This window comes from Tenrec ecaudatus, chromosome 1, assembly GCF_050624435.1.
Source record: "Tenrec ecaudatus isolate mTenEca1 chromosome 1, mTenEca1.hap1, whole genome shotgun sequence".
In the NCBI taxonomy this organism is placed as follows: Eukaryota; Metazoa; Chordata; class Mammalia; order Afrosoricida; family Tenrecidae; genus Tenrec; species Tenrec ecaudatus.
The window spans coordinates 39212861-39278691 of record NC_134530.1 but is presented as its reverse complement, the minus strand read 5'-3'; the positions used below and the strand labels follow the sequence as shown (position 1 = coordinate 39278691).

The 65831-nt window shown below is 44.9% G+C and overlaps 3 protein-coding genes across 3 annotated transcripts; all 3 read right to left on the bottom strand.

The window, feature by feature from the left end:
- Positions 1-5260: 5260 nt before the first annotated feature.
- On the bottom strand, positions 5261-5730 carry LOC142433263 (small ribosomal subunit protein uS8-like). The gene has a single exon (XM_075538342.1). The coding sequence runs from the start codon at positions 5704-5706 to the stop codon at positions 5314-5316; it is 393 nt and encodes a 130-aa protein (XP_075394457.1). The 5' UTR covers positions 5707-5730; the 3' UTR covers positions 5261-5313.
- A 19353-nt stretch (positions 5731-25083) lies between these two features.
- Positions 25084-29300, bottom strand: RSC1A1 (regulator of solute carriers 1). Its single transcript, XM_075550941.1, has one exon. The coding sequence runs from the start codon at positions 29202-29204 to the stop codon at positions 27423-27425; it is 1782 nt and encodes a 593-aa protein (XP_075407056.1). The 5' UTR covers positions 29205-29300; the 3' UTR covers positions 25084-27422.
- Positions 29301-31812: 2512 nt separating this feature from the next.
- Positions 31813-61914, bottom strand: DDI2 (DDI proteasomal shuttling factor 2). The gene is made up of 9 exons (XM_075550942.1): positions 61533-61914; positions 53087-53216; positions 47481-47717; positions 45794-45920; positions 42523-42650; positions 40587-40715; positions 36545-36648; positions 34534-34723; positions 31813-31875 (listed from the first exon to the last, which is right to left on the bottom strand). Exons 1-9 carry the CDS (start codon positions 61668-61670, stop codon positions 31859-31861), a joined length of 1200 nt encoding a protein of 399 aa, XP_075407057.1. The 5' UTR covers positions 61671-61914; the 3' UTR covers positions 31813-31858.
- Between the last annotated feature and the right edge of the window lie 3917 nt (positions 61915-65831).

The window sequence follows — 65831 nt, the reverse complement described above, 5'->3', positions numbered from 1 at the left end:
GCATGGGGCCCAGTGTGTGTGTTCAATGCAGATAATTACACCATGTCCCATGCTCAACATGGAATCCCTCCGCCTGTCCACAGCACAGTCACCCTGGAAAACACAGGATGCCGATCAATCCTGTCGCTGGGAGTCACTTGAACTCAAAATTGAAGCTCATTTATGTATTGCATAAGACTGCTGATCACATGGAAAGCGCACGGGACGCTGAGTCAAAAGGCATCTGTGGTGCAGAGCCTCCGCTGACTCATATGAGGGCCTCAGGCAAGCCCCTCCTCGGCCTTCTTTTCCAAATTAGCAACACAGGAAGAACAGTTTTGTTCCCGGTTTTCCCCCAGTCATGTCTTTACCCACATCTCATACTGCTCAGCTCTGTCTAAAGAGTGGAGACCTGGAAAGGCAGGCAGGAACACAGCCAGGGGCTCCAACTCTTCTTACTCTTCTTTCTAAACATTGCTTCTGCCTCAGGAAGGAAAACAGAGGGGAAGTCTGGGGCATCACCCTGCTATGCCCCTAAAAAATGACCAGAGGGTATTGTAAAGGGGGGGGAGGGAAAGAGTGGGTCGTGGCTTAGGGTTTAATAGTCTACTTCCCTCACCCTGAACTCCTCAACTCAAGGAAAATATATTTCTGCTGCCAACGGTGGTAGATGCTGCTGACTTGATTCTAGCTCACAGGGACCCTCTGTACAATAGGCCCAAACCCTGCCTTGTGTGCGCATCACCGTCATCTCTGGGTCCTTGGATGCAGCCCCTACGTCCATCCCTCTCGGAGGGCCTTCCTGTTTCCCTGGGATCCTGTAGAGGAGGGAGTAACTAGTTCCTCAGCCATCATGCTTATGAGACTGCTTTATGTCCAACTGAAGAGGGGACGATAGAAGGACTAATTATAAATCGGAGCTATATTTTATTTAACAAATCATCAGCAACTTAAAAAAATTACGTGTTGCACAATTCAAGCAGGATCTGAATGGCTTGGTTTTTAAAGGTTTGAAAACAAATCTACCTAAGTATCTCTTTGGACTTGTGCTGTTCTGAAAGACATTGCTTTCATATGTTTTAAACCTTTTTTTTCATGTTTACAACGATGTTTTGGCTTTCAATCTCATTTTGAGTTAATTTTATAGTTCATGCTTTCCTATATATTACTTGTTCATCTGTATTTTGAAATATACTCAAATAAAGTTGAACAAACCATAAAGAAAGGATTATAGAGAAAGACAACAGCCCAGCCTCCTCACATTCAGTAAGCAAGGTTGTGTCATCTGCATATCGCAGGTGGTTCATAAGCCTTCCTCCAATCCTGATGCCACTTTCTTCTCCATGTAGTCCAGCTTCTCTGATGATTTGCTCAGCGTGTATGCTGAATGAGTACGATGAGAGGACACAACCCTGACGCACACCTTTCCTGATTTTAAACCGTGCCGTGTGCCCTTGTTCTGTTCGCACAACTGCCTCTTCATCCACATACAGGTTCCAGATGAGCACGCGGCAGTGCTCTGGGATTCCCATTCTCCCCGAGGCTAGCCATAGTTTGTTTTGGTCCACACTGAATACCGTCACATGACTGAGTTCACTCCATGAAACTCAAGTGAACGAATTCATTGCCAGGTTGAACTTCTTAGTAGGTGGACATTCCTTCTCAATATTTCTTCCTCCACCAACTGACGAGGAACAAAGAGGATGGCAGGATTACAAGGTCTAAAGAGCCTGGTTCCCTGATTCATTGTATAAAGTGATGCCTGCCAAGTAGGTCACCTGGTTTGGACTATATGCCAGGTGTGATAACATTGACATTTGGGGTGCTCTTTGTTCCCTTGACCTCGCCTAACTTAATCAGCCTAAATTCTTATCTGTAAGGAGTTTTGTTTTGTTTTAATCGCTCAGGTCCAATTTAATGTTACCTCCTCCGAGAAAACTTTCTCCATGAATACTCAACATTAATCAGTCTCTAGCCCCTTCCAGCATGCTAGTCTTCTAAATTTTCACCCTAGAACTTACCACTAACTGGAATTTCCTTAATTTGTTGTCACTTCCAAAAAGACCTCTGTCATGTCAGCTCCATGGAAGAGACACCTGTGTTGAGCTCCGTCAGTGTGTTCACAGCACTAACAGTGTCTGGTACACAGCTGACAGTGTTTATTGGACAAATATCTTCAGAGCAACTCTAACTCAGTAGGGATCCAGAGAATCTTTAGCAGCCTCTCTAAGTAAAGGGACAAAAGGAAACCGGAGGACAAATGTACGGCTACTTCTCTTTATGTCTCATTTGGGTTTTTTCATTCTAAGGAGACACAGTCTCTACAACAAATAGTTCTTCCCACACTAGACAGAAAAATGAAGCGAAACTCATTCCTCATATCATGTGTTAATCCAGGTAGACGAGAGAAACAAATTCATGGACACTCATGTGTATAAGCAAGAGCTTTACATACAAGAGCAGTTGTATATTGAGAAACACCCAGCCCAGTGCAGATCAAGTCCATAAGTCCAATATTAGCCCATATGCCCAATATTAGTCCATAAATTCCTCTTTAGACTCATTCAACCATGCAATAATGCCAAAATGCAAGAAGATCAAAGGCCAGTGGGTGAAAAGTCTTGTGGATCCAGTGGCAGAAGGATCGCAGCGTTGGCGTGGGTCTCCAAATGGCTCCTCCAGCTCCAGGGCTCCAGGTCCATCAGCATGGCTCCATGTGGCTTGTCAACAGGAATGTCTTCCAGGGAGTGAGTGTGTGTCCTTCCTCCAGCAAGCTATTTATCTCCTTGGTGCCTCTAAATGAGGTAATCAAACTGCAACCTGATTGACGGACTAAACTCACCCCTTCACTCTTAATAGTCTCAAGTTGACACCAGATTGTATAACTACCACACACTGTATCCAAGTACTATTGCAAAATGGATTGAGGACTGAATGGTAAAGCTGAAACCATAAAGTTCCTCTTTTGTTTTTCTTTTTCATGTTCTTGAGCTTCCCCCACCAATTTTTAGTCACAATGTTACAGAGCACTTGGGTATCAGAGAAAGTAAACAACAACAACAAAAAAAACACATCTATCGCCCCTTCCCTTGAGCATGAGGTCATTTGCTTTTTTTTCAGATATATATCTTTTACATAGCTGTAATTACATACAATTGGCCATCATCATTTTTCATTAGGCATTTTATCACAATTGTAATGACTTTATAGCACCATGTAATACAGCTTATCTTTTTTTTTTTTTGGCGGCGGCGGTGGGGGGTAAGAAAACATAGGGATACAATTATGGGACCTAGTTTTTTAATTGATTTCTTTTTTAAAAATTTCTCTTGTGAACTGTTTTGTTCTGTTCTTTTTCAGTGGTTTGTTTTGGTTGTTTTGTTGTCTGGTTGTATACTGTTGCTTTGTGTTCCTCTGTCTAGTTTTCGTGCATGTTAGTGACTCCACAGGTCTGTCTGAATAGGACAGGCTGGATGAACTATCTGGATGAAAAACAACGGGACCGACAGTTCCGGGGGGACTTGGGGTGGGGGGGTCGGGGGGGGTAAGGAAGTGGTGTTAACAAACCCAGGGACAATGGAAAAACATGGGACCCCAAATGGTAGAGAAGGGGGAGTGGCAGGCCTGGTGGGAAATGATCAAGGGTAAGGTTGCTTAGAGAAGAGGTATACTCTAGCCCAGGTGGCGATGAAGCATGGTAGTAGGGCAGGAGGAAGGTCAAGGGAGATGGAGGAAAGAGCTAGGAGTCAAAGGGCATTCATGGAGGTCTAGACAAAGACATGTACATGCAAATATATATAGGAGGATGGGGAAATAGATCTATGTGTCTATATTTATAGGTCAAGTATTAAGGTGGCGGAAGGACCTTGGGCCTCTACTCAAACACTCCCTCAATGCATGAATACCTTCTTTTATTAAATTGGAACTCTATGATGCTCACTCTCCCGACACAACGGCTGGAGCCAAAGTGTGTGAACAAGTAAATGTGGTGAAGAAAGCTGATGGTACCCGGCTATCAAAAGAGATAGTGACTGGGGTCTTAAAGGCTTGAAGATAAACAAGCGGCCATCTAGCTCAGAAGCAACAAAGTCCACATGGAAGAACACACCAGCCTGTGTGATCGAGTGGTCCCAAAGGGATCAGTTACCAGGCATCAAAGAACAAAAAATCATATCATTGACTGCACACCTCCATGATAGGATCGCTGAAGACAAATGGGTGCACAAGCAAATGTGGTGAAGAAAGCTGATGGTGCCCAGCTATCAAAAGAGATAGTGTCTGGGGTCTTAAAGGCTTGAAGGTGAACAAGCGGCCATCTCGCTCAGAAACAAATAAGCCCACATGGAAGAAGCACACCGGCCAGTGCGATCACGAGGTGCCCAAGGGACCAGATATAAGGCATCATGCAAAAAAAAAAAAAAAAGATATGTGTGTGTATGTATGTGTATATATGTGTATATGTATATATGTATGTGTATATATATATTATATTAAATGAAGGGGGAAGTGCAGAGTGGAGACCCAAGGCCCAAGTGTCGGCCAATGGAGATCCCCTCATAGAGGGGCTTAAGAGAGGAGATGGGTTAACTAGGGTGTGAGGTAGTATTGATGAAGAACACAGCTTTCCCCCAGATCCTGGATGCTTCCTCCCCCCAACTACCATGATCCGAATTCTACCTTGCAGGGCTGGATAGGACAGAGGCTGTACACTGGTACATATGAGGGTTGGAGGTACAGGGAATCCAGGGTGGATGATACCTTCAGGACCAAGGGTGTGAGGGACGATGCTGGGAGAGTGGAGGGTGAGTGGGTTGGAAAGGGGGAACTGATTACAAGGATCCACATGTGACCTCTTCCCTGGGAGAGGGACAGCAGAGAAGGGGGGAAGGGAGACCCCGAATAGGGCAATATATGACAAAATAACGAGGTATGAATTACCAAGGGCATATGAGGGAGGGGGGAAAGGGGAGGGAGGGTCGGGGGGGAAAAGAGGACCTGATGCAAGGGGCTTAAGTGGAGAGCAAATGCCTTGAGAATGATTGGGGCAGGGAATGTATGGATGTGCTTTATACAATTGATGTACGTATATGTAAGGATTGTGGTAAGAGTTGTTGGAGTCCCTAATAAAATGTAAAAGAAGAAAAAAAAATTTTTTTTATTTTAACAATTTATTGGGGCTGATACAATTCTTTTCACAGTTCATACATATACATACATCAATTGTATAAAGCACATCTGTACAGTCTTTGCCCTAATCATTTTTTTCTTTTTTTTTTTTAGATGGGGAAGACAGAAGTCCATTTGGCGTTTTATTTGTTTCGATGCATTACATCCCTAGAAAAAGAAGCCCAGGATTTTCCCTCCTGTGTGTTTCCGCCTGGCTTCCTCGTGGTCCATGATGCCGGCGGAGGTCGTCAGCACGATGAAACCAAACTGCCGGGAAGGGAGCAGGTTGTTCTGCCACTTTTCTAGATCTTTGAGCTGCACATCAAATCTAGGGCTGATCACTCCGCACTTGTTTAATCTGCCCGTGAGGTTCACTACAATTTTCCCAGCTCTGTGGTCATCAATGATTTCAAATTCACCAATGTAGCCGTGCTTCATCATCACAGTAAGAAACCGGATAATGACCTTGGAGCATGGCCTAATGAGAACCTGGCGCTTGCCTCTCTTCTCGGCATTATTGATGCTCTTGAGAGCGTCGGCCAGGACGTTCATGCACACCATGATGGCGGCACGGAAAGATGGCGGAAAGAGCCCTAATCATTTTTTTCTCTTTTCTTCTTTTACATTTTATTAGGGACTCATACAACTCTTACCACAATCCATACATATACATACATCAATTGTATAAAGCACATCCATACATTCCCTGCCCCAATCATTCTCAAGGCATTTGCTCTCCACTTAAGCCCCTTGCATCAGGTCCTCTTTCCCCCCCCCCTCCCTCCCCTTTCCGCCCTCCCTCATATGCCCTTGGTAATTTATACCTCCCTGAACTAACTACAAGCTTTTCTCTTGTGAACTGTTTTGTTCTGTTCTTTTTCAGTGGTTTGTTTTGGTTGTTTTGTTGTCTGGTTGTATACTGTTGCTTTGTGTTCCTCTGTCTAGTTTTCGTGCATGTTAGTGACTCCACAGGTCTGTCTGAATAGGACAGGCTGGATGAACTATCTGGATGAAAAACAACGGGACCGACAGTTCCGGGGGGACTTGGGGTGGGGGGGTCGGGGGGGGGTAAGGAAGTGGTGTTAACAAACCCAGGGACAATGGAAAAACATGGGACCCCAAATGGTAGAGAAGGGGGAGTGGCAGGCCTGGTGGGAAATGATCAAGGGTAAGGTTGCTTAGAGAAGAGGTATACTCTAGCCCAGGTGGCGATGAAGCATGGTAGTAGGGCAGGAGGAAGGTCAAGGGAGATGGAGGAAAGAGCTAGGAGTCAAAGGGCATTCATGGAGGTCTAGACAAAGACATGTACATGCAAATATATATAGGAGGATGGGGAAATAGATCTATGTGTCTATATTTATAGGTCAAGTATTAAGGTGGCGGAAGGACCTTGGGCCTCTACTCAAACACTCCCTCAATGCATGAATACCTTCTTTTATTAAATTGGAACTCTATGATGCTCACTCTCCCGACACAACGGCTGGAGCCAAAGTGTGTGAACAAGTAAATGTGGTGAAGAAAGCTGATGGTACCCGGCTATCAAAAGAGATAGTGACTGGGGTCTTAAAGGCTTGAAGATAAACAAGCGGCCATCTAGCTCAGAAGCAACAAAGTCCACATGGAAGAACACACCAGCCTGTGTGATCGAGTGGTCCCAAAGGGATCAGTTACCAGGCATCAAAGAACAAAAAATCATATCATTGACTGCACACCTCCATGATAGGATCGCTGAAGACAAATGGGTGCACAAGCAAATGTGGTGAAGAAAGCTGATGGTGCCCGGCTATCAAAAGAGATAGTGTCTGGGGTCTTAAAGGCTTGAAGGTGAACAAGCGGCCATCTCGCTCAGAAGCAAATAAGCCCACATGGAAGAAGCACACCGGCCAGTGCGATCACGAGGTGCCCAAGGGACCAGATATAAGGCATCATGCAAAAAAAAAAAAAGATATAAGTGTGTGTATGTATGTGTATATATGTGTATATGTATATATGTATGTGTATATATGTATATATATATTATATTAAATGAAGGGGGAAGTGCAGAGTGGAGACCCAAGGCCCAAGTGTCGGCCAATGGAGATCCCCTCATAGAGGGGTTTAGGAGAGGAGATGGGTTAATTAGGGTGTGAGGTAGTATCGATGAAGAACACAGCTTTCCCCCAGATCCTGGATGCTTCCTCCCCGCAACTACCATGATCCGAATTCTAGCTTGCAGGGCTGGATAGGACAGAGGCTGTACACTGGTACATATGAGGGTTGGAGGTACAGGGAATCCAGGGTGGATGATACCTTCAGGACCAAGGGTGTGAGGGACGATGCTGGGAGAGTGGAGGGTGAGTGGGTTGGAAAGGGGGAACTGATTACAAGGATCCACATGTGACCTCTTCCCTGGGAGAGGGACAGCAGAGAAGGGGGGAAGGGAGACTCCGGATAGGGCAAGATATGACAAAATAATTGATTTCTTAAAACGTTTACCATTTGCCAACATAAAGACAAATAAGACCATTTAAAAATGGGAAAAGGACATGTATAGACACTTCATCCAAAAAAGATACTCAAACGACTAACAAATATGTGAAAGGGGGGCTCACCATCATTAGCCATTAAAGAGATGCAAATTAAAATGCCAGTGAAAATCCACCTCCTTTCTACTAGCCTGGCAAGGATGAAAACAATAGAAAACAATACATGTTGACAAGGTTGTGGGGGGATTGGAATCCTTACCTGCCGCTGGTGGGAATGCTCAATGGTACAATCGTTCTGGAAAAGATTACAATGGTTTCTCCAAAATTTAGAACGAGAGCTACCATCTTTTCACTCACAGCCACCCTGCTTACCACCGCTGGACCCGACCATCCCCACGACCCTTCCTGGGTTTGAGCCCACTGTTGCAGCCACTGTAGCGACCTGTCTTCTTAAGGTTCTTCTGTTCCTCGGACCCGCTCTACTTTACCAAGCATAGTGTCCTGCTCCAGGGACTTGTCCCTCCTGATGACATGGCCGATGTAAGTGAGACAACCCCTCATTCGTGCCATCCTCCCTTCTGAGGCGCACTCTGGCTATACTTGGTCCAAGACAGCTTTGTTCTTCTGAAACATCGATGACCCAGCAATTCCACCCCTAGGTATATCTCCAAGGGACCCCAAAACAGACATGTACCCTGATGTTCATTGCAGCGCTATTCACAGCAGCAAGAAGGTGGGAACAACCGAGGCGCCATCAGTAGATGAATGGATAAGCAAATAGGGTCCCTACATACAATGGGATACTATTCAGCCTAAGAAAACCAAGTTCAGATATATGCATTCTAAGATCTGGATGACCTTGAAGACCTCAAGCTTAGTGTACTACCAAAGGACAAACATATTGTATGACCCCACTTTCGTAACACGACAAGGACAAATATGTATAAGCCTGTGATCACTGCTTGCTACCAAGGAGGAGGGAAGGAGAGGGGAAATCATTCTTTGGAAAGCAATGACTTTTTGTCAACGGTGATAGAAAAATTGGCATCTATTAAGGACAGGGGTTATACAACTTGGTTAATGTAACTAATATCACTAAGATGCTCACCAGAAAAAAAAAAGTGGAATGGAAAATACATACAATTTTTCAACAACAACGGAACAAATGTATCAACTGCTGCAGTTGAAACTACTTGTTGTTGTTGTTAGATGCCAATGAGTCAATTCCGACTCAGGGACCCTCTGTCAACTACCTGGTTCTGTGCCATCTTCACAATTGCTCTTATGTCTGAGCCCACTGTTACAGCCACTGTGTCAGTACATCTTGTCCAGGGTTGTGTTAGTCTGGGTGGACTAGAGAAACAAATCCATGGACATACATATGTGTATAAGAAAGAGATTTATATACAAGAGCAATTGACCAGATCAGGTCCATAAGTCTGATATTAGCCCATATGTCCCATACCAATCTATAAAGTCCTCTTCAGACTCAAGAAACACATGCAATGAAGCTAAATGCAGGACCATCACAAGCCAGTGGGTAGAAAGTCTTTGGGTCCAGTGGCACTGGAAACATTTCAGCGCTGGCAGGGGTCTCTCTGTGGCTTCTCTGGCTTCAGAGCTCTGGTTGCATCCATGTGGCTTGTCTTCTGCAATGTCTCCCAGGGAGTGGCCGAGAGAGAGAAGTGTCTTCCACCTCCAAGGAGGAAGTACCAGATTTCCCAGAATTCTCCGGAGAAGGCCATGCCCACAGAAGTCTCATTGGCTATCTCCAGATTGACAGCCTAGACTCCACCCCTACACTCTGAATCCTTAAATTGACACCAGATTAGGGGACCACCATACGTGTCTTCCTCTTTTTCACTGCCTCTCTACTTTACTAAGCCTGATGTCCTTCTCCAGGGACTGGTCTCTCCTGACAACATGTCCCAAGTAAATGAGACCAACTCTTGCCATCCTTGACTCTAAAGAGCATTCTGGCTATACCTTTTCCAAGACAGATTTATTTGTTCTTTTAACATTACACACTGCTTAGGTACTATTTTAAAACCTCAAACGATTAGTTTTTAAGGTTCAAAGGCCATGGACTCTTGGGTCTATCTAGTCGATTGGCCTAATGCTGTTACCTTTTCTGTGACCTTCTAGTTTGGTAGTTGGGGGTCTAAAAGCTTGTGGTGCCTTGGGGACTTTGTAAGAAGTCTGGTTTTCATGCTGAGTGAGACGAGGACCCTGTTGGAGGGCGCGGAGGAGAGCGGTGGTGTGATTTCTCAGAATCATGTGTTGTGGGAAGAACAAGTGGACATGGCAGGAACAGGGAGGGAGGCCCTGCTGCAAGAAGACAGGTGAGCAGGATCTGGAAACGCTCCCATTTCTAAAACATACTGAAGTGAAGCCCAGAGATTTAGGATGCATTGGATGCGGGTGTGAAGGAAATGAGCGAAGGCTTCAGACCCCGGAAACAAGAAGGCCACATTGCTGTTGCTTCTCAGGGAGACTGAGAGGAGCAGGTTGGGAATGGGAAGGGTAGTTCTCCTTCAGGACACTTCCATTTCATGTTACGAGGGGTCCATGAGAAAAAAGTGGCTTAGGAGGAACCAACCACACTAGTTCTGGTGGGTTTTTTGGGGACAAAACCCATAGATAAAGTTGAGTAGCCAATCAACCCATCTTACACTCAACAGTTCTGAACAGGGAAGCCTTGTTGCTATGAGGTGCCACCCACTGGGTGCCTACTCGCAGGGACCCTCCGTGCGAAAGTAAGGACTAACGTATAGCTACTCTTTTATGTCCACGGGTCTATTCAAAAGGAAATGATGTCCCAGCAAGTCTGTGTGTCAGGGGATGGTGGCAGGCACGTTCTCACAGTGACACACTTCTCTTGCCGCATTCGGGGGCCTTCAAAACTGAGGTCCGACCAACACAGCAGCTTCCTGGGGATCTGCCGGCCAGTTACATTTAGGATCGGGAGTTCAGCTCAGAAGGTTAGGGTGAGTGTTTGGGGAATGTCCAAGGGGTCATCTGGATAGATTGTCTCAGAGGACACAAGCTGATCACAGGGGCTTATCAGAAACAAGTTTTGAGAAAACCTGATCTTTTATTGGTGAGAAAAAAGCCCGGAAAGTTGTGAGGAGGAATTATTTTTTCCATTATGACCAGGCACCGGCTCATCTTATGACCCACACCCTCATCTTTGAGGGCAGCATACACTGTCTGTAAGGATTTTACTGGAAAACTTTACACCATCCACCCTCCAGCCCTATCTTGCCCCTTCAGACTTCGTGTGTCGCTAGAACTCAAAGAGCACATAAAAGGCACATGATATGACTCTCTGCTGCTTGGACCCAGCAGAAAACCAAGAGCACAGAATTGTTGTGAAGAAAGGCCAGAAAACTGGAAACACTGCCTTCAGAATTACGTAGACTCGGTGGAGGAGAGGTTGAGAAATGATAGCTTCACATTGTGATGTTTTTGTTTCATAAAAGTTTCTGTTAAAGGTGGGTTTTATACCACTTCTTATCTGTCAGTACGCCACATGTGGCTGCTTGCATGTTGCTGGGACGCTGGAACCTCAGACACTAGTATTTCAAATGCCAGCAGAGTCACCCATGCTGGACAGATCTTAGGGGAGCAGCGTCCAGACCAAGAACAGATGAGGAAGAAGGAAGAGCTGTTCACTACCGAGGGATTAGTCAATGAAAATCCAATGAATATCGGTGAAACATTGTCAGAGATAGTGCCAAATGAGCCCCTCCAGTTGGAAGGCACTCAGAATATGACGGAGGTATACAAGAATGGTTTGTTCTAATAAGGTGGCATTATATGACACTCATCTTCCTGACATGGTTGTTGAAGACAAAATGGGCGCATAAGCAAATGAGGTGAAGAAAGCTGATGGTGCCCAGCTATCAAAAGATATAGTGCCTGGAGTCTTAAAAGATTGTAGTTAAATAAGCGGCCATCTAGCAGGGAAGCAACTTAGTGCACATGGAAGAAGCACACCAGTCTGTGTGATCACGAGGTGTCGACGGGAAGATGTACCAGAAGGTCAAAAAAACACAACCAAATCAATGTGAAGACGCATGGATGTAGTGGAGACCCCAAACCCACCTGTAAGATAACTGGGTAGCCCATTTCAGAAGGGTCCCATGGAAGGGATGATAAACTCAGGGTGCAGTATGGTACTGATGAACTCCATAACTATCCTCTAGTTCCTAAATATTTCCTGCCCTCACTATTATGGTTTCTATTTATTTTACCTCGTTAATCATGTTAGATTTGCATATGTTCATTTATGTATTTAAGATCCAGTGGTACCTGAAAGTCAAGATAGATAACCCTTCAAAAATAATTGCAGGAGAAATGGTTTCCTGAGGGTACAGGAGGAGGAGGATGCTCAGAGAAATGGGGAGCGGGTAGCATTGCCCGGCTGACAGTGGAAGCCCAAGAGCCATTTGCAGGAACTACCCAGGAAACAAGCCTCCAGTGATCCCCGCTCTCCACAGTGGAGGGTTGGGGGTAAGTGGTCACTAAACAGAGGGCATTGGAGCGAGGAGGATAGAAGATCAAAGGCAAAAATCTGACTTGAAGAGTTAAAACTTTGTCAGCGGCCACTGAGGACATTTATCTGGCCCACCGGGTGTTTTTGCCCCATTTTGTTTTTTACTTCAAAAAAAGATATGTGCAGTGTGCAGAGGAATTTGCTCATAGTTTTTGTTTTTTTTTAAACTATAGTTCGGCCCTCCAACCGGTCTGAGGGACAGTGAACTGGCCCCTTGTTTAAAAAGTTTGAGGACCCCCTAGACTCTACCCCTCTACTCCAGTTGACAGGATTATGTGACTGCCACACAACCATGTGGTTTATTTACTATGAAAGGAATGGCAAGTCCAAGAGGAATGGCGTTGCATTCATTGTCAAGAAGAACATTTCGAGACAGATCTTGGAACACAATGCTGTCTGTGAGAGGGTAATGTATCCATATACACACAAGGAAGTCCAGTTAAAATAGCTGTTATTCAAATGAAGACTCTGAAGAAGCCTACCAATGGGCACAGGGTCAATTGTAAGATTGGCGCAGTCCCAGGCAGTGTTTCCTTCTGCTGTGGTAGAGTTGCCATGGGTCAGAGCAGACTCGATGATGCCTGACACCACCACCCCAATATCGTATTCTGAAATCGATCAAACATGCAATCAGGATGCATTGATAACTGCTGGAGAATGAAATGCAAAATCTGGAAACAAAGAGGGAAAATTACTTGGAAAATACGGCTGTGGTGATAGAAATGAAACAAGGTAGCATGAGAGTTTTTTTGTTTTTTATAAACATTTTATTAGGGGCTCATACAACTCTTATCACAATCCATACATATACATACATCAATTGTATGACGCACATCTGTACATTCTTTGCCCTCATCATTTTCAAAGCATTTGCTCTCCACTTAAGCCCTTTGCATCAGGTCCTCTTTTTTTTTCTCGCCTCCCTCCCCGCTCCCCCCTCCCTCAGCATGAGAGTTTTTAATACCACTGACTCTTTCTTTGCAAATACCTTTTTTCAACAACACAACAGTGTCGATTAAAGTGGACCTTGCCTGACGAAATATAGGGATCAAATTGACTACATTTGTCGGGGGTGAAGATGGAGAAGTTCAATGTCATTCGCCAAAACAAGGCCAGAGGCCTCCGGGGAACAGATCATCAGTCCCTCATATGTGAGTTCAGGTTGACAAGATCAGACCAGGAGAGCCAAGGCATGGCCTTGAGTGCGTCCCATCTGAATTGAGAGAACATCTCAAGACAGATTTGACATACTGAACACTAGTGACCAAGGACATGATGAGTTGTGGAATGATATGAAGAAAGAGAGGAAATAAAGGGAAAAACAAAGTGGATGTCAGAAAAGACTCTGAAATTTGCTCTTGAACGTAGAGTAGCTAAAGTGAGTGGAAAATATGATAAAGAGTTGAGCGGAAAATTTCCAAAGGCTGTTCGAGAAGACATTGTGGAGTTTATTTCTTTTTTTTTTTCAATGTAGAGTTTAATAGTTTTAATTTCTTTTTTTTTCAATGTGGAGTTTTATAATGAGAGACCTGGAATTAGAAACCAAAAAGGAAGAACGAACTACAGAAAAAAGTTCAAGCCTCACGTTGAAATATTGAAGGAGTTATTTGTTTTTAACAGTTTTATTGGCACATAATTTACATAGCAAACACTCAATCATTCAATCATATCAAGCAGGATTGTACAATCATTATCATATCAATTTTAGAACATTCTCCCCCCCCATCGTTTTCTAATGTTTGAAATGAACTTGTACATCACTAACGACTTCAAACTTCAAGTCCACTTTAGTTTTCCTTTTCCTTTTTTAAAAATTAAGTACTTTTATTGGGGCTCTTACATCTCATCACAATCCATACATCCATCCATTGTGTCAAGCACATTTGTACATAGGTTGCCATCATCATTTTCAAAGTATTTTCTTTCTACTTAAGCCCTTGATTTGGCTCCTCATTTCCAACCCTGTTTCCCCCTGCCCACCCTCCCTCATGAGCCCTTGATATATTATAGATTATTATTTTCATATCTTACATCACTTTTCCTCCATTTTATAGACACTCAGACCAATATCTAGTTCTGAAGGGTAAGGAGTCTGGAGGTTTTTTTCCCTCCTGTGAAGCAATTTTTATTTTATTTTTCACGTTAAATCTCCTTTTTTTTGGTCCCTTACCCAGTCCCTCCCCTTTTCCTATCGAAATCTTGATATTTGGCCTCGTTGTAGTCATCAGAATCTTGTGTATTGGTGTATATTGAAGGATCTCATGGGGAAACTATTGAATGGTGCGGGAAGCATAAGAAGTTGGTGGGAGGAATACACAGAATCACTGTACCGGCAAGAATTGGCCGACATTGAACTATTTCAAGAACAAGAACTGATAGTACTGAAGGGAGATTTACAAGCTGTACTAGAAGAACCCGAGGATTGAAAGAAGCTTTGTTCTTGCTCGGAGGATCCGCAATCAATGCCCATGGAAACAGGGGTCAAGAAATCAAGTGACGCAGTGCATTGGGCAAATCTGCAGCCCAGGACGACTTTAGAGTGTCTGAGAGAAAAGAATCTTGAATCCTAAGATGCGCTTGAACCCAAGCCACGGTATTTTCAATCCCTCATAGACAGGTGAAAGGTGGGCAACGGAGAAGGAAGACAGCAGAAGAATTGATGCGTTTGGATTACGTTGTTGAGGAACAGTAGTGACAAAGAACAAACAAACCCGTCTCGAAAGAAGTACAGTCAGAGTGGCGAGCCTTTGTCGCACCTACTTGGGACCTGTTATCCAGCAATAGGAGCTCCTGGAAGAGGACATGATGTTTCGTAAAGAAGGAATTCGGTGGAGAAGTGGGAGAGCGTCAATGAGATGGGTTGACCCAGTGGCTGCCACCATGGGCTCAAATGTAACACTTGCGAGGATGGCACTGGACTGGGCAGGGGTCTGCTCGGTGGTAAGTGGGGTCCCTGAGTCAGAACTGACCCAAGAGCACCTCACACCAACCACAGCTGCAGCTTGTACGTCTTCCTTCATCTCCCTGCAATACCATCGGGTCTTGATCATAAGTTACTTCCTGCAATGGTTGCAAGTCAACCGTTATTGTTTATATCGTCACTGTGTATTCCTTCCATCGATTTTGATGGCACCTGTGTCATCCAGGTGTTTGCCCGTGTAATCCTGCAGTAGTAAAACTTGGAGCTGGACCTTTCTCTTTAGTGCTTGTAGCCTGGGGAATGCCAAGCACGCTCTTCCCTTTGGGATTCCTGACCTCGGGCATTTGCCCATTTCATTGTAATATTGTACTCCTTCCTTCAGGAGCTGAGATTTTCCATTAAACTCTTCCTTCATCTTTTCCTCCACTTGCTTTATGTGCAAGAGCAAGTTTTAAAGTCTCTTGTGACATTCATTTTAAAAAATGACCTTTTTGCCCTTTTTTGTATATGATACCCTTGAAGTCACCCCACAGCTTACCAGATCTTCGGTCACTAGCGTTTGTGTTAGTCTGCGTTGACTGGTATGAGAAAGAGCTTTTGATCAAAGAGCAATTGTCTATTGTGAAAACATCCCAGCCCAGTCCAGACCGAGTCCATCAGTCTGATATTAGCTCATATATCTGATGCCAGTCCATAAAGTCTTCGTCAGACTCACACAACACATGCAATGACGCCGAATGCAGGAAGGTCACAGGCCAGTGGAGGAAAAGGCAGAGAGCATCTCAGTGCTGGCACGGGTCTTCACATGGCTCCTCCACCTCAAGCACTAGCTCCATCCACATAGCTCCATGTGTCTCGTCAGCAGGAAGACAAAGCAGAGAGTGTGTCCTGCCACCAGGGAGGAAGACTGGAGTTCTCAGATACCTCAGGAGAAGGCCATACCCACATAGAGGCCTCATTGGCTATGGCCTGATTGACAGGCTAGAACACTACCCCTTCACTCAAGTTAACAGGAGATTATGAAACCGCCAGCGTTAGATTTCTTCTGCACTTGATCTTTAAATTGAATGGACTCTTCTCAAGGTCACATTTTAGTTCTTGTGCCTTTTATAAAACATTCTTTAGCTTCCATTTGAACTTACATATGTGCAATTAATAGTCTGTTCTTCAGTCAGTTCCTGGTCTTGTTCTGACTGAGATACTAAGCTTCTCCATCTTCTCTTTCCACAGATGTGGTGGATTAGATTCCTGTGTAGTCGATCCAGTAAGAGCCACTGTTTATGCTGTCGAATAAAGTTATCTGCAATGAATATGTTGTTGGTCTTCCAAAATTCTATCATGCCAGCACCAGTTTCGTTTCTATCATCAAGGCCCTATTTTCCAACTACTGATACATCTTTGCTGTTACCAACTTTTACATTCTCATCACCAGTACTAGTCAGTGTATCTTGATCGCACTGTTGATCAATTTCAGACTATAGAGATTGGTATCTTCGATGTCTTCATCTTTGGTATTAGTGGTTGTTGCATACATTTGAGTAGTCGTCATATGGACTGATCTTCCTTGCAGGCATATGCATATTACCCCAGCATTGACAGCACTGTACTTCAGGACAGACCTTGACCATGAGTGTGACTCTGCTTCTCTTTCATTTGCCATTCCTGGCACAGTAGACTCCTTTTATGAAAGATGGAAAGATGATCTGAGATTTAATTCTTCTTTGAACTCTTATTTGCCTATATTTTGTATTCCTATTTTAAATGTATATCCTACCTTTTTTTTTTTACATTTCCTCCAGGAGTCGTTGAAACTTCTGTCATAAACCTTCCAATGAATTTACTGCCCTGATGTTTTTAGTCTTCTTGATGTTGTTATTGTTAGGTGCTTGAAGAGTCAGTGTCCACTCATAGTGACTGTGGTAGTTACATAATTTCATGTGACCTTGATAAATAAATATAGGGGTGGAGTCTAGCCTGTCAATCAGGTCACAGCCTGATGAAGCCTCCTTGTGGGTGTGACCTTCTCAAGAGGATTCTGGGAAATTCCTCATTCTTCCTCCCTCTCTGCTTCTGTGCTACCTGTTGAGGAGCCACATTCAGAGAGCTGGAGGAGCAAAGTGGAAACCCGTGTCAGCCCTGAGATGCTTCCACTGGCATCGGATCCACAAGACTCTTCACCCACCGGCCTGTGATCTTTCTTCATTTGGCATCATTGTGCATGCTACATAAGTCTTCTGAAGAGGAATTTATGTGGACTAGTATCGATCTTATGGGCTAATATCAGACTTATGGACTTAATCTGGACTGGGCTGGAATGTTTTCTCAATATACAATTGCTCTTTGATAGAAAGCTCTTTCTTACACATATTATGTGTGTCCCTGGATTTGTTTCTCTAGTCAGCCCAGTCGAACACAGCGACTCTGTGTACAAAAGAATGCCCCACCCTCTGGTCCTGCACCATGCCCACTATTGTTCTGGTGTTTCAGCCCATTGCTGCATATTTGTGACACAGCAACCATGTCTGTCCATCTCGTCAAGGGTCTTCTTTTTCACTGCCCACTACTTTGCCAAGAATGATGTCCTTTTCCGGAGACTAGTCTCTCTCAACCACATGTCCAAACTATGTGAGATGAAGTCTTGCCATCCTTACTTCTAAAGAACATTCTGACTGAACTTCTTCCAAGATAGATTTGATTGTTCTTTTGGAAGTCCATGGCATCTTCAATAGTCTTCGCCAGCACAATTCAAATTTAAATATATATGAAAAATCATATATGTATATATATGCAAAAGTAAATAAAGACAAAAACTTCTTTATATAAAGATGCAATTCCTTTTTCTTTGTACACATACCCTTAATTATTTCCACTAATAATATCTCATGATTTCCACCATTATAACCCAAAGATTTTTTCCACTGAGTAATAGAAATCTCTTTGGGAATTTAGTTGCATATAAAGATTGAGTTCTGAACAGTGGTAATACTTTTTATTATTTTTACCTCCAGTTATAGTCTCAGCTTGCATCATACTTTGTGATAGGCAGAGAAGGGTGTCAGGAGAAGGGGATATTTGTCTAAATGACTCTCTGCATGTATCACTACACAAATGTATACACAAAGCCATGACTCTGCACTAGGCATTCGACACCCAGGGGGTTTCTGTTACTTCAAGAGTATCAAAATGGTTAATTTTACACCCCCCTCAACACACTCCTCCCTCTCATTTGGAGGCTTGAGGATAGGAAAGAAGTTGCCCTGAACTTAACTCTCAATAGTTCAGAATTATGGGTTTCAATTTGTGACTAAACTCCAAGACAAAATTCTATCTAGATCAGGAAATTGTTATTCTTTGAGGCAAAACCAGGTAAGCTGTTCTCCTCATTGGACACAGTCAACACCTCCCTGCCTCTCCTGCAGCCAGGCACGGCCTGGGTATCTGCTCTCCCTGATTTTGTGTGAGTAGTGATGTGTACCATAGCCAGGTCTGGCCCATGCCAATTCTTTCTTCTTGGTCCTCTCAGCCATCATATTCCAACAGAATGTTGAAGGGCAGGCAGCTTCAGAAGCTGTGTGAGCATGGCAGAGCTGCTGGAAGCCTGGGCCCGAATGACAGTACACAGTGCCGTGGTTTTCACCACATTCTGCTTCCACTAACCTGTCCCACGCCTGCTGTTAGGTTATAATGGGTTACGTTCCTGGTATTTCGGCTGTTTACTATGATAAAGGAGTCATGGTGGCACAATGGGTTAAGCAGTGGCTTGCAAGGTTGGTGGTTCATACCCACCAGCCACTCCAAGGGAGAAAGATGAGGCTGTCTGCTCCCATAAGGATTTAGTTTCAGAAAACTACAGAGCAGTTCTACGCTGTCCAATAGGGTCACCACAAGTCCCAAACAGCAAGTTAGGTTTGGTTTTTCTACAGCAAGTCCTGGGGGCGCTGTGTTTAACTGCTCAGGGGCTAACTGAAAGATTGGCAGGTGCCGCTCCGTAGGGAAGACGCGGCAGTATGCTCTGGACAGATTACAACCTGGACACCCTCTGGGGTACCTGGCCACCGTAAATGATTCGATAGCAACACGTTTCGTGCTTTGTTTTTTGTTAAAGCAGTCTACTTAATGGTTATCAAATACAGGACAAAAACCTGAAATATGGTCGTCAAAAGGAACTAATGCTGGAGGCTAAAAAATGGAGACCTATGTTACTCAGTGGGAGCAAAACTATTTGATACACTGTTTTGGGGGGCAGGTTGGGTGGTTGATCGTATTAACCACAAAACTTGTAGGACGGATTTGCAGGAACTTTAATTCCGAGTTTAAGAGGAAAGGAGGGAAAGCTGTGTTGAGCGCTGACTTTTACTCGAAAGCTTCACAAGAAAGAGCCAAGGTCTAGAAAGCATTGGCCAGTTGTAAGCAGAAGGGAAAAGGAAATAGAGCCATGCATTCTAGAACCCTGTAGTGGATTTCCTTCTTGTAGATGCCAGATCATTAGGACGAAATTTGAAATAAGCTCAAAATACAGTATAAAAACTGTCCTGTTGCAAAGGTTAAGGCTCAGGTTTTTCTCACTCAACCCTATTTCAGAGGAGTCCCAGAAGCCACTGAGAGCAGAACCGAGAGGAAAGGAATGAATCGTGCTTGAGTACTCTGGATAGGGAAAAACGCTGGATGTGGTTACTGGCATTCAGAAAGAACTGGAAGCAAATAGATTTAAAAAAAAAGTCTACTGTGTCACTGTTTTGCCAGGAAAACAGTAAGCCTTTTCCAAGCATTAAAAAACAAACAAACAAAAAAAACCCAAAAAATTTAGGACCCCAAACTTCGGCTCCTAGTAAGCCATGCAAGTTCCAGAGGGCTGACTCAACAGCTCCTTCCTGTGGGACGCTGGGAGGTCCTTTCAAAGCACAGAATTTGCATCTAAAAGGGAGGTTCCCCAACCTTGTCAGGTCTGTTCAGAACATTCTCATTGCTGGGGCCAATGGCTACGCACTTCCTGTCTTCCCCTTTCCAAGTAGGAGTTCCATTGCAGACATTCTATCCCTAAGGGGCCCTGGTGTCATAATGGTTGCACGTTGGACTGCTAAGCTGAAGGCCAGCGGTTTGGAACCTCCAGCTGCTCTGCAGGAGAAAGATGAGGCTGCCTACTTTTGTGAAGAGTTCCCTTCTGGGAAACCACCGGGGCAGTTTCCCTCTGCCCTCTAGGGTGCACTGTGACCCAAGATGGCAGTGAGTTTTTATTCGGTGCCAGCTCCAACATAGGCAAAGAGGATAAGCTAGTTCAGAGTGTACCAACCATACAGTCCTGAAGGAGAGGGCTGCCCGACTTGGTGCCTAGTTGGGATCTAGAGCCTTCAGCCTGGGGAAAAGTACAGCTATGGCCTGTGCTGTGGGAGGTGAAGTGGAGTGACTGCTAGGTGACCACCAAACAACCCACGTTGACCCCACTTCACAGACACCTTTGCAAGCTGGTGTGTGGCCTGATGACTGAGTTCCTGCCAATGGCACACAGGTAAAGGTGATGTTCAGCACTGTTCCCTGGATGTCAGACGCTAACATCCACGGTAATCTTGCAAGAGGCGCATGGAGGGCAGAGCCAAGGCTCCTGAGGCAGAGCCTTCCTGCCATGATCAGACGTGTTACATGTGTGACCCAAGCATAAGAAGTTCATTTAGTATCTCTTAAGTGACAGAACACTAGCCAACATCTGAGTACTTTGAGTTCCAGGCACTATTCTGAGCACCCCACATGTAGCGCATTTAACCCTTGAACTAGCTGGACAGTTTAAATTTTACAGGCGAAGAAACGGGCAGAGAGGCAAGTTACCAGGAGTCACACAGCCAACAAGGAACAAAGCTGACATGGGAAACCTTAGCACTATGGCCGTCGCGCGGGTCCAGCACACCTCATTTTACGGTGCTTTTTACAAAGGGGAGGCTTGTGGCAACCAAAGCTACTGGCTCTTTTTTGGCAGGGTGGGGTGTTGGCCATTCTCACCACAGACTTGGTATAAACATAACTTGTAATATGCAGTAGGAAACCAAAAACAAGCAAAGCAGCAATTCACTTTGCCCTAATAGCTCTTCAGCAACCTGGCTTTGAAGCGGCAATCTCTCTGGGGTGTGCGCCTGCAGCTCTAACCACAACCTACCACCTGTATTGTTACTGGGCACCTACTGCGTACCAGTTATGTAACGCGTTGTTTACATTAGTTGCTGGAACGTTTCCAAATGCTTTTGGTCTACCATCTCCTTTTCAGAAGGGGGGAAAAATTGCCCCCCTCCCCAAATGAAAAGTCTTTGTACTGTAGCTCATAATCCAAGGATAGTATTAAGTATCTGCTTTTGCAATACTCCCTCCCCCGTTTATTCCAGCGACCCCCCCCGGGGGGGGGCAGTATTGCCCACTTTGGGAAACGGCTTCTAGAAGTTACTTCCCTCCTGGGACTCAGGCTCATGTCACAAGTGACCGGGCCTAGATATGTTATGTAAAGGGGTAGGAAAGTAGTGACAAGTAATCACCTGGGTTGAAAAAAATTGAGCTAACAAAAGTTGTATGATAAAAACTTTATTGTCTTAAATATCAAAGGTTTTACACATTGCTTTTTCTTCTCAAAGTTCCTAATTTTAAAAGTGTGATTATTTAGGGCTGACTTACATTTCAGGATTTGACAAAACTCAAAACGCAACTACAGTCCACTCAGCTACCGGCAAGTCCTCCGTTCAGCCACTACCCCAATGGCACCGTGCAACTGACTGGGATTCCGGAGTCTGATTCCCTTAAGTGCTCCGAGTTTCCCCAACTCTCAGAACCACAGCATCATGGAAGCACCTAAGCTGCTGGCAAGCTCTCTGGCCAGATTGTCCAGCGCTTCCAAGATGGGGTAGTCTCAAAGAAAAGCCCGAAAATCTTGCCTGACACACAATCACTGCAAGAACAAGGTAAGGTGGAAAACAGAAGGGCTTCTAGTTGTTGGCATTTGCCAGGCAACAGCTCTAAAACTGGGAAAGCTTCCTTAAGGGTAAATAACGGCCACCAGCACTACCTGCCAGGAAGGTCAGACAAAAACAAGCAGATCCATTGCCTGAAAAGGGCAGCTCCATCAGGATGTTCTGTCACCCAGCTGTTTGAGAAGGTTGAGTGGTGGGGGACTAGACAGAAATCTAGTCATTCGGATGGGAGGTCTGAAGGGAGAGGCAGCATAAACGCAGACTGCTGAGGCTTTTCAGGGAAGGGCGATGAAATCTGATCAGCATCAGGTACTCTTCAGACAGAAGGAATTCAAAGACAAACGGTCTGTTGTAGAACACAGGCCCACCTTTCTTGAGGCCACAGTTGCGTGTTCAAGGTTGCAGGTACAACAGTTGTAAACAAAGGAATTCCCATCAGAGATGCACTTTTCCAGGAAAACATATATACCCCAGGAAGAACTCTCCAAATCAGCTAATGACACCTATCCCACGGTTAAGTGGTAGTTCACGTTTTTGTATGAATGAAATATTTTAAAATGTCCATGCCCTTCAACTATTTTTTGTGGACTTCACAACGATGGCACTCTAATATCCAACAGTTGTAGCCTCTCACCTTCCACAGCCCGAGAGGGTCTACATTAGCAAGCACCAATCTGTAATGGGCAACAGCTTTCCAACTGTCAACGTCTAAGGCCCCGAGTACTGAAGATGCAGACCTACCTGTAGGTCTCAGGATCACAACACAGCATGTCTTACAGAATGGGCTAAAGGAGTTCCCTTTGATGAGAGCGGTTCTGTAGAACTCAACAGTGCCTTGAATCTTCTTGCCACTCAGTTCTGCTGACAATTCGGTCAGAAACAATGTCCTACACTCCCTTGTTCATCGTGCACTCGGCTGCTTTGTGGGCTCGTCCTCCAAAATGGCCAGCTGTTATTCCAAGTGTCAGTACCCAGAGCAGTTGTACTGGGGGGAGAGGGCGGGGAATGGCTGCAGCCCCGTCGGCTGGTCCAGTGGAGGGAAAGCTTGGAAGGTTCTCACTATTGTGTCCCGAGGGTCAGCAGCCATCATTCCCGAGCTTTCTCCATCCTGCCTGCAGCTCCCTGGCACTGTCAATTTATACCCCACACTGGTTCTCTATAGGTGTAGCTACCAAATGTCACAACTTGTGATTCCCAGCTGAGCCAGATTTTCCCAATCTGTTGTGAACTTACATCATTCTAGCATGACTTTTAAAAACTTTGCAGATAGGCCAAAATAGACCATGGTCTTAAGAGTTAAAACTTGTTTCCTGTCACCACGTGATGAGGGCAGGGTTTCAATCTGTTTTAGTCACCTGTAACCCTAGTGTTCACTGTGCCTGGCAAACAGGCACTTCACATCTGATGAAGAAATCTGATACCAATGGACTCTAGTTCAGATTCATATTGCATAGGATTCCGAGGGTCTGTTTCCTCTTCAAGTACGTTTTTGACCATTTTACCTCCCTTGATTTTTAGAACACTGACAGTTGAACACAAAACCTAGTAAACATTTAGAATCAATTTTTGGTATACCTGATGCACAAATCCAGACACTGCTTCTAGTGAAGGACGTCCAGAGTCCGTGTAGAGCTTTTCAGAATCTGCTTCATCGAGGGGTCTTAGGGTCACTTTATGCTTGTCCCCACCCCACCCCGAAACTTGATGCAGCTATTTGGTGAAAGGCACGCACGCACGCACGCGCACACAACCCATTAATTACACCACAGGTCCACACCTGAATCCTTTATTCAATGAACTGCTAGTGACCTACTGAGGGGATCGCTAAAACAGAGCACGTGCCATGAATCCACACTTCCAACCACTTAAGGACTATTAACAACAGGCAGTTTTAGTTCTCAGAGAAAAGTTCTTGTTTTTGGAATGCCTCACTAAAAGGTGACACTCATCTGCTACGAGGGGAAACTCAGCCACAAGCTATACTAAGTCAGTAACACCAAGGAGAAGTTTGGCTTTTTGGTGAGTACGCTGGCTGGGGGGGTGAAGGAGGCCCAGTATGGGGAGCTCCCACTAGCAATGATTACAAGTCCCACGCAGGTGCAGGTCAGTTATTCCTGCATCACCTTATTGCACGTAGAAGAGAGAGATCTGAATTCACTTCCATTTTCCCGGGCTGCTCTTGCCTACGGTGGGATACAAGGCCCCAGAGGTATCGAGTGCACCTGCAAACATACAAACTGTCTGCGTTTTCATCTGTTAAAGTACTGGCAGGATACCTATCGATCATCACGTGTATTACTATACGCACACGCGCACACACACACACACACACACACACACACACACGAAAAGCTGAACCATGTTTGATGGCTTCCATTAGCTAGAGTGCTGTGGCATAGGGTTAACAGGGAAGGCTCCACTTTAACCAGGTAACACAGAGCCAAGCACACCCGGTCTCATCATCTTTCCATTTCCAGGCAAACCTCTTGCTAGAGAAACGCCATGGGGGAAAGCCCAGTGTGGCGTCCTTTGGAATGCACTGAGGTAAGGAGCCCCCCGTTTCCTCTGCTACAGTGAATTATGTTAATGACCAAAACCCAAACTATGGGCTCAAAGGCTGCTGTCTAGGCCTAAACCAAACGGAAAGAATTACTTGCTTCAGTGGGCAAAATCGACAGCGTAGGTATACCCGTCCAGTTGCTGAGCACATCTCGATAAACCCGAAATCTCTCAAGGGACACGGTGCAAGGTGTGCAGCAGGCCCTCCTCTCTGCGATCCGCAGAGACCACCCTCGGAGGTGAGAGCTGACCACATCCCACTACTGGTTAGCGACAGGCACTGTCCAGTCAAACCCTCTGCTACTGGTATGGCTGGCCAATACGATATGAAAGCAGATGAGTTTACCATGACTAGATCTTATTCTTAGGAAATAATCTATCATCTTTACTTTTGGACTTGTGAAAAGTCTGAAGACATTGCATATAATCAACAAATGAGGACTCACTAGCATCCTGTCCCTGTGCATTCCAGAATTGCTGAAATTCATGAGCAACAATGTCAATAGCTTTATTTTCATAGAAACGACAGGCAGCAAATAAAATAAAATTCAAAAGCAAATGTTGGGGAAGGATGGAAGGACAAAAGCTGACAAGGACATTTGGCAAACGGTTTAAAGTCATTCAGTTATTTCTAGCAGTACGTGTAAACCTACAGGCCTATTAAATTTTCTCTTAAAAAAACCTATGTGCCCATACATTAAAAAGCCATCAGAATGAACCTTTTAGACTGACAACCTGCTTGGGATGTGGGACACTTCTCAGATTAAACCCCCTGGCCCTGTACTGAGCAGAGCCCCCAATTTTCTCCTGCTCACACAGAATACCAGAAGACCATCGTGCCTCTGGTCTTTTTAGAGGAACCTACTGTGATTGATAGGTTCCCCCGCACCCCAAGATCTGTAGCCATCATCCACATAAAGCAACGGAGCCGCCCTAGATAGCTACCAGATTATTCCAATCATAGCACCAACCTCTTCATTACAATCATAGCTCTTAAAAGAGTTGACAAGAATCTTAGTTTCCTAGTGCAGAGTACATCTTTGGTGTTGGGCAGACAAGATCTACAATAATATGATTGTCTAAAAGGACATTTTAAAGACCATCTGGTGAACCTGTCGTGTAAGCACCCTTTTGAAGACAGTAAGAGAGGATCCCATGGCCTGTCTCCTAACTGTAGAAAGGACCAGGGAGTACCTATGTGGCACCCCACATCCCTGAAGTCAAGTAATAAACACACATTCAAGCAACAAGGCAGGCGGCCACGGGTCCTAAGGTAGAAGAGACTGGTTGGTCTCTCAGTGATGCAAAAGGAAGATCTGGGATCTGAACCTTCCGTTTGAGCTGACTTGACCTTGGGTGGGAAGAGTTAAATTTTAGACAAAATTACTCAATACAAGGTTCATAGGTCATCCATCCTTTCAAAAACATTGCTGATTGTAAGCCTGAATCAAGAATTGCCAATCTCAAGATTTCAGATTCCTGCTAGGCAGCGAAGGAAATGTGCTGTTTCCTAGGAAAAATGGATCTAAACATCTGTCCAGTAGGCTTATTGCACAGTGGGGCCTGTGGGACAGTGGGTTCCACGGGCTAGTCTTCACATGAAAGGCCACAAGAAACATACTTACACGCTACCCCACAGGCTTAACTCTACATGCTAGACACAAATAAGATGAGCTTGCTTACATATGACACTCCTGAGGAAAGAAATGACGGGAACCTCAAACAAGGCCACTTGGGTAGGAAACTGCACTATTTCCATCGCCAGGAAGGACACTCAGCAAGAGACAGCCCGTTCCAAGCACCAGGATGTACCACGAACAAGGTTATCACAAGTCAACATTTCACTCAGTCCATGGCTCAAAACAGAGCTTTAAGAACTTCTTATAGTAACAGAGGCTTTTAAAAGGGAAATGAAGCGCTGATCACCAACCATTCAGTGAGCAGAAAGTGATCAAATAAATCATTAAGGGTTGAGGGGTGATCCAGGAGACGCTAGCAAGCCCAATCGCTAGTAAATTCTAGGGCTGAAGCTGTTAGTTTTTACTCCGTTTTTGAAACCTCACCAAGACATTTGCAATGTAAACAGGAGTGTTTTTCTTCTGAAATCTGGGCAGCACCTCGTTTCATGCGGACGTTAACCCCTCCCCCCCAGGACCCCACCCATTGTGTTTGGCAATCCATGAAGACGCCTGCAATGCACACGGCCACCCAGGTTTGGAAGCCTCCCACTCAACCTCGTTAAAACGTCAAACCCTGAAGCACACACATACAAAAATACCACTCTTGCAGATAGTATTCAATTATTCTTCAATTTCCTGTTACAATGGATGGGTCATGATACACAGAGCACTGGGTAGAATTCCAAACACTAAGCTACGTGGTCGAGAGTGTAACCTGACCATCGAGTCTCAAGCGTCCCCAGCCTGCAGCCCCCACAGTGTGAAGTTGACCTGTTTTGAGCCACACGGGTGCTGCTGGGGTTTCTCACGGCTCCGACTTCTGAGCGTTCACTCTCATCGGAAAATGGGATGCTGTACACAAAGCCATCGATTTTTATTCCAGAATACATTATCTAAACGAGACTAAAATGCTCTTGTATGCACATACTGCCAACACATTTTGAAAGGCCTAAGTTTTAACAAGTAGAATAGACAAATTCATCAGACAAGAGATCATAAATTACTTTGGCCAAAAATAAAAATGTTCAAAAAAAAAAATCTGGCTCAACATTCTGATGGCAGGTTTTTACCTATGCTGTATACGTGAGTGTGCTGTGTGTGTGTGTAGCCTTCTCGATGGGAATGGAGTATGGGCGAGCTCACTTTTCATGGTCAAGTAGGAACCACAATGTTCTTTGCCAGCAAAACAAGAAGAGCCAGGTCTGCGTTTCCATCAACCCGACGCAAAGCCCCGAGCGCTTCCTGCAGCGTAAAGCCAGCCCTGAGAATCCGGTCAATGTCTGCAGCAGGGAAAACCAAGGGTGGAAGGAAGGAAGGACTCGATGGGAGGCTGGCAGATGGCTCACGCTCCAGGAATGGGCTGGCAGCTTCAGGACAGACATCTTCTCTGGCTTCAGGCCTGTCAGCCACTGGATTCTGTATGCCCTGACCTAAGTCTCTAACCAACACGAAACTGAGTGGCAAGGATGTCATCTGCTCAGCACAAGTCTGATAGACTGAATCCTCCTCACCTGCTGAAAGTGTGGGGGAAATTTCTGCACCTGTGGTGCAGTGCAGCTGATTAGACGTTTCTGCTGAGGCCGTAGGGACAGAACTGCTCTCGCTGGCGGATTCCCTAGACTTGGAGACAGCTTCTGTGTCAGCAGGCAGGCCGTCACCACCTGGGCCTCTGAAGTTCCCATTTTCCACCCCCTCCATGCCCGGGGCAGGAGAAGTGTCTTCCATTTTCTCTGTGTTCACTGGTACGGACACAGTCTGCTGACAGCCCGGGACGTGCGGAGGCTGCTTGTCCTGGGTAGCTGGAAGAGGCTTGCGTTGGGCCCATCTTTCGGAAAGGTCTTCGGTCTCTGCTTGGATCGTGGCTGTTTCAGACTGGCCGAACACTTCCTCAGCTGTATTTTCTGAGGCAGGGTTACTACTGATGACCAACAGTTCGTGAAGTTCCTTCAGAGCTGCCGTTACCGATGAGTATGGTTCCTCTGCTGACTCCACAGAGGACGGACAACTGCCACAAAGACTTAAAGAGGAGAAGCTATGGCCACATTCTTTACACACGCTGGACATTTCGACACTGTTTTCTGGGAGCTGTAAATCCTGAGTGGAAATAGAATTGGATAAAATTTCAGATGAATGGTTATACATTGCTGTTTCTACTTCCATTAAGGGACTATGCAGGGTGTCGGTGTTCTGACTGCCCGCTGAATTAAACACAGCAACCCGGGATTGTTCAACGACATCTACTTCCATAAGTGTTTCTGAATTTGAGCTGTCAAAGCATCCTGAAGGTAGAGGATTCTTCTGTGTGCCGAGAAGGTCCACATTCAGCTGCAGCCTGCCCTCTTTGGTCTCGGCTTCTAAAGCCACACATTTTTGTTGGTTCTGTTGCCCTTCTCCAAGGAGTTCAGGCCCCCCTGTGTTACAGAGACGTTCTGGCTCATGTAGAACATTCTGGTCTACAGCCTCATGCTGTGCATCCCCTGGTTCTTCTTCATGCTCCTGAAGGTCGTTCACTTGACTCAGATGCTGATGTTCTGGATGCCAGCTCTTTCCAAGGAGAAATGCGTGTGGGTCGTGCATCCGAGCAGTTGTGACAGACAGACTACTTTCCCGTCTCTCACAGAGGTGAAATTTGAGGCCCTGGGTGCTTGTTTCGGCAGGAGATTTTTTGGGAGTATCTGCAACAATGGCTTCTTCTGAGGACTTCTGCGAGGGCAGAGTCGGACTCTGGCCTGCGGGGGCACTATCTGCTGAAGAAGCACCATCAGAAGGAACCTGTTGAGGAAGAAGATGCTCTCTTTTCTCAGAGCTCATCTGAAATTCAGCCGAAGCCTCCACAGCTCTGGCAGCTCTGGGTTCCAGGCTCTCAGGGTCACTGGGTTTTATAGGGCAGACTGAAGCCGAGACGCAGCGAGCAAGACCCGCATGATTACCCATCGCAGGACTCTGTCCTGAAGGATGGCCTAGATGGTCACATCCACCTGAAGCTGGTAACGATGACAGTGCCAGTGAGGTAGGTTCTTCACTGCTTTTCTCTGGAGAGAACAAAAGGAAAAGGATGGAGGCTCATTAGCAAGTAACAAAGACCACCGACTTATCAGAGGACACAAATCTAGACAGGATAGAAAAACCCCAGGCCCTTACTCTCAGATTTCTTTCAGACTTAAAAACAGAGCTGCTCTAAGTGTGCTCCCCACACCACGTGTCCTGCAAACACCTGGGGTGCTGGGGAAGCATGCAGATTCTGGGGCACCGTCCTTGGGTAGAGAACCAGGAATTTACATTTTAATTACAAGTCTTGAGAATCTATGTACCAGAAAGGATTATTCTCAGGACAATGAATTGTTCCAAAATGGGAACATGGAGGTTGTAAGTGAGAAATTGACAGCCAGGTACACGGGGACAGAGCAGGAATTAGAGAGCCTGTCAGAACACAGATGCAAACACTTGAGCTCCTTTATTTCCAGCCTGGTTCCCTGAGAACCATGGCATAATTGTGTTAAGCACCTCACTTGGAAAACAAAGTAAAGCTAACGATCAAACAGATTAAATCTCAATCATCCTACCAAATACTACTAAAGATTAGCAGCCTCCCTCCCTATCACATTAGCACAGCACAGGAGGTGGCTCGGTTTTTCAAGCAGGCAATGACTAGCTAGGTCCACTGCAACTTACGGGCCACTCCCACGAGATGGCAGGCTTACAGCCCAGTGCAGTGTGCATCTCACAATGCTGCCCTTAAACATGTTTCATTGCTACCTCCCATGGGTTCACTTACAAAACGCCCTCTGTGACTACGATAAGATCTTGAATTAAAAGCCAAAAGTTTGCTAACAAATATGACTCTACAATACAATCTATTAGGGCAGATGCAACTCAGAGGCTTCCTGCCATGAAGCACTGCAGTTCCGATGCAAAGGGCTCTGATCTAATCAACATAGGGGACAGACTGAACGTGTATATCACAAAGCTACTGAGGTCGTGTGAAATCATCTTACCTCAGTGTCATGGCAATCAGCAAAACAGCATTTATCTTATGTTAAACTATGTCCATTCAAGTCTAGAAACACTGTTATCTATTTACTGGTCTGTAAATCTGACTCATACAGGTCCTGGTGAGGCAGTGGTTATGCACTGGCTGTGATCCAAAAGGTCGACAGGTTGAAAGCCCAGCTGCTCCTCGGGACAAAGATGGGGCTTTAGTTTAGTCTCTGAAACGCACAGGCAGTTGTGCCCTGTCTTGTAGGGTCGTCACTATGAGTCAGGATTGACTCAGTGGTGGTGACAAAGCTGGCTGTGAAAGAGGCAATACTATGAGGAAAGCTGCATCAGGGGAACTGTGTGCGCTACCACAGAGCAGCAGCTCAACAACGGCCTCTTGGCACTCTTCTGTCTCTCTCAGAGGTCAACAGAGGTCAGGGTGCCAAGCCTCAGTGGACTTTGTGCTCACGATGAAAGCAGCATGAGGCAGGCCCCTGTCACTGAGCTGGCCAGCTGCCCTAGCCTACCCAAGGGTAGGGAAAGACTGGGCATCCCAGAATGAGAGGAAGGGTGAGGGCAATGGATAGGAAGGATTACACCATGCACGCGTTGATGCCGTCCTTCTAAGAAAAGGAAGAGAGTAAATGCCACGGATCTGATTACAACCAGCCTGCAGGCCCTATGGTTGCAGACTGATCCTCAGAGGGCTGGTTTTCCTCTTCTCGCGGCCCACCAGCCAGTAAACACCAGCTGGCAGTTACTGTAATTTAACCTCAGAGAAATGGAAGCTGAGGGTCTCCTGAGCCCAATCTGCCAGGCCAGAGAGAGGGAAAGGCAGGATCTAGGCTCTTGTGCTGGGAAAGAAAGCAAAAGTCCTGACTGTGCCAGGGACAAACCTTTGCGGCCTCAAGGGGTCACTGGACCTGTGTCTGTTTCTCCTTCAACAGGAGAATGCCTGCTCCTTTAGAGCTCCCCCAAGCTGTGTGCAATCACGCTGAGCAGGGGTTCTCAACCTTCCTCATGCCACGACCCTTTAATCCAGTTCATGTTGTGGTGACCCCATCCCCCAGCCCTAACATTTTGTTGCTACTTCATCATGTAATTTTGTTACTGTTGTGAATCGGGCGACCCCTGTGCAAGGGTTGTTCGACCCCCAAAGGGGTCTTGACCCACAGGTTGAGACCTGCTGACGTAGAGGATAGAGAAAACTTAGTTTTCTAGGAAAACAAACAGTGGGACTTGTAAAATCTACCAGGAGTGTAGTATCACCAACCATCAAGGGCTGTGAAACTGACGATCTCGATTTGACAATCACCATGGCCAGACCTGGCAGGTAGTATTAACAGACAGGTTTTACTGTCTGCCCTGGCACCGTGTGGACTGTTCTGCTGGTATATGTATGTATGTATGTCAACATACAAACATATATACAGGCTAGTTGTAACCAGATTAAGCAAGGTGAGATGGTGACTGCCAGAGCTGAATCCCCAAGTGCTGCACGTACAGAGACTTTCAACCACAGGTGATGGCTGGATGGAAGGCTTGACAGAGTGTCTATAAATACCTGGTCTGGGGCCCACTCCAGCTGCAGTACACACACACTACATGCATCATGGCTTCTGACGCTCTGTTTGAATTAGGAAACAGACAAGCAAACTTGGGTTAACAGTGCAAACCACACAGCATGCAGGGTTATAATCTCCATTCCGCGGCCATCTTTAAAATCAGGAACTGGTAGGATCCAAGTGGGGGAATGTTCCGTAGATTGGTTGGATGCTTCCATCTTCTTACATTACATAAAACAGTGCGGGCTACTTCCGCGCACTGCCGTAGAACTTGGAAAGAAATAAATCAGAGGCACACCCACACATAAAAAATTCACAGGGAAACACGTGAGTCAGGTGGAAAAGCAACACTAATAGATTAGGCTGAATTCTTACTGGCTAACGGTGAGTAAACAAGATGGAGTGCTCATTCATCAAATCCCCCTTTTTTCATGTATTTTTAGAAGCAAACAAACCAAACCTGATGGAATTCTACCTTTTATCTTTTAATTCACTTTGAGAAAACAGCTGTGTATCAGATATAGCTCCTTTCCTGCATTATTTTTCAACTGACAGAAAAGTTGGAGATACTTTGGTGGAAGGTTACCTACCAACCAGGAAAACCATTTTTTAGCAAAATACTTTTAACATTTTAATATGTACAGGGTTTTGAATTAGTAATACTAGGATGCCAGTGTTCCAAATAGGCTGTTTGTGTCTAAGCTGTTTCGCCATTTAAATATTTGTAAAAATTATTACTAACAAAGGGTCAAATGGGTACAAGCCACTTCTCTTTAAAACTGCCATACTCCCTTCACGGAGCTGGCATCTACTCTAACCTTTTAGATCTTTATTTTTAAAAGGTAATTATCCAAGTGTGTAACTGTTAGCAGACTGGAAAACATTGCTATCAAACTGTTTCTTAAAAAAAAAAAAAAGATTGCAGAGAAAAAAATAGAATTTCACAAGACGGTGTTATGCCCTCATTATATTAATACACAGTATTATGACTAAAATGACAAACTAAAATAAAAGACAAAATCTTCTAAGTAGCAATTCCAAACTCATTTAAGCTTACCTTATTAGTTACTAAATTATTAATCTCTCCCTGTCTGGTTGTTTAGCATTCTCCTCTTACTACAAAATATACTTTAAGTATTATGTATGTAAAATTTGAGCCAAAATATGGTAGATTAGAATTCTGAATGAGATCATCTTAGAAATTTCCATCTGTTCCCACAACCACCTCAAGAGGCTCCAGGGCAGATGCCCTTCATCAACGAAGATGCAAAACCTGGCAGCTCATTGGAAGGTTTCCCTCTCTGTGGAACACTGTGATTTGGGTTAAAGTTCACAGAACAAATTAGTTCCCCATCCAACAGTTTGCACGTTCTGTTTCAAGACAGCAAATGAAATCCCCTCATTAGAACAGCACGTTTCCTACTTGCTCCCTGGACTCTGTTTCCATTCACCCATCTTTTCTGTCCCTTCGAGACTCACAGTTGGCTGTTCTGAGCAACATACTCCTCATGGAAGCTACTGTTCACTTTGCATGCCTGTGCACTGATTGGTGGAAAGGCAATCTCTGGAGTGGGAGTAGTTCCAGGTTTGTAGGGTGTCTTAGGGTCACAGCCTCAGAGGTTCTAACAGTTTCTGTCAGAAACTTAGTTAAGTCTGGTCATTTTTATGGTTTTGAATTTTAGTCTGCATTTCCCGGACTCTGTCCAGGAGATCTCAATTAGAGCAGTCAGTCGTGGGTACCAGCAGACACCATCTAGTTTTGGTCTTAGGCTAGCAGATGATGTTGTTTTTCTTTTGTCTTTAGGAAAAATCAGTGTTATTAGCCATACTGATAAATAATTTCAGCTCCACACTTGTTAATTCTTTTCAGTTTCTATAAAATTGCATCCCAGATCACTGATCTATCACAGATGGGAAGGAAATGGTTCATGGAGGCAGGATTTCAGCAAAATTGTGTTATCCATTTTATCCAGAAAACTTAACTCAGTCTTTGAATGGGCTACAACAATGGAGATTTAGAAAAACACGTCAGGCAACTTGACTGCCTCTGTGCAGATTGTTTTAATCAGGCCAAGTGGCCAACTATGAACAAGTATAGCATGAACACTGCACTGTCATGCACGTTCACTCTTCCTTCTGATTGCTGATCCTTCTGACTTTGGTGGTGGTCCTTTCAATCAATATTTAAAAGGTAAGGTCTTCTCAGAGCCAGGAACAATACTATCCTTCCAAATAAACCGGCCAAGGAAAGGAACCCCCGTGGGTTTACCTTTGGGTAAGCGTCAAGAGTGCTGATCACAAGGCCAGTGGGTTCAAATTCACCAGCGGCTGCTCTTTAGGAGAAATATGAGGCTGTCTGCTCTTACAGATTTATAAAGCCTCAGAAACCTTTTAACAAGGTTACTATGAGTTGGAATTAACTCAATGGCGGTGGGAAAAAGTTACCGCTTACTATTACCATTTTCTTTAGGAAGCCCACAAAAAGGGCCTAACCAAGAAACCTCCATCCTATCTTGCCCATGGCAACAGATTATTGTTTATCTGCTTGAAGACTGAAGCTGGGAGGAGGAGCTTAGAGGACAAACAAAGCCTCATCTACTGGACAGTGAATGAGACTAATGATGAGCCATAATGGTCACGATCCTCTTCTTCTGAAACTCTAGCCTGGTTCACCCACCAAGGACCTGGGAAACACTCAAAAGCTCGGCCTTCCTATGTACCTGCATCCTCTACGGATTTTTGGAGGGCTTCTGCTAATTCTTGGTCTGCAATCTCCTCTGGCCGCAGGTCTTCTCGCCCGGTCCCATACGCCAACCTGGCACACTCTGGCAGCTCTCCTTCAGGAAGGAAGGTGGTCTGGGTGCCTGTGGTGCCGATCACGAGGACATTTTTCTTGAGGTCAATGGAACACTTGGAAGGAAGAAACCAAAGGAAGGTAAAACTCCTTTCAGAAAAATTGTATCCTGAATTAAAAAGTACATTTGCAAAGAACAAACCTATAGGGACATATACGGTTCTGAAAACATCTAATTTAGGAGGTTTAAAAAAATTCAGAGTTTATCGTGGAATAAGTTTTTCAAGATTATAGCTTACATTTATTTGTCTTTAACACAACCTCTGTTAATTTCTGATTACAGATGTAATGCATATTCATTGTACGACATCTGGAAAAACAACAAGCATAATCAGCTGCCCCACCTTTTAGAAACACAAATGACTTCCTACAAAATGGAGACCGCAATACTTCCATCATTTCACTCATATAAAATACAGTTTATTTTAAAACATTGTATCAGATACTCTTTGTAAGACTGATCTTTTTTAGGACCAAACTGCTAACAGCAGCAACTCAAAAGATTAGAAGAGAAACCCAGGGGGCAGATGGGTCTATGTAAAATGCAGAGAGAATGAATGGCTGCACTGCTCTCTAGGGTCTTTGTGGCTGTCCATCTTTAGGGAAGCAGACTGCCTCATCTTCCTCCCAGACTGGTTGTTGATCTTAATCTCTTGGTTAGCAGTGCAGAGCCTAACCCAGTGCATCAGGACTTATTTTAAAGTGTGCTAATGACATAAAATATTAATTACAGATATGAAATCCTGCAGTAAAAGTTGATTACCCACTGGACACTAATTGCTTCTTCAATAAAGGGTGTGTCTCACAACAAATGATTAACTTTCAGAATAGAAAACAAGAGACTGCAAAAAGTTTGTGGGGAAAAAACAAACTCGCCTGTATTTTTAAGTTCATATTTACAAACGGTTCTCCCAGTTACGGAACAATCAGAAGATGAGGCTTGTCTGTGCTCACATTGCTTTAGTCTTAGAAACCTGAGAGAAAGTTGCTATGGGTTGGAAGCAACTCAGTGGCAGTGGGACTGACTTTTGGTTTTGTCCCAAGTGATACAAAGCCCTGGCAGCACAGTGGGCTAAGCACTGGGGCCAAAACTTTCAGGTGGGCGGTTTGAGGCCACCAGGCCTTCTGTGGAAGAGGAGCCAGTCTGTTTCCACATAGATTTGTACGGTGAGAAATTCTATGGAGCAGTGTCTACAAGGGTGCTATTGAGCTGAAATGGATTCGGTGGCAGTGTATGTGTGTGTCCCAATCATATGTACACCTTCCTTCATCTTGAAGGTCTTCCTCCCAAAGACTACTCTCATCCTCTAAGAATCACTGACGAGTTACTAAAATTACGTTTGCAGGAAAAGCCAGCACGGTGCCTGCAAATCTAAAACTTACACCAGACCACCAAACTGCTCACTGTGCTCTCGACACAGAGGTTGGGCTTAACAAATTCACAGGAAGGTTGTACAAAAACAGAGACTACTTCTGCTGACACAGAGGTCCAATTCTTGAATATGACCATTAGGATTTCTCCAGGTGGGAAGCCATGCATCTTCAAGCTCCGGTGCACAGAACACACAGAAACCCACAGCCATTGAGTGGATTCCAACTCAGTGACCCTACAGGACAGAGGAGAACAGCCCCCTGAGGTTTCTGAGGCTAGAAACCTTTAAGAATTAGATAAACCCATCTTTCTCTCACAGAGCACAGTGGCTGGTCAGTTGAACTGCTGGCTTCCAGGCAGCAAGCAAAAGCTGAATCCACTGTGCTACCAGGGATCATTGACAGGAGTCAGATGACATAAAAAACAGATGCAAAAAGAAAGTAGTCACAAAGGGAAAAATGGATAGAATAAATATGCTAATAAAGAAATTAAAGTCCTTAGTTACCTGGTGTCTTTTAAGCATATCCAGGCCCAGAAGCATGTCCATGGGCTGTTCTTCAAGTATAGAGAAGGAACACGCCAGGAAATCGCCTTCAATCTGAACCTGAGCTGAAGCACAGGAAGAGGAGGTTACTGATCTTTTATCCAAGAATTCCACCAGGAAAGCTCTGAAAATCTGTCATTCTGTGCTTCCCTTCCTGCCACCAGTCAAAAGCAAGGCAGAGAGTACAAACAAGCAAGTAAATAGGAAAATCCGTTAGGGCCAAGGGACACGTTTATGAGCCAATGAGGGTACTGGCTCAGAAAGCGGATCCTGGAGAACAACTATGCAGAATGCCTGGCCTGACACATGATATGGTAAGGACACGTGCTCACTTAGTGCGGGAAACAGCCATTAAAGGATTAAACGAAGCAAAAGACGAAGAAGTCTTCCTGTATTAACCCCTTATTTCTTACACACTTATAAAAGTTTATTATATCTGCAAACTTTGAATCTTTTAAATTAAACTTCAAAAAGAAAACTTTATTGACATTGGCTTCAATCAAATTTCTATTTGCCAAATGAGGGACAAGATCTGGGTTTGCCTGGGGCCTCAATCTTCCCTGCTCTGCAAATTTTACAGGTTTGAATTTTAAGAATTACTTTGCCTTCTTTTAAAAGCCGTCTTTTGATCAGAAGAATATACAAGTGTTGTCCTGCTTTGAGTGCAGCTTAAACAAGCACCCATGAGTCCATGTCCCCGGTTAAAGAAGAAAACACTTACATACGAATCCCCTGCATGTTCTACTGATTGCAGCTTATTCTGTGGATCTCCTCAATCATCAGGACTTCCAGCTTTACAGAAACGTTTCCCCACTTTTTCATGTATTTTTAAAAATAAGACATGTGTTTAAATTTGCATTTCTGAATTTGCTTCTTTTATGGGAAAAAAAGGGGGGGTGGGCGCTTTATCTCTGTAGATATATGTGACTGCATTTATTTCATGTTAACTCATCCCTCAGAGTAGAATGTCTGATATACAATTTATCTATCCATTCTACTACAATTGGACTTTTGGGTTGCGCCTAGTTTATGCTACCTCAAGCAAGATCACCACAAACATCCCTATGTGTGTCTGCTGGTGTCTCATGCCAATTTCTCTACAGTATATTCCAAGATGCAAATCACCGAGTAGGTATATTATGCTCAACTTTGCTGAGTGACGTTGAATATCCTCCAAAATGTTGCCAGAATTGTATGAAAGTAACATCATGCTAAATGGGGAAAAGACTGAAGTTGTTAAGGATTTCACTTGTTTGGATTCACAAGCGACACTCATGGAATCAGCAGCCAAGGAATCAATGGATGCTTTGCAATGGGCAAACATGTTCCCGAAGACTTCTTCACAGAAGGCAATGACGTTACTTTGAGGCCTACTGTGCACCTGACTTAAGCCATTATACTTTCATACACTTGGAAAAGCTGGACAATGAAGAAAACAGAGGAGAATGGATACATTTGAATTGTGGTATTGGTGAAGAATCCTGAAAGCACACACTGAGATGAAAACAAACAAATCCGTCTGGGAAGAAGCACAACCAACAAACACGCTCCTGAGAAGTGACGACGGTGCACCTTCTCCAGCACACTTAGGACACGTGATCAAGAGGCCAGTCCCTAGAAAAGGACCCATGCTCGGTAAGCAAAGAGCAGACAGAGGAGATCCTCTGAGGAAGGCCCACACAGTGGCTGCAACGTCCAGCTCACACAGAGCAGCGTGAGGCTGGCACGGGACTGGGCAGTGTTTCAATCAGTGTGCGTGGGGTCGCTGTGAGTCAGTGCCTCTAGGGCACCTAACAACGAGTCCCCACTTCTTCGAATTCTTACCTGCTTCAGATTTTTAAATCTGGGCGAGTAAGGCACTCGGTGTTTGCTTTCCTAATCTAATTATTAACTATACAGCTTTTAAACGTTTGTTCAAGTATTTCTATCAATGTTCAAATCGTATTACAGCAGCCCTGCCAGACACCCACACTCAGATACTCATGTACATATGCTGAATAGGAATTAGTTCTGTTACTCTCTTTCCAGTTTGGGCTCGTTTGTTCACTTGGTATAATGGCCTTTGATGTAAATTCCTTAATCTTTCTGTGCTTGAAGTTAACAGTCATTTCCTTTAGAAAACCATTCCCCTAACAAAGATACTCTATGCCTTCAGAATTCATTTTTGTGTATGGAGTGAGGCAGAGTCCAATTTCCAATTCCGTACTTCCTATGTGTATAAACACTTCCCCACTGCTCTAAGATTTCTCTCCTCATTTATACATGAGATTCAGGCACTTGTTCTGGTCTTGATATCTGCAAGGGCAAGTCATTAAAAACTGTTTCCTTATAAAAAAAAACAAATAAAACAACTTTAAATAAGCATGTGAAGTGGGCCACCCCAAACAAAACAAAAGCACTCTGCTTGGTCCTTGCTGCTATTTTGTTGGCTGTAGAGCACAGTGACAGTTACCATGTTACACATACAGAATCTTCCAAACCATGGTACGAGAGGACTCCAGAAGGCTGGTGAAACTTGTTGTCCTTGATTTCATAATTCCATTTTCCCTTGGGCAGTCTGAAGCCCCCTCAGATAGCTTTGTATTTGCTTTAGTAGTATTTTTGCAAAGCTGAGAAATGGTACCGCCTGCCCATCTACCACAGGGAAGGCTACAAAAGAGAGGAACTCTTGGTCAGTTCCTATTCACCACCATGTGAAGTCAGCCTGCGCAGTAACCAGTGTGTGGTATCCTCCCCACGATGACAGTATGTGAATAAGGTGTTTAAACTACCTTTGCTCTATATGAATCAACAGAAGAAACACAAAAGTCCTAACATATGGATAGATTACAAAAAAGGCAAATAGGTTAAAAAACAATAATTTACAAGGAAAGAAAAATAACATACAACAGTAAGAAACCACTTTTTAACTTGCAAATTAAAGCGGGAGGGGAGCTGGTAAAAATGACAGTGTAAGGAGTTGCTAAGTTATTCAATCAGAATGGAGAATACAGATCAATACATGTTAGCAATACACACACACACACACATATGGATCTTAAAAGCAATCATAAAATTTGACTCATTGGTTTTACTTAGGGAAACCTGGACTAAGTAAAAATGTACATGAGAGTACATAAAACTTCACTGCTAAGTTATGATGATGAAATATTAGGGGGAAACCATATTGTTAAACTCCCATAAGGAATACAACACATTTTGTAAAATGATGCTTAGAAAATACAGACACAGGAAATGTGAAAATTACTTTTAAGAGTATAAAATTTTGCTCATCATATGACCAACTTTTACATGAAAAAAATACATCGAAAGAATGGCTGGTTGGCATTGAAAGACGAGTCTTTTCAAAGTAATTACTGGCAGATGCCCTTCAGTAGGCTGAGGAGCAAAGCGAGGAAGAGGACGACCTGGCAGTCATGCAATCCAAAATAAAACCGGCAAGACAGGGCTGGGGGGGATTTTCAGACAAGAGATGTGAAGCAGGCCTAGAGCTACCAGCCCAGCTTGGGCAGATCAGAAACTCTGGAAGATGTCTCTGTTGGGATGGAATACAGAGACTACTTGATGTGTTTCACCTGCTGTAAGAAAGACAAATAGAAGAGATGAGGTTGGGGATAACAGAAAGCGAACAAAACCAACCCCCAACTGCCAAGACTGCTAGCCATGGAAGCAAAGGCTCACTTAGCTGGCTGGTCTCCACACACTGGGCCACAATATAAAACTGCTAGTCAGAAAGAAAGACTGAAGTACCAAAGGGATCCGCCCAAAGCATTTGAAAGCCATTACCCAAGAAGAGGAAATGGAGTGCCATACAGGGCTGCTGCTTTCTGTAGCCAGCTAAAATGTGTTCAAGGGGAACTTTGAGAGAATGCAAGATTTCAATCTCTAGAAACTTGGCATGTTGGATCAGATTTACAAACCCAGTAATTTGTTTTCTAACCCTCTACCCTACCAAAAACAACAAACAACCCCAACTCACTAACCCCCAGTGATTTTCACTCACCTAGATGTACCCTTCCAATAATCTTCTGGGTGCCCACTCCCTTGGCAATCCCTGCCCAGCGACGGTCCACCAGCCTCATTATATTACACCTTTCTGCACAAGCTTGGCTCATAATAGTCATCTGGGCACCTGCAGGGGCAGGGAAATAGCAGATAATAAAAACACAATTCAGACTTGTGGTTAAGACTTAATCATTAAACTTTCAGTTCCATACTGGATCTCACGCAGTGTGTGGACACTTGATATTGCAGGGCAGGATGGGGTGGTGGCAGACATTTTGTTGTAATATGCTATTTAAAGGATACTTGAAAACTTTACCAACAAGAAAGCAAAACTACCTGGAAAGGCCCTCTCTCTGTGCCTACGAGCAGAGATGCTAAATTAAGCACTTTAGACTCAGCAGATTTCACTGAGCATCTCCAAATATTTCATCATCACTTCTACTCCAAACTTCCTCTGGTTTCCAGACTGCTCTGTGGGTGTACTATAGCCTTTAGGGCTACAGAATGCTCTGCACCTGTCTCTGCTTTTCGTCTTCCTCAAGCACAGCTTTCTTCTGGGAACTTACTCATCTGCTCACAAACCCTTCCTAGCTCCCACTCTTTAGTCTCAAGTCACATGGCCACAGCTTAAGATGCCACCTCACCCAGTGCCCGGTATTGTCAGCCAGATGTAGATTCTGATTACTAAACAAGGTGTCCTCTTCACCCCAATGCACTTTGACACAGTCCCACACCTCCCATTGAGACAGGCTACACCCCACTCCCACCCTGTGTGCTAGCCTTGTCTGCCTCTCCGATGTTAGCAGGCCCACCCCAGGGCCCATCTGTGTCAGCTGACTGAAACACTTCCTGTTCATGTGGCATCATCTTTGGCACTTTAAGCCTGGCGGACGCTGAAAGTTCCGGTCATCTGATTCGAGCTAGACTCAAGAGGGTCCAAAAAAATAAAGGAACAGCGAATCTAGGAAGGCTTTTCTCCCATTTCCTCTCCCCTCTCTAAGCCCATCACAAAGGCTAGCTGTGGATGTGGCTGGAGTGATGGACCCCAGGATACGAGAGCCCCTCACACCGCTTCCCTGCCTTTCTCATGCCTCAGTTTGAAGGCCCCTCCTCTGTCCACAGAGCCAGTTCAGGAGCACGCCCATCAGAGGGAAGGGTCAATAAATGCAGCATGCACTGGGCCAGGGGCTCGGATATATTCACCTCTCCCACTGGTGAAGAGCCCTCTGACCTCCATCGACTAAGTCTTGGCCCCAGGCACTCGAGCCCCAAGGCTCTGCACTTGGCACTCAATAAATACTTTAAAATAATGAACAATCATATTTACTTCTCCTAGAAAGTTTTCAGATGAACAGATGGGGGCAAAGTATTTTTTCAAGCCAGGGCCTTTTCTACTTTAGGAACTGAGCTGTGCAATCTTACAGTCTTGAGTAGAATACAGAGAACTAGTAGGCACGAGAGTACTCCATCACGACCCCATGCTGTTATAAAGAAAAGGACTGTCATTACGAGAAAGGGTCATCAAGAAGTAAAAGGATTAACCAAACCAGCAGATCAAGAAACTGTCCCCTTACCAGGTCACCCCTGTGCCCCGTACAGCTCCCGCTCAAAGAGCCACCGCAGTATCTACCTGAGCTATGCTAACACAGGTGCCTATCCTAAGCCTAGCCACTCCCCATTTCACATCTAACTCCTTAAGAAGCCACAATGCCACATGAGCGTAAGTAAGAAGGAGACACTACAACATACCAAACAGGCTAGGAAATGATGGAAGATGTACAAACAGGACAAGACTGACAGCTGAACCGGTAACTGGCAGGCTTGTTAGTAGTCAGTCCTCATGGCCATCACTTACCTTAGCAGACGATGAGGGTGTATCCCCCCACCCCCACCGCTAACAGGCAAGAAAATGGGGTGGGAGACAGAGACATCACCTGAGTCAACAAAGGCTTTCACAGGATGTCCATTCACTTTGCAGTTAATATAAAGCATCACTACTTGGCCAAAGCTCTCCGGAGCCTCTTCCATAGCTATTGTCATGTTTTCCTCAATATTCTGTTGCCTGTAACAAATGAAAGCCGGGTACTAGCCGCATTGTTGCCACAAAGAAAAGTGTTTTAAAGTCACCAATGCTTAAAAGATTTGTCCAAATCTTTGGCCCGAATTTCAGCAGCTGAGTTACAGAAATGGATATTGGTCCTCTTCCCAGAACCAAGTGGCTCAGTAGGAAATTAGCAAGACAAACTGTAGAAAATCTCAAGGCATAAAAATCATCCTCACATAAACTACTGTAGCGTGGGGGAGAGGGGGGAGCACGTTCCCTTAATAAGAGCAAAAACAGGTACGTAAAATTTCTGAAGAGTCAAGGTCAGAATCCTTTTTATAATGTAGGATTTTAGAATTTCATGACTCCTCCAACTTTTGTTGCTGTGCTCGGTGCTGTTGAGTCAGCTCTAGCTCATGGCGACCCTGTGTGCAGCAGAACAAAGCTGCCCTGTCCTGAGTCTTCCTCATGATGGAAGGAAGGCCCGTTTGAGCCCATTGCTGCAGGCACTGTGCCACTGGGCAACATGCCGCTACTATCCATAGGGCTTTCACTGGCTGTTTTCAAAAGTGGATAGCCAGGCTCTTTTTCCTACTCTGAAAGCCCTGTGGAAAGCTGTCCGCCATTGCTGACCCTGCTACTATTTGAAATACCATGCAGCTTGCATGTTGCTCTGATGGTGGAGAATGGCACCGGTATTTCAAATACCAGCAGGCTCATTTTCACCACAGACTTATTGGGCACCTGGGTACACTGCCTATGTCCAGTGCAATTACGAATACTTTGCAAACATAATACATAGTATATAATAAATTCATGATGTGAAAGCAACTCTAGTATACAGGTAAGGTCCACGCATCCCCAATGTTAGACCCGAACACCAACTCTACCACTTCCTGGCTATATGGCCCTATGTAAATTACTTAGGCTTCTGGGCTGCATTCACCAGACCCACCTAAGGGTTCCTGAAGAATGAGGATTGCTCATTCCAAGGTTGCTCAGAGGTCTAAGGCACCTCGTACACACTGCTAACCTAAGGGCAGACCCTCACAAAAGCACACACATAAGAAATCATCTAGCAATCATCTACCTACGGCCACACAGAGCTCATAAGTTACCTTGTCCATTAAATAACTCCTTCAGAAATTCAACATATTCTAATTTGTACGTGACCAGAAACATACAAAAATGGGAGTTCTAGTGTACTCCAACATTTCATGGGTTATTCTTAATCTCCTTTCAATTATGATACCTCTCGAGATACAAGACTATCAACATTAATAAGTGAACATGGAGACTAAGGCAGGGCTAGGCCCTTGCCTAAAAACAGAGGCAGTGACTAAACAGGGTCCCAGACATGCGGGACACTGCGCTGTCAGCCAGGCCAACCACAGGCCATCCCTCATTGGTCTACAAAGACTGTTAGGGACTAGAGGCAGACTCATGGTTCCTGTGCCGATGGCTGCTTTCACACTACACTACCAGAGATGAGCACCAGCAAGGCAAAAAATGCATTCCCTGTCTTGGCCCTTTATGGAAAAACCGTACAACTGCTCCCATTGTATTGCCTGGTGGGTTGCTTTCTGGTTGGGGGGGCGGGGGACTGAAAGCAACAACAACATCCTAGTTCTATTAAAGTGATAGTTTCACTACCATTTCTGAAAGCAAATATTAAGCTTCTCAGAAAGAGGCGTACTCGGCGAATTTAGTCAGGCAAACATTCACTGAGACACCTCAGTGTACATCTGCCCTACATAATCACTGGTGTGGTGTACCAAATAAAACTCTGACAGGCACTTGATATAATTACCCAGTTTTCTTCCCATTCCATACCACAGGATGAAATTTAGAAACAACTTAAAATTAGCTGCCAAGTCCTGATCTTGCACTGACTCAGAGAACAGTTTCATCATCATCAAAAAAAAAAAAATCCTCTGAAAGAACCCGTTACTGGGCTCTGAATGTAGAGTTTCTTCAGAGGCACCAGGTGTTTGCTTTTAAAAGAAGGGCTGTCTTTCCTCTCCTCTTGAGCACCATGAGCCGCACCGACATGCTGCACTTCTCTGCGGTTCTCCCAGGAGGTCAGGGTCACACTGGCTGTTCTGATACCCCACTGACCCTCCAGCGCCTCCGGGCTGCACACAGTATTCTTAACAAGCCTGCGCGGTTCTCCCTTCTGCCCAGAATGCAGTCTACCTTCAGAGAACACAAATGGGCAGCTCTAACTAAGATGGACGTGATGCAGCTAAGGGGGGCTGAGGGCTGTCAACTGAGTCTGGAATACAATTTACATGTCTCTTATTAAAACTGTAGTCAGAAAAATAAAGAGCCTCATTAGCTCCCCCCCCCCCCCAATTGATACTGTAATCAAACGACCAGGTTAGGCTTCAATAGAGTTGATGGCACAGCCCCTAAAGAGCCACTCAGGATAAAGTGGTCTGGTCAGTTATGTTGTTCTTCTAGTCCGACTGTCAAAACTAGCAACACAAGAGCCTGACCGAACGTCATTCTGTTTGTGATTAGTAAACCCACCAAGGCTGGGATTAGTGCTATTTTATTTGCTAGGCTCCAAGCCTGCAGGTTCTGATGATCAGGTTTGGCTAGAGTCCGACATCTTACAGACTGTAAGCTTTAAAAAGCCTCTCAAGTGATTTTCATCCAGCTCCAGATGCAAAGCCCTCTGTTCTAGAGATCAGAGCTGGAAAGGCAGAGCGTTTTCGTTTGCCCACAGGGCCACACAAGCACTGCAGAAGGAGGACAGACTCAGGACTTTCAGCCCCATCCATGCAGGGCTGGTTCTCAGGCCTGGACTTGAGACTCACACACTCTATCTAAAGGAGGAAGTCAAGTCACCCTGCGGAGCTTGTCTGGCGGGCTCTCTGTACCTTGAGCTGCTTTAGCAAGCTCTGTCAGCAAGCCAGAGGCCTTATTTAAATTTTGGGAGGAGAGGTAGTCATTAAGTTAGGTACCTAACCTTGTACAGTTTTTCACTGATTTTTGAGAAAATGGAAGAAGAGAAAATCAGCCAGAAGACTGAAGTTACTACCTCAATTATAAAGCAGGGAAACAACTTCCAGGCAGATTCCCAATGGTGCACGCAGGTGATGCGCCGTTGGGAATCTGGACTCTGAGTCCTGCCATGCAGGTGGAGGTGTCCTTACCTTATGTCTTCTTCTATCTTTGCCTGAGCTTCCAGATCAAAAGGGTCAGCAGAAAAGAGACGGATCCTTTCCTGCTCTCTCCGGGCTCGGTCCTGCTGCTGTTCCACCAGGACCCTAGAAAACTTCTCTGCAAAAATAAGGGTCTACATTGGTGTCAACGTACTGCTGGACCAGGGGGCTTGAAAAAGTTCACGGAGAAATGGGATGAAAAGTTAATGGAATGCTTTCCGTGAGCTCTTTGAAGCCTCCTGTTTTCACTCGTTATGGATTCTTTCAGACACCAAAGCAACTAGAAGAGACACAGAGAGGTTAAAGTGTTAAGAATGTTTTGGAGTGAGCAATTAAACTCAGCTTTTATTCTCTGAAGCAAGTTCATTTCTGCACTTAAATGCGGTGCAATAAAGCACCATATCGTCTTTACTTAGATGCAGTAACTCCCTCCCTAGATCAAGGGAAAGCTAACTACACCTTGAGGCCAATCAGTGCCTCCCCTCCCTTCCCCTCCCCTCGCCAATGGCCTATGGTGACAGGCAGACAGCGCATGACACTGCTCTTTGCCCCTAGTCTTAGTTCCTCACAACATCCTCTGACCTACTCAAACCAGTCAACCATGGTCAGCCTAATGGAAAACCCATGAGAAGAAACAAATGTGCTATTTAAGAGTGGTGGTTAAAACACGAGCCTTTATTCTGCTATCTCTTACGTGGCTGTACAGCTAAATATCTAGACCTAAAGGAGCCGTTATCACACTCTTGGCAATTGGATATGCAGACTAAGAAATTAAGATAACGGTCAAGATAAGGGCCAGTTGAATTTATACACATGAGATGCATCTGCACAAACACGACTGACAAGAGCACACACTGTACTCCTGCTGTACAGACACTGGCAGCACCGTGCTTACCAGCACAGGGATGGCCTGTGGGAAACGAGACAGGGAGTGACTTTGTTCAATGACAGAAATGTTCAGTACCTTGATTGGGTAGATGGTGACATGAGTGTGCACCATCATCCAGCTCATCAAATTGTGTACTTAAAGTCAGCATGCTTCTCTGCCTGCAGATATTAACCCAATTTTTTAAATGGCCACTTCAGCAATGAATTATTAAGAGTCTATAATTTAATCAGCACAATTTCATAAACACAAGTAGAATGAGCTTTATTCTATTTTTTTATACAGAAGTTATTCATAAACATGACGGAAAATGTTCTGCTTAGTAAAAGAATAACTAAAATATAATTCAAAACAAACTGTTGGCAACAGTTTTTGGTACCAAGACCTGAGGTGGATGAGAATATGGTATTCTACTTTGCTATACAGGCAGCGAGATATCTCATCAAAGAGATCTCAATTGGCATTGGCTGGTTTATTTGTGGTCTCGTCAAGTAAGGACCTAATTTAATTGGCCAAGAGTGTGTTGCTAGAATCAACTTGCAAAGAACTTAAAACAAGGGACTGACCTTGGGGGGGTGAGGGGAGGAGTGTTGATGCTTTATGTCATCCCAAAACCTACTTGCTGCTACTGCCAGTGAACTCAGCCTTCCTTCCACAGACCAATGGACATGCCCACAAATCATGTGACACAGTGGTTGAACGCACCAGTTTCGTGACTCTCTCCCATAATTGTTGTAACACAACTACCTCACCACTGCTCAGCTCTGTTGCCTTCCAAATGTATCAGCTTACCAAGATCTCCACTGAGCAGAGCGTCTGCCAGCGGTGGATTGCGTTCCTTCAGCAAGGACAGTTCGTGGGGGTTGGCCAGCAGCATGTCTCGGAGCAAGGCTGGATTGTCCAAGCCCTGAGGAGATGATGCTCCGTCTCCAGGGGAGCTGAGGGGCTGCTGTACTCCTGGTGGCTGGCGCTGTCGGGAGCCTGATGTGCCAGGTACAGCTATACTGCTGAAATCTATTCGGGGCAAGTCTGTCGGAAAAAATCAATTCCAAGTTTATCCCAAGAGACTCCATACAAGCAATCATTGAAGGAAATATAACATTAACTGCTCTAAAAGCCCACGGTGGCCAATGGTCATCGTAGACTTCACTGCTACCACCTTCCTCATGCTGAACATGAAGGCGAGCATTTATAAGGGGGGGGGGGAGTAGGAGAGAGTGGAGCACATCCTGGCCCACCAGGCCTTAAGGACGATGACCCCATTTAGAACAGCCAGTACCACATGGCCAGCTCCACTATGAGACATGACGCCCCTCACTGACCCATGGCCCTGCGGGAGACAGCACCAGAGACAGTGTGGGAATTGCGTCCGACCTGATCCCACCACACCGAGGCAAAGCACTGGGGGAGTGCAGCGGAACAGCAAGGGAATGGAGCGGCAAGGTCCCCAGGGAATGCTGAAAGTGGACTTTGGGGCCAAGGCGTGGTGCCCCAACAGACTGGACTGGAAAACACTCCTAAAGGTCAACAAATGATCCTTGAACTAAAAAAAAAAAAAAGAGAGAGAGAGAGATGGGGAAAAAGAACAGAAATGAGGGGGCACTGACTCCCAGTGATTGACTTATCCCTGGGTATACATCAAGCTTTAATTTAATTGGTAAAAGTACATTAAAAAAAAATAAAATCCAAACCCAAGTTATTTCAATCTAAAGGTGATTCCTGCGAATATGGTTTCATACCTTGGGTAAATAATGGGTAAATACTATCAGTGAGCAACACAGTATGAGAGAAACTCTGCCAATCTGTGCCCAACATACTGGCTGGTGGAGTTCTAACTGTGCCTGGAACTCATGCCAGCATCTGAGCATCATCACTAATTCTTTCCAGGGCCCTTAGCTGCGAGTAATCAACTTACAGGGGAGAAAACAAACAGAAGGAACGGGGATTTGCATAGGTTCTCAGTGCTGACTACACCAAAGTTACCGCAGGGTTAGTCAGATGTTACATGCAACTCTCAGATGGAGCTGATGCTATTAAAATGGAAGAAACGGGGCTGGGGTGGGGTGGGGCGGGGCGGATTCATTACTGAGCTTCTGTCAAGGATGATGGACAAACGTGGAAATGGATCATGAGGATGGGTGAATCACACAATGCCACACCAGATGTCACATAGAAGACACAGCTAATGGTTTGTTACATATACATTTCCCAAAAATTTATGAAACGAAAGGGAAATGGCAATTTAATCATCTTGTAAGAGTTATTAAAGAGGTCACAGGTGGCTCAGTAGCAGAATTCTCTTCTCGGCAGGCGATCCAGTTTCCTGGTCAGCGCACCTCATGCCCAGCCAAAACTCAGCTATGGCAGTCTGTGGTAATGAATCCCAAGATGCTGAGAGCTAGAAGTTTCATTACAAAAAGGACCACCGAGTGTAATGTTCAGAACAGCCTTGGGCTGGTGGCCAGGAGCCTGGGTGGCTTGGGAGATTGGGCATCACGCTGGTAACTGTACTGTCTGTGGTTCAAACCTACCAGCTGGTTCTCAGGGAAAAGCTGAGACTGCTTCTGTAAAAGATTTACCGTCTCTGAAACCCTCTGAGTGGAAATTGAATTAATGGGAGATTTGTATATTTGGGGGGTGGCGGGGGGCGAAAGGAAGAGCTAGGTGTAAGGAGTTTCATAAGTTACTATTTCTTAGGGTGAAGAACATGATACCAGCTGTACAACTATGACTCCTCAAACTCACAGAACGGTCGTCTTCAAGTGGATGAATGACACAGTCATCACACCTCAGGAAACATGCAAATTCCATTAGCCCACGAACTCCTGAAGTCCTCCTAGCACATACCCTTCTAGTGAGAAGACTACATGAGTACACTCCCTGTGAGGAGTTTCTCAGGCTGTGGCTATGAGCCGCCGACTAGATGCCACCTCACAGGGACCTCGCTTTGACCACAGGCTTTCAGAGGCTGTCACCTTAAAAGGCAACTAACACAACATCAACAGGCAGGCTTTCTTTGTGGGTGAAGAACTCTTCATCTCTACCTATGATACATTAAGGGGTCCTGGTGTCCTAATTCCTTATGTGACGTATTATAATTCTCCACTCTATGCCTGTAGCTATAAGGAACCCTGGTGGCTAGAGGGCTACGCAGTGGACTGCTAATTGCAAGGTCAGCTCCATGGATGAAAGATGCGGCTTTCAAACATGGTGAAGGAACACAGCACATGGTGTAAGAGATGAAAATACTAATAATTTATAATTTATCAGGGGTTCATGAGGGTGGGAGGTGGGGTGTGTGTGTAAAAAAAGACGCTGATATCAAGGGCTCAAGCAGAAAGAAACGATGATTGCAAACTATGTACAAAATGTGTTTGATACAATTGATATATGGATTGTTGTAAGAGGTGTATGAAGGTAAACAAACGGCCATCTAGCTGAGAAGCAACAAAGCCCACATGGAAGAAGCACACCAGCCTGTGTGATGAGGTGTCGAAGGGATCAGGTATCAGACGTCAAAGAACAAAAACTCTTATTGTGAATGAGGCGGAGTGCAGAGTGGAGACCCAAAGCCCATCTGTAGGCAATTGGACATCCCCTTACAGAAGGGTCTTGGGGAAGACAAGCCAGTCAGGGTGTAGGAGGGTAGAGGGAAGGTGGGGTAGAAAGGGAAAACCAATTATAAGGATCTACATATAACCCCCCTACCTGGGGGATGGACAACAGAAAAGTGGGTAAAGGGAGACAGCCAACAGTGACAAAATAATAATTTATAAATTATCAAGGGTTGATCAGGGGGCGGGAGTAGGGAGGGAGGGGGAAATGAGCTGATACCAAGGGCTCAAGCAGAAAGCAAATGTTTTGAGAATGATGAGAGCAACAAATGTACAAATATGCTTGACACAATGGATGTATGAATTGTGTTGAGTTTTATGAGCCCCTGATAAAATGATTTTTTAAAAAAGAGGTTATGAGTCCCCAATAAAATGATTTATTAATTAAAAAAAAAAAGATGAGGCTTTCTACTCACAAAGATTTAGTCTGGGAAGCCCACAAGGGCAGGTCTATTCAGTCCGCTAGGATTCGATGAGTCAGAATCAACTTAATGGCAGTGAGTTTGTTTGTTGTTACATTGTCTTCAGAGACCACTCACTTCAGAATAATTTTTAAAACCTTGTTTACCTTCATAGAACATGACCCTTGATCACCATTTGGGTCTGGAAAGGTGTGTAGTGTAAGCCACTATGTAAAGCACTCCCATCTACTGGCTCACCTGTCCAAAGAAGCCATACAGGAAACAGCAACAGTGAATCAGAACAAACAATCTCACTAAACTAAGCAGTGGGAGGTTTGGTTAACTACTTCTGGCAGATTTTTATTTACTGGCCTATTTTAGCCACTACTACCTCTACAGCTTATTAAGACGTATGTAGCCCAAGGGACAGATGTAATCCAGATCTGGTAGGGATGGTGCTTGCTGGTGTCTTATAGCTCCAGTTTCAAGCTGAATGGAAGCATTGTGTAATAAGCTAATAAGGCTTACCACCACCCCAACACCTATCATCTGTTTCCACAAACTTGAAAACCAGATGACCTAGAGCAGTGGTTCTCAGCCTTCCTAATGCCGTGACCCTTTAATACAGTTCTTCATGTTGTGGTGACCCCCCCCCCAACCATATTATTTTCTTTCTTTTTTTTTAACAATTTATTGGGGCTCATACAATTCTTATCACAGTTCATACATATACATACATCAATTGTATAAAGCACATCTGTACAGTCTTTGCCCTAATCATTTTTTTCTCTTTTCTTTTTTTACATTTTATTAGGGACTCATACAACTCTTATCACCATCCATACATATACATACATCAATTGTATAAAGCACATCCATCCATATTATTTTCATTGCTACTTCATAACCGTAATTTTACTACTGTTATGAATTGGGTGACCCCTGTGAAAGGGTCGTTCAACCCCCAAAGGGGTCATGACCCACCAGTTGAGAACTGCTGAGCTGGAGAATGAACTCTTCACACATGCACATGCTTGCGTATTATTTCAAGGGAAAGGGACACAGAGACCCATAAACAGATTATAAACTGTTCCAGATAGGGCATCTGAGATAAGTCTCTCTTTGCTTTTTATTGATGAAGATTTACAAAGGAGATCAGGTTTACATCACCAATATGTGGTTCATGGCAACCCCTTTATCCTACTTCCTTCCAGTGTTTCCTGTTTCCATTCCTCCTCCTTCACTCAGCCTTCGTTACTTTGTCGGGGAAATGCTGCCCTTATGTATCTTAAATTGTCCATCATTCAATTCCAGATGCAAATAGTGACTAAGGGTTACAAGTTTGGGGCCTCCCACCAGTCTCTGCTGACCACTAAGCCTCATCTCCTGATCACTGAGCTGTTTCACTTTCCTCTAACATGATCCTGTTCAGAGCACTTGGTAGCTAGAGGCAGCCACGCACCCTCTACAGCTTCTGTCTCAGGGTTGTGGACATGGATGCTTGCATGGCCCTAAATTAGGCCGCTGGACTAGCTGACACAACAGTTTCTTATCACACGATGAACACTGCTGGCTTGGGAGAGAATCAGAAACTAACTTCATGTTCATCAAGTTCAGTGTAATGGAGAAAGCACCATGTTTTACTTTTTGTGCTGTCTTACTAGCTATGCGACTTTGAAGACACCATTGTACAACTGAACTTCATCTGTTAAAGAGAAAAAATTGTACAGAGGAATCTCTTCCCCCACAAGAGTTATGAACTGGCGTAAAATGCGGGTGCAAGTGCCTGGCTGACTGTAAAATGCTCTACAAAGGCCTGTCCCCAAAGGTGATACACAAATGAGCAAAAGTCAGTCAAGAACCAGAGGCATAGGGAGGCTCCTTTCCAGTCCTTCCGGAGGGTCACTGAAGATAGTTAGCAGCAGCCAGCGATGACTGAGGGCTATGTCCTCACAGTCTCGGGGGAAGTCTTTTCAAGGCCAGTCTGGCTAGGTTAATTACGGCACCCATCTCACAGATGTGAGAAGCAATATAAGAAGTTAAATACCGTAACTTGTCCATGGGCAGAGTCAGGCTCTGTGTCCCAGTGAGTGTTCTTTATCCACAGACATGCATGCTGAACAACTCTGATATGCTACCTAACGATGCTTGTGTGATACCCAGTGACCCAGCTGCCACCTAGTTGCGTTAACTGAGGGTGACCCCATGGGACCGCCAGAGCAGAACTGAGTCTCCATGGCTGTGACGTTTGGCAAACTGATCACCAGACTGTTTTCTGGGGTGGGTTCAAACTGCCAATCTTTCCAGAAGTAGCCCAGTCCTTAACCGTCTGCTCCACCAAGATGGATGTTAGTGGATGGTGGGCTATTATGAGATCTCTTACTTGGGAATTGCACTGAAGGTCGAGGATCCGCACTTTCCTTCTGTCGTAAAATCACAACATCCCCATCTTTCAAGCCATAGGAAGCCAGTGATCTGTGGTTGTCTGTGAGAGGTCTTTCGGCATACACAATCTACAAGAAAAAGTTGAGTAGCATGAAGCACTGAGACAGAACAAGGCACAAACCAGAAAGACGATTTTCCCCCTCTTAATCAGATGATGATGTCACGCCTTGCTCCAAGCCCTCCAGTGGTCTCTCGTCGCGCCTGCACTAAAACCCAAAGTTCTTCCACCGAAGAATAGCCCCAAACAATGTGGCACCTGGCCCCCTTCTCTGACCAACTCTCACACCGTGGTGCCATTCCTCCAGTAAGATCAACTCTCCCTTGCAGTGCTTTCACTTGCTCTTCTCACTTAACAGGATACATTGTTTATTTGTCCATCTTTCTGCCCCACTAGAAGCTAAGCTACCCGAGGTCAAGGGCTTTGCTTGGTTCTCACGGTCCACTTGTCTAGAACATGGTCTGCTATGACAACGAATGCTCAAATACAAGGGGCTTCAAAAAACGTGTGCAAGGATTCCTCTCTCCCATGAACTTTTTGAGAGCTCCTCATCTACGCTAGTGGGTCCAATTTTAGGTTTAACTTGGAGCAGGGAGAGAAACGGGAAAGATACCCACTGGGTAGGCTAAATATAGCGCCAGCAAACAATGTGTACACTTTGACATGCTCTTCCACACGGGTGGGTCTGCGAGGCTCTCAAACACCACTTTCCTGCATGCTTCCTTCTGTTCTACCACCGCAAAGTCGTGTCATTCGCACGTTTATGAGTGGAAGACAAAGTGGGGAAGAAATTCAGAAAAGAACAATTAAACACACCTGCTAAAGGGATCAAGGTTGTTTTTATGTACAACAGCATAAAAACGGACAAGAGAGTGCACTGTGGAAAGGAGAGAAAAAACACACAAGACACGCTATCATTTACCATCTGCCTCCTGTACTTCCAAGGGGCACTCAGATAAGTAAACTTTGAGTTCCATGAGGCTTTCTTTACGATTTGTTTTTCTGTGTACAGAGCCATTGAGTCACATGCAAACTGCGGAACTGGAGTAGAATTCCATCCTGGCTCTGCTGATAACTCATCCACAGGACATGGAACCGTCACTCAGCTGGCCCAGGCCTCAGAGTTCCCATTTCTCAAACGGCAGCTGGGGCGACAGAATCATTAACAGCTGTACCTTCCAGTTCTTTCTGCTACACTACCATACTGCAGTATCTTCCTCGGAGATTCCCCACAATTCTCATGGCAAGGGTGCCTGGCACACAACCAGAAACTAGCACACTGAAACTGAACAAGAAGGACTTTAGAATTTGCACTGACAATAGAACAGAAACAACAGGAGTCTGAATTTAGTTCACCTCACATCAAATCCTATGGAGAAGAGCAAAAAAACTGGCTAACAGCTGTGTGCCCAAATCCGCACTTGCAGGTTCTACACATAACACAGTGGTAGCACAGTGATTATATGGTGCTTGACTGCTAAGGAGAGGCTGGCAGTCTAAAGCGACCAGCCACTCCACGGGAGAGAGATGTGGCAAACTGCTCCCATACCGATGTACAGCCTTGGAAGCCTGGGCAGGGTCTACTCAGTCATAAAGAATCACGGAATTGGAATCAACACGTTTGGTCTTTGTTTTTCATACATAACTAGAAAATATTATTAATTCTTACAATCTTCAAAGTTAAACCAGATTGCAACTGACACTGCATTATCCCATTCACACTTATTTAAGCACACCTCATGCAAAACTACACTATAATCAACACAGACTGTTTAGCAATATAACCTGAGAACTGTAGCATAATTTGAGGGGTGACCTGGGGTTAAAAAAAAAGCAAGGTCAAAAGCAAAACATAAATCTGAGTGTCAGTGTCACGTTTGAGGTGTGCAGCAAGGAAAGAGGAGACATAAGAAAATGATGACACAGGTAGGCTCTTAGCAGAAGGCATTGGCACTGTGGAGCCACCATAATCAAGTATCAGTCCTCCCAAGGCCTCCTTACTTCCCCGGGTTCAGAAACAGCACTGTCAGGGTACTTGGAGATGTATGATCAGCCTCACCGAGCAGCGACAGATACTTCTAAGAGAATGCCTATTTCTTTACCATGAGAAAACAAACTTGGGAAGTGACAATGTTCCTTTCCATGAGACCAATGACCTTTCTTCGTGTACAAAATGCTCCACGGAAAGTGAAACGAAAACAGCAACTACTGTTAAGTGATGTCGATGAAGAACCAGTGTTAAATAGGATAGGTTTCAGCCTCCCACTTAATCCTCATATCCTCTTACAAAGTCTCACAAGTATGAGCCCTCTTTCACTCACAGGGAAGTGAAATGTAGAGTTCAGTGACTAAGGTCACACAGCTATTAAGATAAACGGGACTGAAGCCACACCTGCCTGCTTTTGAAGCCCATATTCCTCATAAATACCATACACAACTTCCCAACCACAGCCATCCCCCACCCCTAAGTGTCCTGCAGAATTAGCGGGAGGATTATCAGTAAGAACTTTTAAGCCATCCATCATCACTAAGTGATGCTCACTGCTCAATGCACCCTCCTTGCCTTGGTCAGTAAAGGGGTGAACGCTACCTACAACTTATGCTTTCGAGTCCCACTTTACAGGAGCCACTCGCCATTCCACCACTGTGTGGTTGCTATTTCCTCATTGGACAATGCAATCCGGAAATAAGGCAGTCAGATCCAACAGGAAACACAGTTCCTCATCAAGTCAAGCCTGGATTTTACATGTGCAATAGTGCTCTGTGGCTCACTGTCCTAGAAACTGGAGACTGTGGAGCAAACACTCTGCCTACGGGGACAGGACCGAGTGTCCAGTACCGAGATACAGGAGAGCCTGGCTGGAATTATAACTGCCACAAACAAGCAACTTCTTTTTACTGGAATAGGGCGAGTCTGTGACAGACAACGACGTGACAGCTTAAGCCCCAGAATTAAGTCTGGGTTGTTTTCCAACGAAACATGAATGTTAGACCAATGGTCCCAAATCTCTCCCAGTCCAAATAGAGCAGGTTTCAGAGACAGTGTTCCAGACACACCATCACCTGTGTGCTTTCCATGGTGCATGTTACCCAGCTCAGGGTCTCTAGTGCACAAAAGCCAGGTTTTGCCACCTCAAAAGAGAGAACTGACCCAGCTAGATGTCTTCAGCTGCAAAACTGGCACACCTGTTCATACTTACTCTGGAGAAGGCACCCTAGAGAATGAGATTTAATCTTAATCAACATCTTACATAGACTAATTAATGAAACCCCAAAACCTTTAAATACCATGTCAAATGTGTCCTGGCCTCTGGATATGAACTTTCAACCAGCAGAAATCTTTAACGGTCTATTTCTGGCAGTAAGGGCCACAAGTAAAGGCCACAGAATCACCGCCGGGAGTGCACTTAATATTAACTGCTAATTACGCACACACTATAAGCCAAGTACCCTACCTACACTATTCCATGCCAGTCAGGTTGACTTTTACAAACCAGCTAAGACAGTGGTTTGCAATACCGAATTACAATGGCTGTTAAAAAGTTTTAACATTTAAGGTTTACAGAATGACTTTTCTTGCCACGGTCCTATGGCTCCTACAGAATGACTTAGTGGGACTACGTACGTAAATAAGGCACATGAACATGGAACCCCTATGGGGTGAGACCATGTAAATTAGATAAATGGAACCCTAAACTAGGGGATTGCTCAAAGTTTTGTTTTCCTACTAAGCTTAAGAAAGAGCCAATCCCAGAACAGAGAAGGATGTCACCACTAAGAAAAGAAGAACCAGGAGAGGAGTGTATCCTTTGGACTAAGAATTCCACACTGGGAACCTCTTAGATCCAGGGGACAGCTGTAAAGCCAGAGATGGCAAAGTAGTGAGAAGTGGCACAGAGAAATGTCATTCGATGGTAGAGTGGTCTTCTTGGGCCAGAGTGGGGCGGCTACAGGTGTGCCAACCCAGAGGGCGAGGAAGCTGAGTGCCTTTGGGTAGGAGGCTGGTGGAGGGAGTAGGATGCCTTCGGACACTTACTGGCAGAGCTAACCAGCTTTGTGACACTTGCATCAGGAGGGCAGAAGCAAGGCTGAGAGTCAGAGGCAAGGCTGTGTGACTAAGCACAGCTGCCTGACTCAGGAACAATTTCCTAACGTGTCCAGGATTCAGAACTGTTGCCTGTTCTCCCCACGTAGTCGTGAGGACTGTCTGTGAGTTGTGCAGCCACTGCTGTACATCATGGAACCTAGCAGAACGGAAGGAAACGAATGGCTGTGTGCAGAACTGGTGAAAAGGGTAAAGGTCTGTTTGATTTTCAGCTCATAGGAATCAGCCTTGGTATTTTATAACGTTTGATCTGGCAATACACATCTAAGGGTTTTCCTGAGAAAACAAGCAGAACTACATGAAGCCTTAGGAAGAGAAATATTTATAGCAATATTACTCATAGCTGCTCCCAAATCCCCAATAGGAAAATAAATCATCAAACATAGTACATCTTCATGATGGAGCAAAGATGAATGAATACCTTTGTATTATGGTGCTGATGGAGAACATTAACTATACCATTTACTACCAGAAGAATAAACAAATTTGTGCTGGAAGAAATACAGACAGATGTTCTTAGAAGTGAGACGGTAAGACTTCACCACACGGACTCTGGCTATGTTAAGAGGAGGGTCCAGGGAGTTCCTGAAGATAGACATCATGCTTGGAAAAGTGGAGAGATAGCAAAAATGAGGACAAGACTCAACCAGAGACTGACACAGTGGCCAAAACAATGAACTCAAAACACAGGAAGGACTGTGATGATGACACAGGACCGGGCAATGTTGTCTTTCTGTTATACGTAGTTACCATGAGTCAGGAGCAGCACCACAGCGCCGAACAATAACGTATGATAACACAGGATGCAGTCAGTGAAGTCTATAAATTCGAGCATTTTTAAATGGCATGGGAAATGTAGACAACTTGGTGCTGAGAAAATAAGATGTAAAACTGTTTACACAGTTCAAGGCCTATTATGTTGAAAAGAGCCACCAATTGTGTAAAGAAAAAAGGTTAGCAGTCATTTCTGGGTTAAGAGGCAGTAAGTTATTATGCTTCCTTTATAGTCTCCCATATGTTACAAGTTTACTACAGTGCAGTATTTATGAGGTAACACCAATCACTAGAAGAGGTAGTCATCAGAAGAGAGGGGGACCCTCAGTGAGATGGACTGCACAAGAGCTGAACCAACAAACCCAAACGTGCCCACACTCAAAATGGCAGAGAGCAGGATTTTGTTGGTTATACAGAAGGCCAGTAAGAGGCAGTAACTAACGAGGGCGGAGGGGATACAGGAAAATAAGCAGGCCAAAACCAGCTACAAGAGAAAATCTGTTTCCATTGGTTTAAAAGTGTTTCACAAACCACAAGTTATGCTGTGTGCAGAGCTGCCTCATCAGAATCACACTATTGAAAGGATCTGCCATTGGATAAGCCTTTCACCTGAGGGTCCTCACATACAGTTCACCACAAGCCACTTACAGAGATAACTTGTTTTGAAAACATGAGGGCATTATTTAAAGGGAAGGTAAGGCCTGATAATTTGTTTGAAGTTCACCCAGCCAAGCCTGCATCAAAGCGCCACACGGAGCCAAGAGTGGCTTCCCAGCCCACACTTGTATGAGGAGCTGGAACATGCCCAGCTTTGATCACATGTAGAAGTAGAGATGGCGTCTATTCTAAATTTGTCATCACACGCCACAGTGCATTACAACTGACTAGAGCTGCTAAAAAATGATCACTTTTCCCCAAGTTTATGCTTACACACATCTGAAGGTGATGTGAGAGACTGAATTCTAAGCCAGGAACCCCTAGTGCGGGGCAAGAATCCAAGACAGCCCTTTAAGGGCGTTCAAACAGAAAACAGTAGTCCTTCATTTCTATGTACTGTATGTGTATGCACTCGTGTATAAGCCGAGTTTCCCGGCACATTTTTAGTGTAGTTTTTGTGGTAAAATTAGATGCCTCGCTGACATTCGGGTCGGCTTATACTTGAGTATATACGGTGTTTGATTTCATCGTTATAGTCTCTTTCGTCCTGTTTACCTATATTACTTCATGTATATAATATGATCTCTCTATAGAACACGCTATATACCTCTTTTATATTGTACAGAACAAATGATTTCTATACATGGGTGCACTTTCAGAAACGTTTTACTGGTAGGGATACATGACTAAGTTTGCAGACTAGTGGTCTGGACGCAGAATGGCAGCAAATGGCCAAGAACTTAAAAATACATTCCCTGGAAGAAATGGATTCAGAAATAGGCAGCGAAGGCAGGGGGACCGAGCAGGTGAGGGGGAGGAATGCAGTGCAGAGGCCAGGAGGACCATGAGGGAGGATGAGTAATATGGAAGGGCCCTGGGAGGTATGCACAACAAAGGAAGCTCTCCTGGTAGGTAAAGACGATGTGTTTGTGGAGGTTTACTATTATGATTTGAAGAAAGGAAATGACTCAAGTGTCTAGGGTGGATCCTGTTCCTGCCTGATGGACAAGCATGTGAAAGACAACCGACCACCAGACATCTTAAAATAGATACTGTGCTGTCAGGTTACAATGGAGCCAAGGGAACAAACTTGAAAAACAGGAGCTGTTTAGGGCGATGTAATACAGACTTAACACAAGTGGGAGCCCAGGTTCCATAGGCTAATATGGCTTGGGAAGGAAATAAATGCCAAGACACTGACATCATGACCAAGGAAGAATCTGGAATTAGCCTAGGCATTCCACTGGTAAGGTAAATTCCACCTAATCTAAAAACTGAATGGACCTCATAACTGTCTGCCTCGACCACATAATTGTTTTTTAATCTGCCATTCCTTTTCATGTACTTATAGAAAATGCTTTTTACTACCATCTGAAAAAAAATGGGAGGAATACAATCACTTTCTTTCCCCTTTCCCAAACCCTGAAAACAGCAAAATCCATTTACATTTAAATTTTTATTTCCCCTGTCAGACGGTAATTATAATCAGGGCAATATAACAGAGGGAAAGAAACGATCAAAAAGGCCATCTTCAAATATTTAAGAATTGATTTTTTTTTCTTCCTTACTTAAAACAGTGCTTTCCAAGTTCTCTCCATGAGGGGTTCATGGCAGGAACTGGTGTTTTTGTGTATTAACTCTTTATAGAATTTGTACACACATCACCAAACTTTTTGGTGTTTAAACCAATTTCTCTGTAGCTTTTGCCAGTGTGTATTTGAAGTGATATTCCGCACTCTGCAATACATGCTGGGCACTCAGCTTTATGCTAAGGCTCTAAAGTTCACGTAGCACAAAGGAATCCTACTCACTACCGAACAAAATATTGGCACATCTGTACACCATAACCCAGGGCTGAACAGGCTGTAGTGGAGCAATGGTTTCTGGAACTATTTCATAACTGCAGTAGAAAATCACGCTTTATAGCCTGCCTTGGAGGGCTCTGATAATTTTATTAAGTTTAGACTGTGTCGTCCAAAGCCCAGTTATTAAATCAGGATTGAAGGGTTTGAGTGTTTGGGCCATGAAGTTACTGTCACAGAGCCTGCATTCTGGAACAATTTAAGTAAATGGAAGAGGCGGTGAACTTTCCAGCAGAGAAGGGACCTGAAACCACTCCATCATACTAAAGAGAAAGTATTACATCATTTCCATGCAAGTATTCTAATAGAGCACCGACTTAAATTCTCACATGTTAACTTGAAAGAAAGAGGAGCTTTTGGACAACTTGCGTTGAACTACAATCTTGGTTTGTTTGTTTTTTCTTTTTGAAGGGTTGAACCAGGAATACGTGTAGCAGGGGAAAGAGGATTTCCAAAGACCTCCAAAGTAGGTAGTTTGAATCTCCAATTCCTCCCCCTGCCCCAAGGCACAGATTGGTACATTTAAAGGCAAACTTCAAATCCGTCGACAGGAACAGCAAAGCAAATGAACATGTATCTACTACAGTGATCCAAACTGGTATTTCTGGTTGGGGAAGCAGGATCTATGAATCCTTGCAAATCCCGTGCTGGTTCTGAGGTCCACGACAGACAGCACCCCAAACTCGGGGAGGAAGGGCGACAAACGAGAAGGTGAGCGCCCTCCCCACCACAGCCCATGGGCCCCTCACGCTGCAGTGGGCGCGTCTGCGGCCGGTTTCTCGGCTCCCTCCCCTCACACCCCACCCGGAGCTCGGGGTGTCAGCGGCGGACAGCCGCCGACTCCGGTTCCCTTCCAGATGCGGGGGCGGGCGAGGAGAGGCCGGGCCTGCACCTCCCACCCCCCCGGCCCCACTCCCCGTCAGCAGCGAAGGGAGGCCCCTGAGGCCGGGAAGGCTCCGAAGGGAGGCCCGCTCGCTGCCCGGCGTACCTGGCTCTCGGCTGCGGGGATGCCGGACTCGAGCTCGCACAGCGCGCGGAAGTTGTGCAGCTCGAAGTCGGCGTCGACCTGGAGGGAAAAGGTCACCTCGGAGAGGTCCCTCCGCACACAGTACACCGTGAGCAGCATGGCCCGGGCCCGACCCAGCTCGGCGCGGCCTCGGCGCGGGGCGGAGGGGCGGTGGCGGCGGGGCCTGGCTGCCGCTGCGGGCGGACGGCGCGGGCTGCTGGCTCGCCCGCTCGCAGGCTGCTTCCCTCCCTCTCACACGCTCAGGGACTCGCTCGCTCGCTCCCTCCCGCCTCACTAGCTAGCACGGCCGCCGCCGCCACCCGCTCGCGACTCCGTCTGCCTATCTGCCGGCTTGCCTCCCACCGCTGCCGCCAAGCACGCCGGCCGCCCGGCGCCCCGCCCCGCCGCAACGCCGCTGCCGTAAAGCCCGCCTCGTTCCCTCCGCCTTCACGACGCAACGGAAGGGGCGTGGTCGAGGAGGGGCGGTGGGCTTTGAGGAAAAGATGAAGGCGGGCCGACTAGGGCGGCCCGGCAGAAGGGCAAGAAAATGGGAGGAAAAGACGGGGCTTCAGAAAAAGAGAAATATATTCATTGATGTATTCAGTCGGCTTAATAACCGAAGTCCATGCAAGGGTCCACCAGCTCATCTATTCATTCAACAGGCATTTATTAAACGCTTCCTCTACCATGTGCTAGGGGAAATCCCAACCCAAATTCACTGCCATGGAATCAAAGCCAACTCACGGCGACCTTACAGGGCAGGGTGGAGCTGTCCCTGTGAGTTTCAGAGATTGTAACTCTTTACGAGAATAGAAAGCCCTGGCTTTCTCCCGAAGAGCAGCTGGTGGTTTTGAACTATGCACGTCCACTACACCAAGGGGGATTTTTAAAGTGGATAAAAATATAGGTCCCTACCCTTCAGGACTGTCAGAAGGCCAGTAGTTCAAACCAGCAGAAAAAACAAGCAATCTACTGTAAAGATTTACAGTCGGGGAGACCCTAGGGACAATTCTATTCTGTCTTCATGGATTACTAAGAGTTAGAATAAATTGGATTACAATGACTTTGGTTTGGTCCTTAAAGAACTTTCTTTCTCTTATCTAGAACATATTTTCCGAGGTAAAAATTAAATATATAAAAAAAATATCAGCAGTTGTAATTCATTTTCTATCCAGTGATTTAGGGTTAAGATGAAACATCACCCTGTCTGGCCTACAAAGCTGGTGATGTACTTCTGGGGTAAAAATGCCAGTGAAAACCTATGGGATAGAAACAGACCATTGATAATTTAGAAAGTACCCAAAACACGGATGAGGAAGAGCTATCTCCTCAAAGTAGAATTGACTTTACATAGGCAGAGATGAAGCTTTGGGGCAGCCATTTATTGATGTGGCACAACACAAAATAAGAGGAAACAGCTGAAAATAGCTGTTACTAGACAGAACGTGCAATGATCTAAGCAATAATAAAGTTTGAAATTAAGGAAGATGAAAGTTTTCAAAAATGAGTTGTAATGTATAAAGATCAATATCCTAAGCCTTAGCTGAAGTGGAGTGGTATTTTTTTTAATCAGACAACCAGATAGTCTACTACACAAGCAATAACACATTGAAGAGGAACTTCAAGTTCTCTCATCACCAAAAAGAACTTTTCAAGATCTACCCTGATATACAAAGCTATCCGTGATAAGATCGTTGATCTTTCTTGATCAATTCTTAATACTTAAATTCACAAACCAACTGTGCTCTCTGCATTAATATTTTCCACTTGATCTCTAGGTTCCAATGTCCATTACAATGGCTACATAGAATCTTACAGGGGAGATTCATGATTAAAGAATCTATTTAGAAAATTAACAAGTTGTCGTACCAGTGAGAAATGCTAGTTGTTTACCAGATGTTACAAAGTTTCAGGTCTGCTAATAAATGCCCAAGGGGACATTCAATTCTGCTGGAAGCCGCAAACAAAAGGCATTCAGCTCAGGCTCTATGGGTCAGCAAACCCAGCTCCCTGAATTAAGTGCCCAGAGGCCTCAGTCTGAAGGCACTCACCTCCTCTTCCAAGGGTCAGCAAGTCCAACCTCTCCAATTAAATGCCCAGAGGCACCCCACTCTGCAAGCCAGCCTCCTGCACACAAGCACTCGCCTGGCTCAGTGAGTTGGAAAATCCATCACTGTTTCATGCGCCTAGTTCTGCTTCTGCTCCTCTGATGTTAAAGCTGTCATCTGGATCCAGCCAGTTCACTGCATGTCCTCTGGACCCAAGATCCTTCCCGCTCTCGCTGATCAATGAGCGTCCTACTCCTGCTTTTCAGAGGGCTCGTTTTATACACAGCCGACTGCCACGCTAGGGAAACCTGTTCTCAATTATGCACAGGTGAATCTTATCACTATTTCCCCAAGCTTCTTAGCAGACCCATCCAGGGAAAGGTGGTTTGGTGGGAATTCGTGACGTTAGCTAAAAGGGCTACATCAAGTAATTCCTGCCCTTTCACCAGCCATTAGTGCCAAAGATGAAGAAATGGAAAACTGTAACACCAACTCCTGCAGTTGATGAAAGGTGCCATCAAGGTGCATTGATAATCACTGGTCATTGGAATGCAAAAGCTGGAAACAAAGTTGGAAAATATGACCTGGGTGATAGAAATGACAGAGGAAATTATGCGATACAGATTTTGCAAAATCAGCAAGTTATTCATTGGAAATACTTAAAAAACATAAATAGCAACTATGTATATAGATTTCATCAGCTGGAATTCATAAAAATTAAATGAGCTACATCTGTGGACAGAGACGTTGGAGATTCTCAAGATAATCAATCAGTAAGTGGCCAGGAACTGACTGCAGAAGATTAAAACAAGCTCACAAGAGCCACAGGATGACTTGGAGTATAGAGAGATTGAGAGACCATCTCAAGAACAGATTGATCGCACTGAACACGAATAACCAAAAGGCTAGATGAGTTGTGGACTGGCCTCCAGGACATCATACTTGAAGAAAACAATGAGAGATTAAAGATGAGAAAGAAAGAAAAGACCAATGTAGCTCTTGGAAGCGATTCTGAGATTGGCTCTTGAACATAGAGCAGCTGAAGTGAAAGGAACACTTGATGAAATGAGCTGAAGAGACGATTTGTAAGGATAGCTCTGGGAAGACGAAATATAGTACAAAGATCTGGAGTGAGAAAGTGTTAGGCAGATGGGGCAGGGATGGGTTGTCCATTAACGCATGCCCAGAAAGCCAAGCACAAGAACAAAGAGCGGTGCCCTGCACATGCTCAGAGGCCTAGGGTTTCCTACCGGTGGGCATGGGTGGGCGCTAACCCTGGATCAGCCCACCTGGGCCAGGTGAATTCAATTCAGCCAATGGGGTCGTTCTGGGGGTCGTTCACCACGCCTCCCCGTGGAATCCTTGAAGAGGCAGGAGCCTAGAGCCCGGGAGGGAGAACTTGGAGAGAGAACTTGGGAGAGATGGAACAGAGAGTCGCAGGGAAAGAGATCTTTGCGTGATGCTGAGCAGTCTCTGCCAGGCTGCATGGTCGGGAGGAATCCGATGGGTGCCGCGTAAAACCTGAAACTTTTTCTAACTCTCATTAAACTCACTTGGATCACGAGCCAGGCTTTGGCGTGAATTCTTTCTCCCGCGGAGCCAAGGACCGAGGTGCAACGCTATCCCCAGAGAGATCTAACAAAAGCCAGTAGAGAAGAAGAACTTACGGTTCTCAAGCTGAAACAACTGAAGGGGGTGGGGGGAGGAATCAAGCCTCAAGTTACAATATTAAAGGGTTGATGCGGGGAAACTAATTGAGCAACTCAGAAAGCATAAAAAATGGAATACAGAGAGTCATTATATAAAAATAATTGCCCCATGTTCGCTCACTTCAGGAGGTGGCCTATGATCAAAAGCCAATGGTACTGAAGGAAGAACTCCAAACTGCAGAAAAGGCATTGGCAAAAAATACAATCCCCTCCAGGAGCTGATGACATAAGAGTTGAGATGATTCAATAAACTGAAGCAACACTGCTCATTCGTCTATGCAAATGCTCATTCATCTATGCAAAAAAAATTAGGAAGACAGTTACCTGGTCAACTGACTGGAAAAGATCCATATATGTGCCTATGTCAAAGGGAAGTGATCCAATGAAGTGTGGAAATTATTGAACAATATAATTACTATCACATACAAATCAAATTTTGCTACAGGTAGTTCAAAAATGGTTGAAGTAGTACGTAGATAGGGAACTTTTCGAAATACAAGCTGGATTTAGAAGAGGTCTTCGAA

Bases quoted from the DNA above. Each gene is read 5' to 3' on its own strand.
- LOC142433263 (XM_075538342.1), bottom strand. From the start codon at position 5,706: ATGGTGTGCATGAACGTCCTGGCCGACGCTCTCAAGAGCATCAATAAT.
- RSC1A1 (XM_075550941.1), bottom strand. From the start codon at position 29,204: ATGGGTAATCATGCGGGTCTTGCTCGCTGCGTCTCGGCTTCAGTCTGC.
- DDI2 (XM_075550942.1), bottom strand. From the start codon at position 61,670: ATGCTGCTCACGGTGTACTGTGTGCGGAGGGACCTCTCCGAGGTGACC. The intron at 42,651-45,793 runs GTAAGGACACCT...CATTTGTTACAG, and splicing joins AAGATAGAAGAAGACATAAG to GCAACAGAATATTGAGGAAA. The intron at 34,724-36,544 runs GTAACTAAGGAC...CTTCCTTCCAAG, and splicing joins ATATGCTTAAAAGACACCAG to TGTTCCATTGACCTCAAGAA.